Source organism: Gymnodraco acuticeps, unplaced genomic scaffold (assembly GCF_902827175.1).
Source record: "Gymnodraco acuticeps unplaced genomic scaffold, fGymAcu1.1, whole genome shotgun sequence".
Lineage (NCBI taxonomy): Eukaryota > Metazoa > Chordata > Actinopteri > Perciformes > Bathydraconidae > Gymnodraco > Gymnodraco acuticeps.
In genome coordinates, this window is record NW_022992055.1 from 236,060 (window position 1) to 308,148 (window position 72,089).

The 72,089-nt window shown below is 40.1% G+C and overlaps 2 protein-coding genes and 1 long non-coding RNA gene across 4 annotated transcripts; 1 reads left to right on the forward strand and 2 right to left on the reverse strand.

Annotated features, from left to right (window-relative positions):
• Nucleotides 1-6,586: 6,586 nt before the first annotated feature.
• LOC117537006 lies at nt 6,587-8,321 on the reverse strand. The gene is made up of 3 exons (XM_034202160.1): nt 8,033-8,321; nt 7,748-7,944; nt 6,587-7,553 (listed from the first exon to the last, which is right to left on the reverse strand). The coding sequence occupies exons 1-3, from the start codon at nt 8,319-8,321 to the stop codon at nt 6,678-6,680; spliced, it is 1,362 nt and encodes a 453-aa protein (XP_034058051.1). The 3' UTR covers nt 6,587-6,677.
• A 16,137-nt stretch (nt 8,322-24,458) lies between these two features.
• Nucleotides 24,459-25,928, reverse strand: LOC117537007 (tropomyosin beta chain-like). The gene has a single exon (XM_034202161.1). It carries the CDS (start codon nt 25,926-25,928, stop codon nt 24,459-24,461), a length of 1,470 nt encoding a protein of 489 aa, XP_034058052.1.
• A 1,715-nt stretch (nt 25,929-27,643) lies between these two features.
• On the forward strand, nt 27,644-46,110 carry LOC117537004. 2 transcript variants are annotated; one of them, XR_004567655.1, is made up of 6 exons: nt 27,644-27,949; nt 28,708-28,786; nt 30,603-30,671; nt 36,795-37,896; nt 39,715-39,783; nt 45,903-46,110. It is a non-coding gene; the product is annotated as an uncharacterized LOC117537004 (long non-coding RNA). The 2 variants fall into 2 exon arrangements; XR_004567654.1 differs by lacking the exons at nt 27,644-27,949; nt 28,708-28,786 and adding an exon at nt 30,010-30,207.
• The last annotated feature ends 25,979 nt before the right edge of the window (nt 46,111-72,089 follow it).

The window sequence follows — 72,089 nt, forward strand, 5'->3', positions numbered from 1 at the left end:
GGGCATATGCAAATTCAATCGAGAAAGCAACTGTAGGTGGCAAGATGTGTTCCCCGAGCCTGTGTTTATGTGTAAAGAGTCAAGCTCCCTTAGAGAGCGAGTTAAGCATGATGCACATTACCGTGCTCACTCGGTCAGGGGGTAATGAATCACCTTGAGAACACTTCGTAGGCTATTTCATTTTACAGTCTGTTAACTCTTCATAACAAGTCAATTGAAGTATACAAACACAACAAAGCATTAAGTGTGTTGTTAAAGTCAAGCTCGGAAGCTGTGCATCATTTTTACTTGGGAAAAGGAAGGTGAAAAGTATATTTCCTACAATTCAGGGCAATTCAATTCAATTCATTTAGCACTGTATAGTAAACGGTAAGACAGATATGTGGACATTGGCCGTCCTTTTTTAAGTATTTGAAATTGATTTCTCTATCTGCTTGATAAATGTTAGAGTGGAAGGTTCATGGGTTTGCAATGTAGTCCACAGCTCACTTCAGCACAAAGCTCCCCCTACTAATTTCATAATTTGCTAAATGTGTTCATGGCTTGGTTCCCAGAACAAGAGGCTGACTTTCTCATTTAGATTATTGTCTGATAAATGATTAAGACCCCTGGTGTATATTACGAAACACATCTGAGCTGTATTCAGATCATACATTTACTGTACCTTGAACTCTTGACAACCTGGAGACAGAACCAGTTTTCATTCTTACTCTTCTATTACATATCAGAAAGTTAACCCAATCCTAACAACCATTGCTTTTCTTGCTAAAAAGGGAAATTATGATTTAACAAATGAATCAAAATGTGCAGTTTTCCAAATAGTCATTTTTGCTTCTTTCTGAGAAGGAAATCGTTCAAACATTAAGGTATTTATTTTACCACACTATTTATGTATCCTGTATTCAAATGAAGCAAGCATTCATTGTGCCTCATATGCTTGTTTAATATAATATATAAGAAAACTAATACAAGTAATAAACTATAAAAAGTTTAATGTTGACATCTTTTAGTTTATTTGTTTCAATCTAATTCAAGGGTATGGCTTATAAAAACAGAAATATCCACTTCAGCAGCACTTAAATACAACACCATTTCCATTTCTATAGTATGAAGGTATTTCGTTTTGTTTTTTAAGATCATCAACAGCCTGATTTATACGAGATGTATTCCTAAAAACATGGAGTATTGTGTTTTTCTGATTATGGATTGATAACCCTAACCCTAACCCAAAATGGCTTCTGTAAAGACCTTTAACTCTAATACGTTGACAAAATGAGAAAATAACATTAAACCGGCTTTTCCTGTTTTCTGATCTGTTCATCTGTTCTGGAAATGCAAATAATTACAACAATGCCTAATTTTCATATTAAACATACACTGAAACATTGACTTTAATTAAATGGATTATGTCAACACATTTCACATAACTGTATTAGGTTGAAAGCAATACTATTAAGTTAAACCAAATATTCATTATTTAAACTTAATGGTATTGCCTTCAACTAACCCAGGGGTCGGCAACCCGCGGCTCTCGAGCCGCATGCGGCTCTTTAAGCCCTCTACTCTTGCTCCCTTGAGCTTAGACAAAATAAGAAGGAAATCAAATAAAAACATTTGTAGGACTATTTATATTTTCTTGCACGGTTGAAAATGTTTCGTATCTTGTATTTTGAGGTGATACTGTGAAACATAAAAACAATTTTAAAAAACGCTTTTAATTAGGTCAACTAAAATATGCGTCACATCCTGCTACGGTCCCGCACCAGCGCCTTTTCTTGCAGGCGAATAACCTGACCCCCGGCTCGATGAGAGAACTATGGATAAATCAAAGAAAATAAAAGTATCGGAGGAACACAGAGGGTTTAATTCTGCATGGTTAGAGGTATGTGCTTTCACAGCAAACGATGCTGGTTTACCGGTATGTTTGATATGTAGAGAGAAGTTCTCAAAGGAGTGCTTTACGTATTGGAGGAAAAACACGGAAGAGGAAGACAGCTGACGATCTTCAGTCATACCTCAATCAGTTAACTCTTTTAGGGTGCAGCTATAAGTTTGATTTATTTCAAAGTGGGGCCATTTGAATTATATTCATTGTCTTCAAATGTATAGACTCTAGAGGACTCCCCAAGTGCTGTGTTGATTTATTTTAAAGTTGGCCTGTGTTTTTTTTTTTTTTTCCTTATAAGAGTTCTTTGTTAATTATTAGAGATAAACAGTTCTCTATAATGTAATACATAATAAATGAAAAAAAACTGTTGTTTTTGTCTATGATGTATGTAACAATATATACAACTTTATAAGCTATCAAGCTATCAAATGTGTTTTGCGGCTCCAGACAAAGACAATTGGTGGAAAACGAGGCAAAATTGCTCTTTTGGTCAAAAAGGTTGCAGGCCCCTGGACTAACCTAATACAGTTCTGTGAAATCTGTTGTTATACTGTAATACATTTAACTAAAGTCAACGTTTCAGTTTTTTCAGTGTACTGTTATAGAAAACTTGTACTACAAAAAAGAATTTCCTGGATGTAAGCAAATGACTGAGGAGGTTTCATGGTGATATCTATAGTTAACATATTTACCTATTATCTCCACTTAGCTGAGTAAATTATTTAAATGATTTTGAAATGTGGTTTTCTGTGCGAGATTATTTGCATGTGTGTGTTGTGGGGAGGTTGTTTGTTCTCCAGCAGAAGATAATGGGACATTTCCCTCCCTTTTTTTAAGAGAAAATAGGACTCAGTTTTGATTGGAGGATTAAACTTTTATCAGCCTTCGTATGGGAGCCTCATCAAAGGCTTTCAATGATCAATAAATATTGATGGAAGGAACATTAATCATTTATTAAATCCTTGAGCAGTGACAGACACACAAAACTCCTAAGAATTTTAAAAGAAATTCCACTTCTGTTTCTCGTCTTTTGATGAGAGGAAAGTCTTTGAGTCTAATGTTTAGGGATATTATTAGTTTTGGTGGAAAACAAAGCAAAGAGAATTTTTCATCAGAAGATGCAGAACTATTCGCATGTATTGGTAATTCTTGTCATTTGAAGTCACATTTTATTTTGTTCACTTTTGGTTGAGCCTTTTAAGTGATAATCAGCTCCTTTGTTTGGAATATTTATAAAGCCTCACAACTCAAACTCAGGCGGCAGACAGTAACTTGAAAGTGACCTATATATATTACGTTTGACTGTTGACATCAATTACATAATATTAGGTTGTTTTTATTCTCTCTTTTAACTGTTTGTGTACATAATTATTGAGTACCCATTATAATGAACCAGCTTCAAGTATTTTACATTAAAGCTCTTCTTTGGTCATAAATGTGAAATATTTTATCAAAGTTGTTTTGTTTTGGACAGTTGAACCACTGTTCTTTGTGTTTTAATGTTTTTACAAGACATGCCAGACAGGCAGTTTTTAAATAGGGCAGCAAAGACCAACACAATAAAAAAGTAGTGGTCCTAAAATTGATCCTTGAGTAAACGTTTTTATAATTTAAAGAGTTAACATTTTATTGCACTTGAACACACTGCAGAAACTATAGCCAAAATATTCTGACAATCTTGGCTGTTGAGTGTCTATGATATCAAAATGATGATCCAATAGAGTGGTGCGGTGACGAGTGTCAGGGGGTGAACTCTGAGGCATGAACTCAATTGCACGACTCAAACTCAGACTCGGATAGTGTTTCAAAATAAAGACTTTACTGGGATTTGCACAGTAATGAAAACAAGGAAAACAAAAACACTCTTTCGAGGAAAACTAGAACAGTGATCAATAACATAGATCCGTGAGAAGTCCGTGAGGTAAACAGGAACGTAGGTCATAGAGAGACAACGAACTGACAATGAACAGGAGGGAGCTAACGCAATATATACACAGGTAAAGGGGACACAGGTGGAAACAATCAGGGACGCAGGAGACAGAAGGGGGCGGGGAGCGTGGAGGCCTGAAATGAGAGGGAGAATTAATTAAGGGAATAAACATAAAGCACAGGACAAAGGGACATGACAAAACTAACATAAAGAATAAACTTTCACTATAAGTTTCGTGGACATGACAACGAGTCCTAAAACCCGGAAGTGAGTCAGCATTTTACCACTACCGGTGCCCTCGTCTCAGAGTCAATGGGATTTCTTTTTTGGAAAATAGCTCGAAATAATGTCTGTGTTTGACACAAATTTAAGAGACGGATCACGTTTTGTTCATCGACATTAAATACACCAGCAGTGACCCCACTGGTGATTTTTGAAGAGTTTACGTGTCTGAGAAAACTATGGTTGTTAACAGGCTGAATAGGACTACAGAAGCTGTCGAGGAAATTGTACGTCATTACTCCGAACACGTAATCACTCCTCTAAATTTGTTTGCCCTGTTCTGCTTGAAAGCAAATACCTGGCTCCTGCAAACTGTTAAAACAAACGCTTCAACTTGTACAATTTAGAATCTGTATTTTTGAATATCGATCTTAAGTTGGCGTGACGTTGAAGTCGTGCGACCCTGCTGTAGTTCGTTTATAGCATAGCGTTAGCATTTTGCTTCTGGTGATTAGATTTATGATAACAAAATGATAAAAGTGTGAGACATGTGGAGATCATCCGGCTGAACAAAACGTGCATTTATCAAACAGGTTCGTTTTCCACAGACCTTATTTCGAGCTATTTTCCAAAATCCTATGGAGAAATCCCATTGCTTTTTTGTCGAGGGAAACATGCACAGTTTATTTCCGGGTAAATACGTCATCCCTGCACCACTCTATTGCATCCAATCTAAGTGGGAGTATACATAGGTGTTCTATTGGTTCATGCTTTGTTTGAGTGAAGACCTATTGTATCTAGTGGTGCACGATAATTATCGGCCCGATAATTATCGGTTCGATATTAGGAATTATGACGTCATCCCGATAAACCCGATAACAGTATTAATAGCCCCGATAATATACAATATATTTTTTGGGTAAAAAAAAGAAAGAAATACTGCGGTGTGGGTGGATTGGGATGAGGGGCGCTTGTTTTTCACTCGGCTCCTCCCGTTTTGCCAGTACTGTGGTATTAGTGGTTTAGGAAGAGGGGAGTTCTTCACAAATCCAGCGCTCCCTAACTCATGCCTGGCTGTGACGTAAATGATGTGCGGCCGTGAAACCAGGACAGTAAACAAACACGTCGCCGGTAGTATGGGACTATTTCAAAGTTTCAGAGTTAGATAGTTCGCTTGCTATTTGTATTAACAAATGCAGAAGTTCCACGAGGAGGGAAAAAGGCAACGAGCTATAATACTTCCAACCTGATTAGTCACCTGAAACATCGCCATCGCTACGATGGTGTGTTAAAAGCGTACGAAGACGCCTGCGCTGCTAAACTAGCGGCGAATCCAAAGCCAGCTGCAAAGGCACCGGGGCTTTTACCTATCGACGAGGCTTTTGAAAAAGGCAAGAAGTTTGCCAGAGACGACCCCAGGACTAAAACGATCTCTAACTTCATCATAGAAATGATGGCGCTTGACGAGAGTCAAAACTGTTCTTGGCTTTGTTTTGTTCATAGTAGTAATGCTCATGTCATTTGCTCACTACTAGTCTTTTTTTTACCACCAGGTGTGCAAAAACTACAGGTACATTTAATATATATTATATTATTATCGGTTATCGGTATCGGTCTTGAGAAGCAGGAAGTTATCGGTTTTGGTATCGGTTTCAAAAAACCAATATCGTGCATCCCAAACACTAACCCTAGAGTAGGCAATTTATTTTTAAAGAGGCTTAACAGAATGTGTAGAAACCCCAACACAGAATGATTAGGAACTGAGATGGCAGATTTACATTAAAGCTGGATGTTTAGAGAACCAAACATGGACCATTCCGTTGAAGTACATAAGTTACATAACATCTTACAGTAGCCTTTAAAATCAACAGCGACAGGTGGGAGCATAGATTCTCCTCATCTTTGTTGAAGATTTAAGGCAACACCGTGTGGTAAGTTAAAGGTCACCTATTGTGCAAAATCCACCTTCCATGTCTTTTATAAATAAACATGTATACTTTCCTCCGTGTAAAGAGATTCTGAAAGTTTCAGGAAAAAAGATTCTCTCTCTTTTTGTCCTGATCCATTTCTATAAAAACCTGTCTGAAAATGATCTGATCAGATTTTGGCCACTTTATGATGTCATAACGTTTGTTTGGCTTGTGTAACTATTAGTCAATCAGCAACCAAGGTAACCCCCCCCCCCCTTATCACCTGAATCTCCTCCTAGAGCACCATTGTTTTGTTTTTTTAACCAATCTCTCTCAGAGGGGCGTGGGGAGTGGCTCCTTATTCTCATCTAAAGTAACAGACAGAGAATCAGCACTTTTGAAACAGGGCTGAAACAGAGGGGATTATGGCAGTGGCGAGCCGTGACTTTTCTACCTAGGCCCTCTGACCCCACCCCCCTCTACCCTCGAAAAAAAAAAGAAAACGTTTTTACGTCACAGCCTATAGTATACTTCAGCGGAATATCAAAACAGCGGCCCGGGGTGCAAAACGCATCAATGACAGCGACCCTCTACCACACAAAACAACACCATTTATATAAACACCTATCATGACAGGACACCCACAGCCAAGTAACAATTACAAATGAATTAAGTCGGCACGGCGGCCCACATTGAAAATCACTTTGACTTACCTTTGATGATCAAATCACCTAAACACAAAGTCCATCCTCCTGTCTTTTTGGATGAAGAACTTGATGGCGTCGTCATGCAGCTGATCCTTTGCTTTTAAAGCAATCAGCAATTCCTTCTCGATCGAAATTAAGGCCAAGTCTGACAGTCGGACTTGCCCAGTCGTGGACCTCGAGTAGCTTTTTATGCGCTTCAGCGCAGAGAAGGACCTCTCCACAGAGGCAGTGGACACAGGTATTGTCAGGATGATGCATGAGAGGGTGTACACCTGTTTCATGCTTTCACTCAGTCCTTTTTTGAGGAGAAACTGATGAATGTCGGCTGGGCTTTTCCCCAAAATGTCAGACATGCCGTACATCACGGCGAGTTCCGTGTGCAGTCGAGGCTGGTCGAAATATCCGCCATAGCTCTCCATCAAACTGTTCAAGGCAGCAGTTGGGAAATAGTTACAGTAATACCCGAACTGTTGCGGGTCCAGAAGGGCCAGGAATTCCAGCTTTTTGTGGTCACTGAAGCGGTTGGAAATCTGGGTTAGCAGGCTGTCAATTACGCTGCAGTGGAGCTCCCTGTACCGTGCACGAACGTCTCCTTGAGCTCCACGGCCGCGCGGAGGGCCAACCAAAGCCTGGGTTTCATCGTAGACGCTGTCAAAGTTCCCCTTCTCCTGTTCAATTTGTCGCTGTAGCTGATCCACTCTGGCCAGGCAGAACTGCATATCAAAACCTTTGTTCTGAAGTATTTCAAAAACAACATCCGAGTAGGAGAAGATAGCGTGGAAGGTTTTCAACCAAAAGCTGAAATCGAAGCTGGTAAGGAGGGTGATGTATCCATCAGAGCAATGAACAGTTTCGTCATCAAACTCTGTGTGATGGTCTACGATGTGCTCGAACACCTACGAGAGTAATGCTTAGTTTAGAAAAAACAACTTATAGACCTCCAGTAAACACTAAGATTAGCTTTTCATTTAATGTAATACTAGCATAGTTCTTTACCTTCATGTTTTTATGAGTGGGTAGTTTCCAACACTAAATCATTTCTTTATTATTGTTAATATTTCCATTACGTTCATTGTTATTATTATCTTACCTCTCTCAATTCCCTGGTCTTATCTGCCACTGTGCACACCAAGCAAGAATGAAAGCACCAGCGAGTAGGAGCTGCCCGTGGAAGCCTATGCTGGCAAATATCATCCAGTAGCTTGGTGCGCTTTGCTGAGCGGCTGAAAAAGGTGGCCAAGCCAGAGAGGTGGGAGAAGAAGACCTTACACTCTCTTATCTTGGAAGCTCCATTTGACAAGACGAGATTTAAGATGTGAGCATAGCAGTGAATGAAAAGGGCCTGTGGAATTGTTTCCTTAACTTTCGCTTGCACCCCATTCAATCCAGAGGCCATAACAGCTGCTCCATCGTAGCACTGCTGCGACCACTTTGTCAATACAGCCACTCTCCCTCAGGAACTCCAGCAGCCGTGTAGCTATGGCCTCTGCTCGTTTGTCCTCTGTCACATCTTCGTACTTGAAGAAACGCTCTTTTATCCCATCGTCAGTGACATATCGAAGCACATATGACATCTGCGCCACGTTGCTAATGTCTGTCGTTTCATCCAACATGACCGCAACAAAAGGTGCCTTCCTCAGCTCCTCTTTCATGCTATCCGTCATTACACTAGCGACAGCGCTGATCAGGTCATTCTGAATCCTTGAAGATGTGCCGGTAAATACTGTTGATGTGGCGAGGTGTGTGTGCAGGTCGCTGTCATATTCTGCCACTAAATCCAGCAACTCTATGTAAGTCCCCTTGTTTGATGAAGTTACACTCTCATCGTGACCTCGGAACGGCAACTCCTGCTTGCCCAAGTACACCACACAATTTATCAGGCGTTTCAAAATTCCTCGGTTCCTCTTCACCTTTTCATTATGAAGGATGACACCCCGGCGTTGTTGCTCATCCAGCTGGAGCTCTATCCTGGTGTCCCCAAATGTTTTAAGCCGAATAGTAGCTCTGAGGTGACCTGAAGCATTCTGATGGCGATGTGCTGATTTGGATAAACTTCCTAAATCAGAATATCCATCTCTGGCCCATGACCCACTGTCCGCTCCAAAAAGCAAGTAATCCCAGCAGTACAGCTTGTGTTCCCTGGTTGATCCGGTCATCCAGTTGTATCTGGCGTAATTGCCGATATTAAAATGCCTCTCGAACCGTTTGGTTTTTTGAACCAAATTAAGCTGTGGTGTTGGTCGCCCTTTGGTAATTAACTCCAATTTATCCGTGTAACTCATTCTTGAAAAAGACTCGGTTAGTAGTTTCGCAACGATGTCATTACTATCACTAACGTGAGCCATCGTGAATGAACGTATGCTAATTCCGCCTAGCTTGACCCGTTGATATATCACATGCATAAACTTGGCAGCGCAGCGGGCGGAACTTGTCATAAAGTCCGCGATAATAAAGCCCTCCCATTTAGAGGGAAGATATGATTGGTCAATTGTTCTGTCACTTGACATTACTCTCTCGTTGTTTTACTATAGCGGGCCCTCTGTGAATCGCATAGAGGGCCAGACGAGCTTTTTTCATGTAACCCTTCACATTCAAACAGAAACTGAACAGGCAGATTCGAAGGATTTATTTCTTTGGAAATTTTATTTTAAATACAATTAAATCAAGTTTTTTCGGTAAAAATATAACAAAAATAATATTTAAAAAATATATATTTAAAAAAAATAATATATTTTTTAAATGTTTTTAAATATTATTTTTTAGAATATCTTAGGCCCTCAGAGAGGGCCTAGAGGGCCCTGACGGCTCGCCACTGGATTATGGGTAATGCTGCAATGATCTGTTTGGTATTTCCAGCCAAACACTAAAGAGACATATTTGTATATATCTGAGACCTATAATAATGTAATGAAAAACAGAATAATAGGGGGCCTTTAAAGGATTGTCCCTTGATAGTCTCTTGTCTGTAAGTATAGTGACTGTTGTAGCTCTAGCATTGAAGGTGAGTTACACAGTCTTCCATAGAGGATTGACAACGTAAACTCCAGAGCCTTGTTTCATGGTGTGGACCGGTGTTAAAGCAGTATGGGGCATTAGTTTACATCTGTGGGGACACATTTATCATCCTGGGGCTGTCAGCAGTATGTCACTGTCTTTGCCCCCCAGGCCTGCAGCCACCACAGGGGTTTGACAGATTTGTGTGTGTGAGAGAGACAGAAGGAGAAGGATGGGGCCCCGAAAGGCGCCTTCACCCTAAATGACCTTGTGTGTAAGTGATGTAATGAGACAAAAGATTAATGATATAGAGTAACAATGTGGACTTTCCTTGTGCTCACACTATAGTCAAATGCATTGATATCCATCTCTGATCAAATATATTTCTTTAAAGGAAAGAAAGAGGGTACTGCCAACTCTGTTAAGTCTCTAACTAAATGATGGATGACACTTTCTCTTTTTAGAGAGCCAACCAACCACAGCACCGGGCAGAAAAATAGTCTATATTATTTATTATTAATATCAAAGACTCAAAAGATAATATGTCAACTGGGTACATATATGGTATTAAATATAATCTGACAGATGTAAGAATCCTACCTTAACAGATCTGAAAAAGAAGAAGAAAAAAGGTAGACTGTAAATGTAGAGCACTTCATTTTAAATAAGGAATGATTTCAGACACAGCCCTTGTCACTTCACTTGACACTCCTACTGGTTTCTTGGGCCCCCTGCACATTGGGGTGCATTAACCTCCCATGCATCAAATGCTGGAAACACCATCTGTTGTTGAATAAACCTAATATAATTTGTATAATTTGACTAAATTGGGATCAGGTGTTGCATACAGTAGATGGGTCCAGAGCACAATGACAGATGATGTAGACCAGGGGTGTCAAACTCAAGGCCTGCGGGCCAAATCCGGCCTGCAACCTCATTTTATGTGGCCCGCGAGAGATCGAAAAGAATATAATATACAATACAATTGGGGTAATTGTCGAATAGAAGTTATTACCAGAACTGATAATAATCAAATGCAGAGCCAATAATGTAATATAATACATTGTTTAATATATACTATATATTTATATATATTTATTTATATAGTCTTAAAGTTACAACCGGCCCTTTCAGTGCAACCATAATGCTAATGTGGCCCGCAATGACATTTTGTTTGACACCCCTGATATAATAAAGGCACCAGCTTATTATTGGAAGGTGGAGTAGGCGCAACAGTTAACAAACTAAATCTGAGGGGCTTTAAGACCCTGGCTTGGTAGGTTGAGTGGCCGTCTACCAATCAGAAGGGAGGTGGCTCGCACCCCAGCCCCTACACTCAACAAGTCAATGTCTAATAGGGCAAGATACTTGACCCTAAATTGCTGCAGATGGCCAACGGTGTGTGTGAACGTTGGTCTCCCTGAATATGTGGCACCTTGCATGGAAGCCTCTGCTTCTGTATGAATGGTTGGGAATGATTACTGACACTTTACCTCAGCCACATCATAGACTCTATGCATTACATTAATGCAGACAATGTTGACAATATTGCTTACTGCACATATTTTATATTATATAATTGATTGCATTATATTTCAATGTAAATTACTGCTTTATTGTATTGCTATCGTAGTATATTTGTGTTACAGTGTTCTTAATATAGTTCGCTAAAAAAAAGTTTTATTTGTATGTATGCACCATGACACCTGGTCAAATTCCTCGTACGTCTGAACCTACCTGGTAATAAAACCGTTTCTGATTCTGATTGTATATTTAAACTCGTTTTGAGTCCATGTACAATATGCGATTCATGTAAACCTACAGTATATAATACAAATAATTGTGACACAAAAGCCATGAAACCTTTATGGTGTTTTGGTTACCATTTCAGTTATATGGTTATTTTATAGAGTGCATGAAATATGGACATGGTCTTCATGATGTCACTCATATGTTTCTGAAGAACCACTCTGAAGCTCAAAGTAGGAAACGGCGGCTGTTCATTTTTGCCCTAAAGTTGGGTTTTTAGCCAGCATCAAGTGGTCATCGATCTACACTCTTTGCCATTTCTGTTACACTGTACTGCTGCTTGGTTTACTCAAACATATGGACATGAATGTTGATATTGGACGATGATGCACTCTTTTACATTCAAAGGAAATGTTTTTCAAGTACTGGCTTTCTATAATATCCATGTCTGGCAGCTATCCTCTGGTGTCAAACAAACTTTCCGATGTATATTACAATGAGGATACTGAAACACTACCATTGTGGAGAGAAAAAGTTGAAGGTAATACATTTGAAAATGTAAAAAGTTATATTTAACTGCTCCCCAGAATATGTTACCCTGCATTATGACTGTACTGGGTCCCAGAACTTTCTGGGTATGAAATTAATGTTTCAAAGAGTGAGCAAAGAGCTTTTCACTGTCAACTCTGCTGTACTATCATTCTTCTTTAACTCCTGCCTTTTTATTGAGGTGACCACTGAACACTTTACTTACTGGGTGTAGTTGTGGCTAAAATATATTTCAATCAGGAGAGACATGATGTATGAAATACATGTGTATTACCGGGACACATGATATAAGAGAATGGTGATTGACAGATTACAACAAATGAATGAACTGATGTTTGGCGATTAGTCCCCGGTTTGCAGGATGATCATTCGGGAGGGGACAACAGCTCCGATGAACCCCCCGGGGTCTAGACACTGGTGGTGGTGATAAGTAGTTCAGTCCGGTTCTGAAGGGAGAAGGTTTTAGCTTGGCCCTGTATTAGGAGACGGAGGCGAAGGGGTGGAGGAGGGTTGTGCGTTGACACTTGAAATGACAACTGACAGAGAGGGAAGAGCAGATTTAAAGGGGTTAGCGGGTGCGATGATTGGCTAGCTGGGGAGTAACGCCCCTGATCACTTATTGGGAGAGGAGAGGGTATTGAAATGACGTGTAACACCAGGGGGTATTGGTCTTCCTAATTGAACTTGCGCTAAGCTTTATTTCACTTCTTTAAGCTTAAGTTTGCTCTTACATGTAGGCTATGCTAACATGATATAAATTGGACCTATACTGAGATGTGCAGAACCTTTTAGAGCTTCATTCCAAGGCCACTTAATCACAGGTATGTTTATTAACAATGTCATTAAATATGCTGTGTTCTAGTAGACTGAATCATATTGAGAATTGCTTTCCAATGCTTTGTCTATGAATTTATGAATGAGCTGTTGTATTGGATTGCATTCAATTGTACGAATAATGAAGAAGCACTCTGTTTGACAATATTACTTAATTAGTTCAAACAGATCATTCCGGATTTCAGGGACTTGACTGACTCTATTGAAACAAAGAAAAGCACTGCTCTTTGGTCAAAGTGATGATTTAGTTTCTATTGTGGGAGTTACGGTGGAGCAACTGACTTTCCAGATAATCCATATCCGGGACAAGACTTCCTCTTCCGTGCTTTAGCCATTCCAATTAGCAACTTGAGATGTGAGATCAATTCAGAGTTTAGAAATGACATATATGACAGAATTAGGGTTAGGGTTGAGGTTCAGGGTTCAATTGTTTGCAATTTATCTGTGGTCAGGTGTGGCAAATGTGTGGTTTGTGCAGTGTTATTGGCTGCTGATAAAAAGGGAACAGGACCCTCATGGTGATCCCGAACGCAGACCACTGGGCAGAGGCGGGTCTGCAGGGGCTGTCAATCAATTGTCAATCAGTGGTGCCCGGCTTATTTGTATCCAGAGTCTTTCAAATGGTCCAACGGTCATTCCAGTCCAGAGATAATCAAGTTAACAGGTGGGTGGGATTGAAAATGAGTAACCAAGGGTTTGGTAAGACGACCATCACCAAAGTTGTATAGGTGCTTTAATCAGTTTGGTGAGTATGATGTGAAATAGTGTTTATTACAGTCCGAAAAAGCAACTTGAGACGTGCGATCAATTAAGAGTATGACTTATATGACAAAGTTAGAGTTAGAACTACAAATACATACCAGAATGCTACCAATATCCAAATGGTGTCCCAATACACACAGACTATGCATTCATATGTAGATATAGAGATTACTTTGTGTAGAAAGTGTTTAAAATACTTTGACAACTTCAATCAGTGACACATATTCACAAGAATGTTGTTTTAAGGGTGCACTTACATGTAACACTTTCACACAATGCATATGTATGTTTGTTGTTGTTATCGACCTGTGAAAGGGAACTTTTATCCAATTGGAACATGAACTTAACACAGAAGTTTTATCTTTACACAGTATTTCTTTGTTTTCTTCTCTGTGTGCTGTACACTTTGATTGAACTATGTTGTGTGTAAATATAGTGCCATACAAATAAAGTTGAGAAAGGTAGTCCTGTCTAGATTAAAGAGAACCTTCAGGATGTTCAGCTGTTCACCAGCGTCAGTCAGATTTCTTACCATGTGTAGAATTGAGGGTGATGAATCATCTTGTGTGTGTGTGTGTGTGTGTGTGTGTGTGTGTGTGTGTGTGTGTGTGTGTGTGTGTGTGTGTGTGTGTGTGTGTGTGTGTGTGTGTGTGTGTGTGTGTGTGTGTGTGTGTGTGTGTGTGTGTGTGTGTGTGTGTGTGTGTGTGTGTGTGTGTGTGTGTGTGTGTGAGGAGAGAGCTATTCCTGTTTCTACACTTGACTAAGCTTATGCAGTTAGGGTTCTTTCAGAGATAGCTAATTGAAAAGAAAATGCCGTTTGAGAAACTAATTGAATGACAAAGGTAACCTTAAATGTGACAAAACTAAAGAGGGTGTAGAAACAATAGTGTGTGTGTCTCTATCCATGTACTGCATGGCTCTCTCTGCCTGAGGTGGAATAGAGGGAATGACAGTTTGGTTTGAAAATGAATTGTAGTTTACTGTAGCCGTAGACATTTGAGCTTATTCTGCATAATGGTCTGGAAATAGTTCACTATGAGTAATTTCAGCAGAGACAGAGAGCCTGGCAGGTCTCCTCAATAAGCACTCGATCCACAGTATAGTGACACATGTGCAGTGAAAATAGCGAGTTAATGAAACCACTCATGCACAGAGAGAGGAGGAGTGATTCAAATATTGCTGATAAAAGTAATTGTAGGGAAGAGTTCAATTGCTGCTTCTAAAATATGAGATTTTGACAATGGCCTTTGACACCGTGGGCTTATTACACTTGACATGTTATTAACACCCACCTTTTCCCTCTAACTGTCTCTATGTCTGTCTTTCAGCTCCATTTGCATATCGGCCTTTTCTCCGCCTCCCTCTTTTTTTAAAATCTAATTTCTCAGTTTTTTCTCCAGACCCTGAACCCCTTGGATCAGATGTCAATTTGTGCAAAAACAGTTAATTAGCTAGCTGGTAAGGTTAGAAAAACATGCATAAAGTACCAACTGAGTGTCCTGACATTTTATAATTAGCTCTCAGTGGGAAAATCATTCTGAGGTAGAAAATAAAATGGCCCTATTATGCTTTTAGGAGTGATCCCTTTTTCCGTAGTGTGATAAGGTTTTCGTGCGTGTAAATGGTCTCCAAAGGCCAAAGGAAATTGCCTTTTGACCTAGTGTTTGATAATCCGTCTGTAACAGTGGCGAGCCGTCAGGGCCCTCTAGGCCCTTTGTGAGGGCCTAAGATATTCTAAAAAATAATATTTGAAAACATTACAAAATACATTTTTATTTTTTATATTTTTTTAAATATTTTTTTGTTGTTACATTTTTCATTAGTTTTACCAAAATAACTTGATTTAATTGTATTTAAAAATAATATTTCAAAGAAATAAATCCTTCGAAGCTGCCTGTTCAGTTTCTGTTGGAATGTGAAGGGTTACATGCGGTCTCTGCGAGTTATGTGAAGACGGGAGGGCTTGTTGGTCCCTCTCTACATTCACAGAGGGCCAGCTATGGAGAGGCGAAATCACGCCCATCTACTTCCGGACCATGGGACCCCGGAAGCGAAAAATGTACATTGAATTCAATGGAGAGAGAACACGTATCTTTTGATCCTGTTTGAATTGTGCCACGAACTACACATATGATGTTTGTCAATCTTAAACAATCATTTCCATGTCAAAAAAGTCACATTTTGTCGTAAAACTGCTGAAATATAAGACTATGAAAAATACGCTACTACAAAGACTACAAATCCCAAATCCCATTCTGGGTCGCGTAAGTGATGTCACAGGCATGCTCGGTGATTTATAATAAGACTCGTAATTAAAGCGAAGAAGAAGAAGATCTCATAACTGATTTATTCCCTCCAATAAATTATAGATCGCTAAAAATAAATTCACTTTTACAAGATGCCTGTGTGCTTTGTACCAGGTTGTAATCACAAAAGTCATCATACCACTTGCTCCTTCTATCGATTCCCGTCTGATGAAAGGACCAGGAGTCGCTGGATCAGACATATCAGGTAATATCATAGGTAATATACATGTTGTGCATGGAACATAGTCAAGTTAGCTACCTAGCTAGTAGCGACGAGTAGCGAGCACGTTAGTTAGCATTACTTTACTTAGCCTTGTCATTTTTAGTAGCCTTACCATGAAGTTATTATTTTATTACATGAAGTAAACCAACATTTTAAACAGTAAGAGTAGTCATGATGGTAAGTATTTCGTGAAACATTTGAAGAGTAGCCTACTGCGCCCTCCACCGGGTGCTAAGGAAGCAGTTCAGGGAGAGTCGAAGGCAGGCAGGGAGCTTTGCATGACATTCTTCTGGACGTGTTTCATTGTGATGACAGCGAGGGTGAGTCAATCTGTTTGTTGGAAAGACAGTAGTTGTGTGCTTACTGAGAGAAAATTATTAGAAGAGATAATTATTCAAAGTGTTGTTACTTTAAAGTGTTGTTACTGACCTTTTTCTGTTTTATTTTCTTTACCTCACCTGTAACTGCTGAGACGTTGAGGAACATGCACACTGGACTGCTCTGGCAACCTGATTTCCACTGTACGTATTTGGTTATGGTATATTATTTATATACATCAAAAGCACAATGCACCCCCCAGAGACACACATGTATTGAGTGTGATATTTTGCATAGGTCATGTGAAATCATCTTTACATACTAGAAAACTGTAGGAGCGGCAACTTGTTTTGAAATTGAATTTTTAATATCCGATAATAAAGTTGATCTGTTTTCTTTATTCTTCTCTCTTCCCAGCTCCATCCATCACCATTCTCTGTTCATCCGCGGAGAGAGGGCTTAGACTGACCTGAGACCAGCACACCCAAACACAACAGCTCTATTAAGAGCCACCTACATTTTCAAAGAGTTGCAATCCTACGTTATTATAATGATTAAACTGTTTCATGTATCACTTAGTTTACTGAACCGTGATGAATGAAAGAAATTAGTGAGGTAGTGGTTTATCAAAGTTACAAATACATTAATATATGAGTAACAGGTCAGTGTAAACACAAGCTGCTGTCAATTATGGATCATTCAAACTATTTATATACAAATATGTAATAAAGTTCTAAAACAAGTATTCGGTATATTCTTTGATAGCTTTTGGAGAAGGTTGTTTTTAAGTTTACTAAAATCTATCGTTTCAACTGTTTCACTTTATGAAAAGGGAACAGGTGAGTAGAGCATCATTGAGTTTCTTATTCTGTCAGTAAATTATCCAAATGAATGTTTTTCATTATTTTAGTCAACCCTAAACAAATTGATTGTACCTTTTAATGATGACCTTACATGGTCGGCAAAGTTAAATTAACTTCAGAAAATTAAATCTGTTCTGAGAAAAAACTAATAAATGTTTAAAGATAGGAAATTGCCATCCCACTGAAAAACAGTCCGTAGAGATTTAAAGGCGTAGTTGTTCAGTCCAACGTTTCATTTGGATTCATTTGACAACAGTCAACTATTTTCATAAAGAATATATATATTTTTCAAATTCAACTTTATTGTCAATCTTACTCAGTTTGTGTTTATAGACAGAGAGATCAAAAAGACGTTTAAATAAAATTATACAATTTACAGATATGTATACAAACATATATATATCCTATATGCACCATCATGGATAATGATGGTGTATGATGTAGAAGGAAGTGTGGTAGATAACAAGTAAATATACATACAGATCCATAATACAGCAAAAGATGGAATAACTAAGAAGTACACAGTATAATAATAATTACATGCAACAATTAAATAACTGCTCAGCATCTCCACCACAATCCCAATCTGCTGTGTCCTGTTTTCCTCCCCTCTGCATAACACCCCATCACACATACGAAACACAACGCAGAGTCCGAGGGTGTTAAGAGTATGATTATTTAAATGTCCTCCTCTCTACTGGCCAACACAGGGAGCATATGCTGGGTGTAGAATTTTAGCGGTTAATCAGTCCAGCGACCACAGCTACAGCAAAGGGCCAGAGTCTGCAGAAACTGACCCCAAATTCTCCAGCGTGCAGTCCGCAGACACCGAACCTGATGTGCTGGTACAGCTTTGCTGTGCCTTGGTGAACCTGAAAAATCCCCTGATAAAGGAAGTAGCCAGCACCCTCACCGTTGACTAAGCCAGGGGTTCCCAAACCTTTCAGCCTGCGATCCCCGGGGGGAACATCCAGCTGGCCCGCTGCATCCGCGGAGAGGGCTTAAACTGCTGAAACCAGCCCAAAGTCACACAACGGCTCTTTTAAGAGCCACCTACACCTTTTCTAAAGAGTTACAATCCTAAGTTATTATAATGATTACACTGGTTCATATTTTACTCAGTTTACTGAACTGTGATGCATGAAACCAGAAGGGGAATTGTTGAGGTTTACTGAAGTTACAAAGATATGAGTATAACAGGTCAGTGTAAAAACAAGCTTCTGTCAGTCATGAATCATTCAAACTATTTATATAACCATGTAATACAGTTATGTAGTAGTTCAGTAAAAGTAATTCTTTATTTATATGTCTTAAATATCCTTTATTTTAGAGGGGCCTGAGACTTAACATGTTCATTGCCCAAAACTGCACTGTAGTTATTGTGCATGCGACAATAAGGCCTTAATATTAGGGCTGCACGATATCAGGAACACATAACACGATAACACTTGCTATATTTGAACAAAAACGTACACATGCAGCATTATTACTTTTCCAACAACATGGGATGTATTGTTTATTAGTTAAATATCATGTGTGTGTGTGTGTGTGTGTGTTTATTTATATGTCCTCCTCTCTACTGGCCAACACAGGGAGCATATGCTGAGTGTAGAAGTTCTCCAGGAGGAGGAGATTTCCATGCCATGCAGGGTCTTTGGGGATGGGGATGATGATCGCCTCCTCCGTGGTCCACACAACAAAATAGCAGATACTCCGGTCTATGATGTGCAGCTGCCCTTGGACCTGGTGCCAGTATGGGTGATTCTCCTTGAGAACATAAGACCCACCCTCCTCACGGAGACAGAAGGATGGTAACTGGACTGCCTCCGCGATGGTCATGTTCCTCTGGCTGTGTGGACACTTCACCTCCAGCAGGGCAGATGGCTGCACAAGTCCATCGGGTGATGCTCCCAAAACACCCGACTCACTCACAAAGAGACCAGCGTCGATCACTGTCACCCGATAGGCCTGCACAAAAGCCTTCACCCCTTCGGCCTCATTTACAACTCCCCAGTTGACAGCCATGACTCCGTCTAAATTGTAACCCCCAAGCACCCTCTTCATGAGGGACGCGCATGGAGTGGATGAAAGTCCCGACCTCAGCACAGCACCAAAATTGCTGGCTGTCAACCTGCCCTGTCTGTGTAACTGCCACTGGGGATTTGTCCGCTGTCCTACGGTGGCTGTCTGGATGGCAGCTTGCTGGTCTCTTGTCAGTCGCATTGAGGCAAGAATTGCCTCAAGCCCCCGACCCCCATGCTCCTTCACCAGCTCCGGCACGGTGACAATGGCCTGATGTTGAGGCTGCGGCTCTGGCTCAGGTGATAAAAGCCATGCCATGCCACACTGTGTGCCCCTCAGTGCAGACCTGAACCAGTCTACATCCTGAGTGGCGATGTCTCTGGCCAGTGGGTTGTATGTCTCCTCTTGCTGTTGATAGAGTTGAGACACCGGCTGGACTACTTTGGAAGTGCCAGGCTTCCTCCACTGGCACTCAACATCTGTGGAGCTGATCTGCCACATGGCAAATATTGCCAATGCTGCAGCGTGGCTGCATTTGTACATCCCCTGTGCACAATCACAGACAGCGCTCTGCATCGCGCCATCGTCTCCCATGCAGATCTGTAAAAATAAAGTAAGTACCATTTGTTAGCATGCTATAATAGATTGAATGAGCAATAATACAAGGATGGTCCGGATCTGGAGGTGGAAGGGTTTATTTTTCCATAGTTTTGTCCTCTTGTCTAATTGTTGTTATTGTTTGTTTTTTCTGTATTTTTTGTAATTTGTGCTGTATTGGTTGTGATTGTACATTGTATTTTTCTAAATGTGTATGAATACATTTTTGAAAAACATTTGATCAACAATAAAAAAGGATTTGGTCAGGATCTAGACTCAGTGTGTAGTTTATTAATTAATCAATGCTCTCTACATTAGGAAAACACATACCAGTGTACCAGAGGGAGTCACACACAGCTGTGCCTAGATAACCAAAATCCTTGAATCTACACACAGCAAATAAAGTCAAATGACACAACGAGAAAAAGGAGATCACACATACAGTATAGTCGATATAAAACTGGCCGCTTCAATCTGAAGAGCAACTAAAACAAAACACGGGAGTGTACCTTGTTCTTGTGAACACTAATGTTATCCACAGCATACACAGAGACCACGCATTTCTTAAGGAGAAAACTAGTTACTAAAACAAAACACGTTAGTGTACCTTGTTAGCTAATGTTAGCTAGCTGACATTAACGTTACACATTGCACTCATATTACTCACCGAAACCTTGTAAAGCCGGTCCCGCTGCTGTTACAGAACCGACTAACTCCCCTTTCGTGTATGTACAGCTCTCAACATGCCCAGACTTGTAGTGATGTTCACCTCGTTTTATACTTTTCGTCTCAGTCTGAAAGAAACAGGTGAAATTTGCTAACGTGACGGCCATCTTTGTGATGGTGACGCGTTTTGTGCGAGACCAGAGACCTGTAGTTCACTGAGCGGTTTCTCACAAACAAATGTGTAACTTCACAGTTTTACGACACATTTACATTTTTTTTACTTGTAAAATGTTCTTTTAAATTGACAAACATCATATGTGTCATTCGTGGCACAATTCAAACGGGATCAAAAGATAACCTTTCTCTCTCCATTGACTTCAATGTATAATGTTCCGCTTCCGGGGTCCCATGGAGGCTCCCGGAAGGGGAGGGACTTCGCCTCTCTATATTGTGTGTGGGTGTGTCCCCCGGAAAGTGGAGGATATTAATGATTGTGTTACATTTTAGCAGCGGTGCACATACCATGAATATGGGGACATGCCGGACAGATCTTCAAGTAAGGGTTACGATCCACCCGCTGTGAAATGAACTTATCTTCCATATTTGCCGTACACTTGTGTTTACGGAAGTTGAGATGTTTCTCGGTTGTGATTGGTTGTTCCTCGTCACATGACGAGCGGTGCGCGCTGCTGCAGTGCACGTCTCCATTGAAACCAATGGAAATGAGCTCGCAACGCTGATGTGTATGGCTCCGTACAAAGTTGTACTCATTGCATTAGTGTAGGCTACTGTAGATTTTTACACTGGAGGCACCCATCTCGGCCGAAGTCGGTTCATGTTAACCTAAAGGTACATCATTAAATGGTAAATGTCGCCTTTAAGGAGCAGAACATTTTTGTTTTATTTGTGTGTGAATAATGAAATCATTTCAAATATGTTTTTCTGTGATAGGTAATTGGTGTGGAGAAGATTGACCTCAGCCTTGCTTTGAACATTCTTCCAAAGGCTCTGTAGTAAATGGTGAGTATTCAAATGTTTTGTGTGATTTACTTGACTAACTTAAACTTGATCTTTAACTAATTGAAAACTGGTATTAGTCTGACAATTTCTGAATGTTTATTCATAACATTTACATACTGCAAACATTGCAGGGATAAACACATTTTCTGATTTATTAGGCAAAAGTGATTCAGAAAGTGAGAGGCAATAGCCAAACATTCTGCGATAAAGCCTCCTTCACAAAAGTGATAATGTTTTGTTTGTTGAAATGGCTATAAGGGTGTTTCTTATATGTAGTCTTTAAAAAAAACGTAAACTAAATGAAATGTAATGTAGTCTAACCTGAGGCCTGTACTACGAAGCTGGTTCAACCTAACCTGGATATGTTTGAGTTAGCCGGTTGGCCTAATCCAAAACATACGCGCTCTCACTAAACTGTACTACGACGTGGGTTATCAAGTGGATCGCTCAAGCCAGCCGTGTCCTATCTAGTTAGGTGCGCGTTCACATGAAAGGGGTGGTATTTGGAGCATTCGACCAATCACAAACATGGAGAAGCGTACTGACAGCTCAGCGTCATAGTTACTGAATGAAAAGTCAACTATAATATTAGACAAATATGAAGACGTTAAACTTTAAACATCCATGACTTTATCCAGGATCAAAGCCACATAGCTGCACCTGCAAGGTGAATACAGCTGGCAAAAGAAAAATTGTTTGAATGCATACATTAACAGGTTTATGATATCACTGCCCCGTCTAAGAGACGAGTGGATCTGACTTTAATTACATTTGTCTCGAGTGTTTCGTCAACTTAATGTGTTGCTTAAAATAATCCTTCTGCATACAGTATGTGACACTAGTGCTGTAGCGAGGCGTCGACGACGTCGACGTGTCGACTTCAAAATATCGTCGACGACATATTTCCGCGTCGACGCGTCGCTACCTTTATATATACAGTCTATGGTCGCTACACACACGTGGGTCACCCAAAGCAACAAGCAGTTCGCAATCGCACTTCAAACACAATGGAGACTGAAACGGCTACCACCTACTCCTCACAGGATTGCGCACGAAGCCCCCAAACAAAAACATCTCGCCCTAGGTCTTCAAAAGCATGGGAATATTTTAAAGTTTGTCCAAAACGCAAAGATATTTATATATTTATATCTCACTGAGACTGCTGCATAGCCTAGGCCGGAAGCAGCAGCTAGCTGTGGTGGCTACCATTAGCAGCTAGCATTTGCTCTCCGATTTTTACATAAAAATGGAATTATGGATTATAAATTCAATATTTTTTATACATAGACGTTAAAAACCTATGGATTAACCGATTCAGCCGTGTTTTTTCTCATTTTAATGCCATTGAACACGTCTTTTGATCAGATTGACAGCTACGGTGGTGAGACGATCTCCCTAGAAGCTCTGTAAAGGTACGTGTTGTGATGACTGTATTTGCTTCCCCTGTCGCGAGTCCGGATCACTCAGTGATAATACTATATACCTACATAATCTGTGGAGTCTCAGCTTTAATCGGATATATTGTATGTGCAGCTACGATAAGTAATAAGGGTACTTTTATCTTGAGTTCTGTGCCAATGTCCGTTAGCATTTTTCGCTCAGGGGTCATTTAGATGCTTCTTATGAGACTTGTGTTTTGTTTTGGTAAACATGGTTTGTATCGTCAGTTAGCTGAGATTATTTCCGTTAATCTGGTATAACACATTAATAGGTTCTTAATATTAAGACACAGTATCGTGAAACATATTTTTTTACATTACGTTTTTTTTACATTACGTTTTTTATGAATTGAACAACAGAAAAATAATCGTTATGTCGACTAATCGATCAAATAATCGCCCGATTAATCGTTTTCAAAATAATCGTTTTCAAAATAATCGTTTCCCCCCAGCACTATGTGACACTGTGAGTGTTGCACGGCCAGATACGACTCAGCTGACTCAGATAAGGAGATATATGATACATTATGATGTGATATGCCGCGAATGAGTTGCAGGCGAACTTGAGCTCCAGGAGAAAACCCTAAATATGAATGTTCATGGCCTCAGTTTTCTTCATATTTACTGCCAGTACTTTTGTACTATGTGCAGCTGTTGTTGTATTTTTTCAGTTTGAGACAGTAGAGAACACCATCATCAGCATAAAGCAGAAACTTCACCTCATTATAGAGAGACCAGCAGCAGCACATTGCGCCAACCCAACAAGATTTAATTCATATATACATTAAATAACGTTTACATTTAAACCCTGAGCTTTGAATATACTTTAACAGCTCTTATGAAATCCTCACATTTTTGAAAAACAACAAAAACAAAACAATGTAATTGAACCCAAAAGTAGAAACACCAAAAACAATCTGTACAAAGATATTCTATTGTTGTTGCATTTATTAAATTCAAAGTTGTTTAAATCACAAATAGAACAGATACCGGTACTTTAGTAACCTAAATGTCATAAAGTAATGAATATATACTGTATATGTTTACACAGTGAGGCATACAAATAATACATTTAATTAACATTTTATTTTAAAATCAAGTCTAAACACAACTAAAAAACACTAAATATGAAAATGTGAAGGAAGGGAGGGGGTGATGTAGGAAGAAAGAGGTGAGGGAAATGGAGGAGAGAGTTTGGGGTGAAGTGAGGGGAGAGTATGGAGGAAGTAGGTAAATAAAGGATGGAGTAAGGTGAGAGAGGGTGAGGTAGCAGGAAGTAGGTACAGTAAATGGGGGAGGGACTTAATAGTGAGTTTTTTTACATCTATTATACAGATTGTGGGAAAACCTGAGCTCCAGGAGAAAACCCTGAGTATGAAAAGGGGAAGGCAGTAAGGGGTGAGGTAGGAGGAAGGAGGTGAGGGGAAATTGAGAAGAGAAAGAAGAGAGGAAAAGGCAGCTACTGACGTCCAGCCTCCTCCTTCTCCTCTTTCTCCCCCTTTGCTTTCTTTCTCATCTCCTTCTCTTGCATCTTGCGTAGCATTTTCTGCAAAATGGCGTCCCTTTCCTCAGTCGCCCTCCTGCGAGCGAAGAATCCTCTGCTCTTATTCTTCATGTGAAGACACAGGTCCTCCAGAAGTGTCTTTTCGTTGTCCATCTTCTTCTCTTTAGCCTCACAGCTCTCCTTCGCCTGTTTCAATTGTATCTCCTTCAAAATAACCCTGGTTTCCCAGCGCTGGTCTTTCTGGGTCAGGTCTTCTGAGAACTTTTCCTCCTTCTCTCTCATCTGGTCTTCAAGCTGCTTGACATCCGTCTCCCAGCTTTTTTTTAACTTGGCCAAATGATTCTTTTGCTTCTGCACCTGTTTGCATTTAGCCTCCACCTGTTTTAGCTGAGTCGCCCAGCTCTGGTGTTTTTCGGCCAAATCTTCAGAGAACTTTTTCTCTTGCTCATCCAGGTCGTTCTGCAGCTGCTGGACTTTCATGTCCTTCTGTTTGAAATCGATCTCCCAGCTCTTGTTTTCCTGGATCAGGATATATATGGATTCCTTGGCCTTTTCAAATTTTGCCTTAACCACTGTCTCCCCGATCAGCATTTTCAGAACCAGGTTGTCCTTCTTCTTCTCTTCCTCTTGAAATGTGGTTTTCATGAAATTAACCTTGGTTTCGCAGCTCAGGTGTTCTTCTGCCAGGTCTTTGGAGAAGTTGTCCTCCTTCTCTCTCATCTGGTCTTTCAGCTGTTTGACATCCGTCTCCCAGCTTTTGTTGTTCTTTGCCAGATGCTCGTTCTCCTCCTCCACCTGTTTTAGTTTGTCCTCCACCTGTTTGAGCTCAGTCTCACAGCTCAGGTTCTTCTTGGCCAGGTCGTCCTTTTCCTGAGACACCTCTTTTAGTTTGGTCTCCATCGAGATCTTTTCTCCCTGCTTTTCCAACTGGTCCACCAACTTTTGGACTTCCTTCTCCATGGCTTTGATTTTACAGGTCTGGTAAGTGTTGTGCTTCATCACCTGTTTCAATTTCAACTCCATCTTTTGTTTTTCCGTCTCCAAGGTGTGGTTTCTAGCGACCTGGTAGTTTTTCTCTTCCACTACATACTTCATGCCTTGTTTCTCACTCTCCCAGCTCTGTTGTTTCTCAGCCAGGTCCTTGGTGGACTTTTCCTGGCTCTGAATGAGTTCTTCCTCTCTTCTTTTCAGCAGGTTTATGGTCACCAGGTTCTCCTGCAGCTGCTGCTTGTGTTGCGCCTCTTTAGTTTCCATTTCCTCCTCCAGAGCGCCGTATCTTTCCTCCCAGATTGTCACACAATCAAGGAGTTCATCTCCTCTCATCACCAGCAGTTTTACGGTCTCTGCGTCAAACTGCAGGAGACTCTCATCGTTCTGGCTGTCGGATGTCTCCATGTTGCTCTGGTCTGACTTTGTTCCCTCCATGGCACTGTCTGTGGACTTGTGTTGTGCGTAGGGATAAAAATCTATGTGTCTACGTGATACGTGTTTTGTCTAGAAAACTGTAAAGTTTGTTTGCTCTGACTGAATATGTGTACCACTCACCGCTCTGAACTGAACAACTGAATGAGTTGACTGGAACCCAAAGCTCTTGCTATGCAAAGCTCTAAACCACCTGTGATGTCACGTGATGATGTCACCGATTCTACTTTCAACTGTGAAGATGTCATTCCGTTAGGGTCACATGTGATTCCGTTAGGGTCACATGTGATTCCGTTAAGGTCACATGTGATTCCGTTAGGGTCACATGTGATTCCGTTAAGGTCACATGGGATTTTGTCGTAAAATGCGATTAATTTGTCCCACTTTATGACTTTATAAGCATAATAAATGTTGTGCTTTAAGGTCTTTATAGTTACACAATGCCAATATTTAATTTTATGAATTTTCTTTAAGTTGTTTGGAGTCAAAGGTAACAAGCCTCTTTGTAAGCACAAATTTGTATTCATACAAAAATATAATTATGTATTATAAGTGCATTATTTGTGTGTTTGTTTCTACTTAGACACACTTACAAAATACTGACATTATATACAGATTAGGTGATTTAAAAAGAAAATCTTAATTTAAAAAATAACAAAAAAATTAAATGCATGATGCTTTTGGGCAAAACCTAATAACTGAATGCCTCCCTTATTGCTGACAGGATTTCATGATTTCATGACTTTATAAGCCCAATAATGTTTGTGTTTCGAACACTTTACAGTTACGGAGCGTCCACACTACAGCTTCAAAAAAAGCTTGGAGCTGGGCGTGTCTGAAGCTTGGGGATTTTATTCGAGCAACGCGACCAACAACCAATCACATGAATCTCCCGCCCCCGACATACAAAGCAAAAAACCCCGGGGATTTTATGCGAGCAATATATATATATATATAAACTCCCCAAACAGGTGAAAACCTACCAGTTTCACCCACTGTCTCTGCCACCTCCCTCCATGCCTGGTTCCTCCGGGTTGTATCCCGGTAGGTGAAGAGGTTCTGGTCATACAAAACCGGGTGATTTGCTACGGCGATAAATAGTTTCTCCTCCATTTTTTTTTAAATATAGAAATGAACGGCGGGATATTTCTCCCAGCTTCGACGCGGTTTGATTGGCTAGGGCTTGAGCTGTCAGATTTTCAGAAACGGGATTTGATTGGCTGGCGCTGGCTACTCCGGCGTCTCCGGCGTCAGAAGTTGAACATTGTTCAACTTCTGACGCCGGAGACGGACCGCTATGCTACCCACAATTCAGTTCGGCAAAAAGCGAGGCAACGTGACGTCACCCCATTCAAAGTGAATGGGCAGACGCGTTGGAGACTGTTTTTGAAGCTGTCAACGCTGTAGTGTGGACGCAGCGTAACACAATGCAAAGATTTAACTTTATTTAATTTTCTCGATATTTATTTATTCAATGGTAACAAACCTCTTGCATAGCACAAGTGTCTTTTCTGTTAGTCTTGATCTCTGTTGTAATTATTTCAAGGATAAGAACTTTGGGTTCTAGCACTCCCAGACCATTTACATGCACAACAACTTATAACACACTACAGGAAAGGGAAAACCCCCCAAATCAGAATAAGGCCTCATATATAAAGACATTATAATTATAAACTTAACAATAGTTTATATAAACAGTCTATGATTGTGACACATGCCTGTATAAAACAAGTGAGAGATGGCTCTTCTGTAATTTCAGTGCTACACATAGATTTCACCACGATGGATCTGGTAACGTTTGAGAAGGAGAACTGTGAGCGTATCCAAGCCGTTGAGACTTCATTCGGACCGGCAGGGAGGCCTCTATCCCAGCCAGGGAGAGTTCTGGTGGGTCAGGGTCATAAAGCAAGGACGTACTAGGAAGCCAGAGCCTAAAGTTTTCTTTCTGTTCAACGACATGCTGGTGTACGGCAGCATCATCCTGAACGGCCGCTGGCACAAAAAACAGAAAGTCATCCCTCTAGGTAAGCAGAACCCTAGATCTATCCGACAGATTCAAAAGATTCGATTCAAAGGTTTTATTGTCATATGAACAGTGTAGAAATGGCTATGAAATTCTTCTGACCTGAGCTCCTCCAACAATGCAACATGTATAATAAAATACAAAAATACAAAATAAAAAGTAGTGCATTTAGTCTATATCTAGATAACGATGATATGATGGAATGTATACCTCCGTAGAAGCTTTAGTGATGAAGTGTTTGTTTTTGTTTTGCCTTGTTGTAACTTTATATTCACGTGCAAAAGATATCTACAACAGCAAAACAATGGAGGTGCATGGCATTTAAAGTACACTGAAAAAAAGGGGAAAGTGGGGTTGTTCAATTTGCAAATATGCAGTTAATATATGAGACATAATTTATTCATGTTTCTCGTCGAAACATGAATCAATCATGTGGAACTATTTTAATCTTGAGGGCTGTACGTTCTATAAGTCTCAATCATGTTAAGAAATAAGAAAAAAGTTATGTTTATCTCTGTAACTCCGCCCACTGAGCACATACGTCAGCATCTTGCTCTGCAGCCGATTACTCAGCTTCTAATTATTATTTACAAATATTTTATTCACAAATTAACATGGTCGGACTCAAACCCGTACTTTAATAGTTTCGTAATTGAACCTGAACAATATGGCACTTTAATGGACAAGATGTAAAGCAGAAAAAAATTGCAAAATATATTTATTTTTTAAAATGTGAAGCTTTTTATTTTTTAAACAAAGGAGGGGGGAGGGGTTCTACCATCTTTTCTTCCCGCATCGGAGGAGTAAGCTGGTTCTGTCCCGAGAACATCTCTACAAGGTAAAAGTTATTTAAAGTTATTTAATGTCATCAAATGTTCGTCATAGGTCATAGGTTATCACAAGACGCATTGTTTGCAAAAAGCAGAGTTCACATTTGCCGTTACAACGAGCAACGTAAATACAGCTGTCAATTTGTAAACATTGTCATTCACTGGTGATAGCTAGGATAAAGCCATGAAAATCATAAGGTGAGTTTATATTGATTGACTTGTGTTTAGCGTGTTTTTATACTGTGAGTATTTGTAGAGCGTAAGTCCGGCAGTTGCTTGATTTACAATATTTAAAACTATGAACCTTGCCCAACGTTATGCACATTAAACCAGATTAACTATGGACAATCATGCGATTAATCGCGATTAAATATTTTAATCGACTGACAGCCCTAATTTTTTTAAATGTGTATGAATACATTTTGAAAAACATTTGATCAACAAAAAAAAAGGATTTGATCAGGATCTAGACTCAGTGTGTAGTTTATTAATTAATCAATGCTCTCTACATTAGGAAAACACATACCAGTGTACCAGAGGGAGTCACACACAGCTGTGCCTAGATAACCAAACAAATTGACAAGATAACCAAAATCCTTGAATCTACACACAGCAAATAAACTCAAATGACACAAAGGAGATCACACATACAGTATAGTTGATATAAAACTGTCCGCTTCAATCTGAAGAGCAACTAAAACAAAACACGGGAGTGTACCTTGTTCTTGTGAACACTAATGTTATCCACAGCATACACAGAGACTACGAAGTTCTTAAGGAGAAAACTAGTTGCTAAAACAAAACACGTTAGTGTACCTTGTTAGCTAATGTTAGCTAGCTGACATTAACGTTACACATTGCACTCATATTACTCACCGAAACCTTGTAAAGCCGGTCCCGCTGCTGTTACAGAACCGACTAACTCCCCTTTCGTGTATGTACAGCTCTCAACATGCCCAGACTTGTAGTGATGTTCACCTCGTTTATACTTTTCGTCTCAGTCTGAAAGAACAGGTGAAATTTGCTAACGTGACGGCCATCTTTGTGATGGTGACGCGTTTTGTGCGAGACCAGAGACCTGTAGTTCACTGAGCGGTTTCTCACAAACAAATGTGTAACTTCACAGTTTTACGACACATTTACATTTTTTTGACTTGTAAAATGTTCTTTTAAATTGACAAACATCATATGTGTCATTCGTGGCACAATTCAAACGGGATCAAAAGATAACCTTTCTCTCTCCATTGACTTCAATGTATAATGTTCCGCTTCCGGGGTCCCATGGAGGCTCCCGGAAGGGGAGGGACTTCGCCTCTCTATATTGTGTGTGGGTGTGTCCCCCGGAAAGTGGAGGATATTAATGATTGTGTTACATTTTAGCAGCGGTGCACATACCATGAATATGGGGACATGCCGGACAGATCTTCAAGTAAGGGTTACGATCCACCCGCTGTGAAATGAACTTATCTTCCATATTTGCCGTACACTTGTGTTTACGGAAGTTGAGATGTTTCTCGGTTGTGATTGGTTGTTCCTCGTCACATGACGAGCGGTGCGCGCTGCTGCAGTGCACGTCTCCATTGAAACCAATGGAAATGAGCTCGCAACGCTGATGTGTATGGCTCCGTACAAAGTTGTACTCATTGCATTAGTGTAGGCTACTGTAGATTTTTACACTGGAGGCGCCCATCTCGGCCGAAGTCGGTTCATGTTAACCTAAAGGTACATCATTAAATGGTAAATGTCGCCTTTAAGGAGCAGAACATTTTTGTTTTATTTGTGTGTGAATAATGAAATCATTTCAAATATGTTTTTCTGTGATAGGTAATTGGTGTGGAGAAGATTGACCTCAGCCTTGCTTTGAACATTCTTCCAAAGGCTCTGTAGTAAATGGTGAGTATTCAAATGTTTTGTGTGATTTACTTGACTAACTTAAACTTGATCTTTAACTAATTGAAAACTGGTATTAGTCTGACAATTTCTGAATGTTTATTCATAACATTTACATACTGCAAACATTGCAGGGATAAACACATTTTCTGATTTATTAGGCAAAAGTGATTCAGAAAGTGAGAGGCAATAGCCAAACATTCTGCGATAAAGCCTCCTTCACAAAAGTGATAATGTTTTGTTTGTTGAAATGGCTATAAGGGTGTTTCTTATATGTAGTCTTTAAAAAAAACGTAAACTAAATTAAATGTAATGTAGTCTAACCTGAGGCCTGTACTACGAAGCTGGTTCAACCTAACCTGGATATGTTTGAGTTAGCCGGTTGGCCTAATCCAAAACATACGCGCTCTCACTAAACTGTACTACGACGTGGGTTATCAAGTGGATCGCTCAAGCCAGCCGTGTCCTATCTAGTTAGGTGCGCGTTCACATGAAAGGGGTGGTATTTGGAGCATTCGACCAATCACAAACATGGAGAAGCGTACTGACAGCTCAGCGTCATAGTTACTGAATGAAAAGTCAACTATAATATTAGACAAATATGAAGACGTTAAACTTTAAACATCCATGACTTTATCCAGGATCAAAGCCACATAGCTGCACCTGCAAGGTGAATACAGCTGGCAAAAGAAAAAGTGTTTGAATGCATACATTAACAGGTTTATGATATCACTGCCCCGTCTAAGAGACGAGTGGATCTGACTTTAATTACATTTGTCTCGAGTGTTTCGTCAACTTAATGTGTTGCTTAAAATAATCCTTCTGCATACAGTATGTGACACTAGTGCTGTAGCGAGGCGTCGACGACGTCGACGTGTCGACTTCAAAATATCGTCGACGACATATTTCCGCGTCGACGCGTCGCTACCTTTATATATACAGTCTATGGTCGCTACACACACGTGGGTCACCCAAAGCAACAAGCAGTTCGCAATCGCACTTCAAACACAATGGAGACTGAAACGGCTACCACCTCCTCCTCACAGGATTGCGCACGAAGCCCCCCAAACAAAAACATCTCGCCCTAGGTCTTCAAAAGCATGGGAATATTTTAAAGTTTGTCCAAAACGCAAAGATATTTATATATTTATATCTCACTGAGACTGCTGCATAGCCTAGGCCGGAAGCAGCAGCTAGCTGTGGTGGCTACCATTAGCAGCTAGCATTTGCTCTCCGATTTTTACATAAAAATGGAATTATGGATTATAAATTCAATATTTTTTATACATAGACGTTAAAAACCTATGGATTAACCGATTCAGCCGTGTTTTTTCTCATTTTAATGCCATTGAACACGTCTTTTGATCAGATTGACAGCTACGGTGGTGAGACGATCTCCCTAGAAGCTCTGTAAAGGTACGTGTTGTGATGACTGTATTTGCTTCCCCTGTCGCGAGTCCGGATCACTCAGTGATAATACTATATACCTACATAATCTGTGGAGTCTCAGCTTTAATCGGATATATTGTATGTGCAGCTACGATAAGTAATAAGGGTACTTTTATCTTGAGTTCTGTGCCAATGTCCGTTAGCATTTTTCGCTCAGGGGTCATTTAGATGCTTCTTATGAGACTTGTGTTTTGTTTTGGTAAACATGGTTTGTATCGTCAGTTAGCTGAGATTATTTCCGTTAATCTGGTATAACACATTAATAGGTTCTTAATATTAAGACACAGTATTGTGAAACATATTTTTTTACATTATGTTTTTTTTACATTACGTTTTTTATGAATTGAACAACAGAAAAATAATCGTTATGTCGACTAATCGATCAAATAATCGCCCGATTAATCGTTTTCAAAATAATCGTTTTCAAAATAATCGTTTCCCCCCAGCACTATGTGACACTGTGAGTGTTGCACGGCCAGATACGACTCAGCTGACTCAGATAAGGAGATATATGATACATTATGATGTGATATGCCGCGAATGAGTTGCAGGCGAACTTGAGCTCCAGGAGAAAACCCTAAATATGAATGTTCATGGCCTCAGTTTTCTTCATATTTACTGCCAGTACTTTTGTACTATGTGCAGCTGTTGTTGTATTTTTTCAGTTTGAGACAGTAGAGAACACCATCATCAGCATAAAGCAGAAACTTCACCTCATTATAGAGAGACCAGCAGCAGCACATTGCGCCAACCCAACAAGATTTAATTCATATATACATTAAATAACGTTTACATTTAAACCCTGAGCTTTGAATATACTTTAACAGCTCTTATGAAATCCTCACATTTTTGAAAAACAACAAAAACAAAACAATGTAATTGAACCCAAAAGTAGAAACACCAAAAACAATCTGTACAAAGATATTCTATTGTTGTTGCATTTATTAAATTCAAAGTTGTTTAAATCACAAATAGAACAGATACCGGTACTTTAGTAACCTAAATGTCATAAAGTAGTAAACTGTATATGTTTACACAGTGAGGCATACAAATAATACATTTAATTAACATTTTATTTTAAAATCAAGTCTAAACACAACTAAAAAACACTAAATATGAAAATGTGAAGGAAGGGAGGGGGTGATGTAGGAAGAAAGAGGTGAGGGAAATGGAGGAGAGAGTTTGGGGTGAAGTGAGGGGAGAGTATGGAGGAAGTAGGTAAATAAAGGATGGAGTAAGGTGAGAGAGGGTGAGGTAGCAGGAAGTAGGTACAGTAAATGGGGGAGGGACTTAATAGTGAGTTTTTTTACATCTATTATACAGATTGTGGGAAAACCTGAGCTCCAGGAGAAAACCCTGAGTATGAAAAGGGGAAGGCAGTAAGGGGTGAGGTAGGAGGAAGGAGGTGAGGGGAAATTGAGAAGAGAAAGAAGAGAGGAAAAGGCAGCTACTGACGTCCAGCCTCCTCCTTCTCCTCTTTCTCCCCCTTTGCTTTCTTTCTCATCTCCTTCTCTTGCATCTTGCGTAGCATTTTCTGCAAAATGGCGTCCCTTTCCTCAGTCGCCCTCCTGCGAGCGAAGAATCCTCTGCTCTTATTCTTCATGTGAAGACACAGGTCCTCCAGAAGTGTCTTTTCGTCGTCCATCTTCTTCTCTTTAGCCTCACAGCTCTCCTTCGCCTGTTTCAATCGTATCTCCTTCAAAATAACCCTGGTTTCCCAGCGCTGGTCTTTCTGGGTCAGGTCTTCTGAGAACTTTTCCTCCTTCTCTCTCATCTGGTCTTCAAGCTGCTTGACATCCGTCTCCCAGCTTTTTTTTAACTTGGCCAAATGATTCTTTTGCTTCTGCACCTGTTTGCATTTAGCCTCCACCTGTTTTAGCTGAGTCGCCCAGCTCTGGTGTTTTTCGGCCAAATCTTCAGAGAACTTTTTCTCTTGCTCATCCAGGTCGTTCTGCAGCTGCTGGACTTTCATGTCCTTCTGTTTGAAATCGATCTCCCAGCTCTTGTTTTCCTGGATCAGGATATATATGGATTCCTTGGCCTTTTCAAATTTTGCCTTAACCACTGTCTCCCCGATCAGCATTTTCAGAACCAGGTTGTCCTTCTTCTTCTCTTCCTCTTGAAATGTGGTTTTCATGAAATTAACCTTGGTTTCGCAGCTCAGGTGTTCTTCTGCCAGGTCTTTGGAGAAGTTGTCCTCCTTCTCTCTCATCTGGTCTTTCAGCTGTTTGACATCCGTCTCCCAGCTTTTGTTGTTCTTTGCCAGATGCTCGTTCTCCTCCTCCACCTGTTTTAGTTTGTCCTCCACCTGTTTGAGCTCAGTCTCACAGCTCAGGTTCTTCTTGGCCAGGTCGTCCTTTTCCTGAGACACCTCTTTTAGTTTGGTCTCCATCGAGATCTTTTCTCCCTGCTTTTCCAACTGGTCCACCAACTTTTGGACTTCCTTCTCCATGGCTTTGATTTTACAGGTCTGGTAAGTGTTGTGCTTCATCACCTGTTTCAATTTCAACTCCATCTTTTGTTTTTCCGTCTCCAAGGTGTGGTTTCTAGCGACCTGGTAGTTTTTCTCTTCCACTACATACTTCATGCCTTGTTTCTCACTCTCCCAGCTCTGTTGTTTCTCAGCCAGGTCCTTGGTGGACTTTTCCTGGCTCTGAATGAGTTCTTCCTCTCTTCTTTTCAGCAGGTTTATGGTCACCAGGTTCTCCTGCAGCTGCTGCTTGTGTTGCGCCTCTTTAGTTTCCATTTCCTCCTCCAGAGCGCCGTATCTTTCCTCCCAGATTGTCACACAATCAAGGAGTTCATCTCCTCTCATCACCAGCAGTTTTACGGTCTCTGCGTCAAACTGCAGGAGACTCTCATCGTTCTGGCTGTCGGATGTCTCCATGTTGCTCTGGTCTGACTTTGTTCCCTCCATGGCACTGTCTGTGGACTTGTGTTGTGCGTAGGGATAAAAATCTATGTGTCTACGTGATACGTGTTTTGTCTAGAAAACTGTAAAGTTTGTTTGCTCTGACTGAATATGTGTACCACTCACCGCTCTGACCTGAACAACTGAATGAGTTGACTGGAACCCAAAGCTCTTGCTATGCAAAGCTCTAAACCACCTGTGATGTCACGTGATGATGTCACCGATTCTACTTTCAACTGTGAAGATGTCATTCCGTTAGGGTCACATGTGATTCCGTTAGGGTCACATGTGATTCCGTTAAGGTCACATGTGATTCCGTTAGGGTCACATGTGATTCCGTTAAGGTCACATGGGATTTTGTCGTAAAATGCGATTAATTTGTCCCACTTTATGACTTTATAAGCATAATAAATGTTGTGCTTTAAGGTCTTTATAGTTACACAATGCCAATATTTAATTTTATGAATTTTCTTTAAGTTGTTTGGAGTCAAAGGTAACAAGCCTCTTTGTAAGCACAAATTTGTATTCATACAAAAATATAATTATGTATGATAAGTGCATTATTTGTGTGTTTGTTTCTACTTAGACACACTTACAAAATACTGACATTATATACAGATTAGGTGATTTAAAAAGAAAATCTTAATTTAAAAAATAACAAAAAAATTAAATGCATGATGCTTTTGGGCAAAACCTAATAACTGAATGCCTCCCTTATTGCTGACAGGATTTCATGATTTCATGACTTTATAAGCCCAATAAATGTTTGTGTTTCGAACACTTTACAGTTACGGAGCGTCCACACTACAGCTTCAAAAAAAGCTTGGAGCTGGGCGTGTCTGAAGCTTGGGGATTTTATTCGAGCAACGCGACCAACAACCAATCACATGAATCTCCCGCCCCCGACATACAAAGCAAAAAACCCCGGGGATTTTATGCGAGCAATATATATATATATATAAACTCCCCAAACAGGTGAAAACCTACCAGTTTCACCCACTGTCTCTGCCACCTCCCTCCATGCCTGGTTCCTCCGGGTTGCATCCCGGTAGGTGAAGAGGTTCTGGTCATACAAAACCGGGTGATTTGCTACGGCGATAAATAGTTTCTCCTCCATCTTTTTTTTAAATATAGAAATGAACGGCGGGATATTTCTCCCAGCTTCGACGCGGTTTGATTGGCTAGGGCTTGAGCTGTCAGATTTTCAGAAACGGGATTTGATTGGCTGGCGCTGGCTACTCCGGCGTCTCCGGCGTCAGAAGTTGAACATTGTTCAACTTCTGACGCCGGAGACGGACCGCTATGCTACCCACAATTCAGTTCGGCAAAAAGCGAGGCAACGTGACGTCACCCCCATTCAAAGTGAATGGGCAGACGCGTTGGAGACTGTTTTTGAAGCTGTCAACGCTGTAGTGTGGACGCAGCGTAACACAATGCAAAGATTTAACTTTATTTAATTTTCTCGATATTTATTTTATTCAATGGTAACAAACCTCTTGCATAGCACAAGTGTCTTTTCTGTTAGTCTTTGATCTCTGTTGTAATTATTTCAAGGATAAGAACTTTGGGTTCTAGCACTCCCAGACCATTTACATGCACAACAACTTATAACACACTACAGGAAAGGGAAAACCCCCCAAATCAGAATAAGGCCTCATATATAAAGACATTATAATTATAACTTAACAATAGTTTATATAAACAGTCTATGATTGTGACACATGCCTGTATAAAACAAGTGAGAGATGGCTCTTCTGTAATTTCAGTGCTACACATAGATTTCACCACGATGGATCTGGTAACGTTTGAGAAGGAGAACTGTGAGCGTATCCAAGCCGTTGAGACTTCATTCGGACCGGCAGGGAGGCCTCTATCCCAGCCAGGGAGAGTTCTGGTGGGTCAGGGTCATAAAGCAAGGACGTACTAGGAAGCCAGAGCCTAAAGTTTTCTTTCTGTTCAACGACATGCTGGTGTACGGCAGCATCATCCTGAACGGCCGCTGGCACAAAAAACAGAAAGTCATCCCTCTAGGTAAGCAGAACCCTAGATCTATCCGACAGATTCAAAAGATTCGATTCAAAGGTTTTATTGTCATATGAACAGTGTAGAAATGGCTATGAAATTCTTCTGACCTGAGCTCCTCCAACAATGCAACATGTATAATAAAATACAAAAATACAAAATAAAAAGTAGTGCATTTAGTCTATATCTAGATAACGATGATATGATGGAATGTATACCTCCGTAGAAGCTTTAGTGATGAAGTGTTTGTTTTTGTTTTGCCTTGTTGTAACTTTATATTCACGTGCAAAAGATATCTACAACAGCAAAACAATGGAGGTGCATGGCATTTAAAGTACACTGAAAAAAAGGGGAAAGTGGGGTTGTTCAATTTGCAAATATGCAGTTAATATATGAGACATAATTTATTCATGTTTCTCGTCGAAACATGAATCAATCATGTAGAACTATTTTAATCTTGAGGGCTGTACGTTCTATAAGTCTCAATCATGTTAAGAAATAAGAAAAAAGTTATGTTTATCTCTGTAACTCCGCCCACTGAGCACATACGTCAGCAGCTTGCTCTGCAGCCGATTACTCAGCTTCTAATTATTATTTACAAATATTTTATTCACAAATTAACATGGTCGGACTCAAACCCGTACTTTAATAGTTTCGTAATTGAACCTGAACAATATGGCACTTTAATGGACAAGATGTAAAGCAGAAAAAAATTGCAAAATATATTTATTTTTTAAAATGTGAAGCTTTTTATTTTTTAAACAAAGGAGGGGGGAGGGGTTCTACCATCTTTTCTTCCCGCATCGGAGGAGTAAGCTGGTTCTGTCCCGAGAACATCTCTACAAGGTAAAAGTTATTTAAAGTTATTTAATGTCATCAAATGTTCGTCATAGGTCATAGGTTATCACAAGACGCATTGTTTGCAAAAAGCAGAGTTCACATTTGCCGTTACAACGAGCAACGTAAATACAGCTGTCAATTTGTAAACATTGTCATTCACTGGTGTTAGCTAGGATAAAGCCATGAAAATCATAAGGTGAGTTTATATTGATTGACTTGTGTTTAGCGTGTTTTTATACTGTGAGTATTTGTAGAGCGTAAGTCCGGCAGTTGCTTGATTTACAATATTTAAAACTATGAACCTTGCCCAACGTTATGCACATTAAACCAGATTAACTATGGACAATCATGCGATTAATCGCGATTAAATATTTTAATCGACTGACAGCCCTAATTTTTTTAAATGTGTATGAATACATTTTGAAAAACATTTGATCAACAAAAAAAAAGGATTTGATCAGGATCTAGACTCAGTGTGTAGTTTATTAATTAATCAATGCTCTCTACATTAGGAACACACATACCAGTGTACCAGAGGGAGTCACACACAGCTGTGCCTAGATAACCAAACAAATTGACAAGATAACCAAAATCCTTGAATCTACACACAGCAAATAAACTCAAATGACACAAAGGAGATCACACATACAGTATAGTTGATATAAAACTGTCCGCTTCAATCTGAAGAGCAACTAAAACAAAACACGGGAGTGTACCTTGTTCTTGTGAACACTAATGTTATCCACAGCATACACAGAGACTACGAAGTTCTTAAGGAGAAAACTAGTTGCTAAAACAAAACACGTTAGTGTACCTTGTTAGCTAATGTTAGCTAGCTGACATTAACGTTACACATTGCACTCATATTACTCACCGAAACCTTGTAAAGCCGGTCCCGCTGCTGTTACAGAACCGACTAACTCCCCTTTCGTGTATGTACAGCTCTCAACATGCCCAGACTTGTAGTGATGTTCACCTCGTTTTATACTTTTCGTCTCAGTCTGAAAGAAACAGGTGAAATTTGCTAACGTGACGGCCATCTTTGTGATGGTGACGCGTTTTGTGCGAGACCAGAGACCTGTAGTTCACTGAGCGGTTTCTCACAAACAAATGTGTAACTTCACAGTTTTACGACACATTTACATTTTTTTGACTTGTAAAATGTTCTTTTAAATTGACAAACATCATATGTGTCATTCGTGGCACAATTCAAACGGGATCAAAAGATAACCTTTCTCTCTCCATTGACTTCAATGTATAATGTTCCGCCTCCGGGGTCCCATGGAGGCTCCCGGAAGGGGAGGGACTTCGCCTCTCTATATTGTGTGTGGGTGTGTCCCCCGGAAAGTGGAGGATATTAATGATTGTGTTACATTTTAGCAGCGGTGCACATACCATGAATATGGGGACATGCCGGACAGATCTTCAAGTAAGGGTTACGATCCACCCGCTGTGAAATGAACTTATCTTCCATATTTGCCGTACACTTGTGTTTACGGAAGTTGAGATGTTTCTCGGTTGTGATTGGTTGTTCCTCGTCACATGACGAGCGGTGCGCGCTGCTGCAGTGCACGTCTCCATTGAAACCAATGGAAATGAGCTCGCAACGCTGATGTGTATGGCTCCGTACAAAGTTGTACTCATTGCATTAGTGTAGGCTACTGTAGATTTTTACACTGGAGGCACCCATCTCGGCCGAAGTCGGTTCATGTTAACCTAAAGGTACATCATTAAATGGTAAATGTCGCCTTTAAGGAGCAGAACATTTTTGTTTTATTTGTGTGTGAATAATGAAATCATTTCAAATATGTTTTTCTGTGATAGGTAATTGGTGTGGAGAAGATTGACCTCAGCCTTGCTTTGAACATTCTTCCAAAGGCTCTGTAGTAAATGGTGAGTATTCAAATGTTTTGTGTGATTTACTTGACTAACTTAAACTTGATCTTTAACTAATTGAAAACTGGTATTAGTCTGACAATTTCTGAATGTTTATTCATAACATTTACATACTGCAAACATTGCAGGGATAAACACATTTTCTGATTTATTAGGCAAAAGTGATTCAGAAAGTGAGAGGCAATAGCCAAACATTCTGCGATAAAGCCTCCTTCACAAAAGTGATAATGTTTTGTTTGTTGAAATGGCTATAAGGGTGTTTCTTATATGTAGTCTTTAAAAAAAACGTAAACTAAATGAAATGTAATGTAGTCTAACCTGAGGCCTGTACTACGAAGCTGGTTCAACCTAACCTGGATATGTTTGAGTTAGCCGGTTGGCCTAATCCAAAACATACGCGCTCTCACTAAACTGTACTACGACGTGGGTTATCAAGTGGATCGCTCAAGCCAGCCGTGTCCTATCTAGTTAGGTGCGCGTTCACATGAAAGGGGTGGTATTTGGAGCATTCGACCAATCACAAACATGGAGAAGCGTACTGACAGCTCAGCGTCATAGTTACTGAATGAAAAGTCAACTATAATATTAGACAAATATGAAGACGTTAAACTTTAAACATCCATGACTTTATCCAGGATCAAAGCCACATAGCTGCACCTGCAAGGTGAATACAGCTGGCAAAAGAAAAAGTGTTTGAATGCATACATTAACAGGTTTATGATATCACTGCCCCGTCTAAGAGACGAGTGGATCTGACTTTAATTACATTTGTCTCGAGTGTTTCGTCAACTTAATGTGTTGCTTAAAATAATCCTTCTGCATACAGTATGTGACACTAGTGCTGTAGCGACGCGTCGACGACGTCGACTTCAAAATATCGTCGACGACATATTTCCGCGTCGACGCGTCGCTACCTTTATATATACAGTCTATGGTCGCTACACACACGTGGGTCACCCAAAGCAACAAGCAGTTCGCAATCGCACTTCAAACACAATGGAGACTGAAACGGCTACCACCTCCTCCTCACAGGATTGCGCACGAAGCCCCCAAACAAAAACATCTCGCCCTAGGTCTTCAAAAGCATGGGAATATTTTAAAGTTTGTCCAAAACGCAAAGATATTTATATATTTATATCTCACTGAGACTGCTGCATAGCCTAGGCCGGAAGCAGCAGCTAGCTGTGGTGGCTACCATTAGCAGCTAGCATTTGCTCTCCGATTTTTACATAAAAATGGAATTATGGATTATAAATTCAATATTTTTTATACATAGACGTTAAAAACCTATGGATTAACCGATTCAGCCGTGTTTTTTCTCATTTTAATGCCATTGAACACGTCTTTTGATCAGATTGACAGCTACGGTGGTGAGACGATCTCCCTAGAAGCTCTGTAAAGGTACGTGTTGTGATGACTGTATTTGCTTCCCCTGTCGCGAGTCCGGATCACTCAGTGATAATACTATATACCTACATAATCTGTGGAGTCTCAGCTTTAATCGGATATATTGTATGTGCAGCTACGATAAGTAATAAGGGTACTTTTATCTTGAGTTCTGTGCCAATGTCCGTTAGCATTTTTCGCTCAGGGGTCATTTAGATGCTTCTTATGAGACTTGTGTTTTGTTTTGGTAAACATGGTTTGTATCGTCAGTTAGCTGAGATTATTTCCGTTAATCTGGTATAACACATTAATAGGTTCTTAATATTAAGACACAGTATCGTGAAACATATTTTTTTACATTATGTTTTTTTTACATTACGTTTTTTATGAATTGAACAACAGAAAAATAATCGTTATGTCGACTAATCGATCAAATAATCGCCCGATTAATCGTTTTCAAAATAATCGTTTTCAAAATAATCGTTTCCCCCCAGCACTATGTGACACTGTGAGTGTTGCACGGCCAGATACGACTCAGCTGACTCAGATAAGGAGATATATGATACATTATGATGTGATATGCCGCGAATGAGTTGCAGGCGAACTTGAGCTCCAGGAGAAAACCCTAAATATGAATGTTCATGGCCTCAGTTTTCTTCATATTTACTGCCAGTACTTTTGTACTATGTGCAGCTGTTGTTGTATTTTTTCAGTTTGAGACAGTAGAGAACACCATCATCAGCATAAAGCAGAAACTTCACCTCATTATAGAGAGACCAGCAGCAGCACATTGCGCCAACCCAACAAGATTTAATTCATATATACATTAAATAACGTTTACATTTAAACCCTGAGCTTTGAATATACTTTAACAGCTCTTATGAAATCCTCACATTTTTGAAAAACAACAAAAACAAAACAATGTAATTGAACCCAAAAGTAGAAACACCAAAAACAATCTGTACAAAGATATTCTATTGTTGTTGCATTTATTAAATTCAAAGTTGTTTAAATCACAAATAGAACAGATACCGGTACTTTAGTAACCTAAATGTCATAAAGTAATGAATATATACTGTATATGTTTACACAGTGAGGCATACAAATAATACATTTAATTAACATTTTATTTTAAAATCAAGTCTAAACACAACTAAAAAACACTAAATATGAAAATGTGAAGGAAGGGAGGGGGTGATGTAGGAAGAAAGAGGTGAGGGAAATGGAGGAGAGAGTTTGGGGTGAAGTGAGGGGAGAGTATGGAGGAAGTAGGTAAATAAAGGATGGAGTAAGGTGAGAGAGGGTGAGGTAGCAGGAAGTAGGTACAGTAAATGGGGGAGGGACTTAATAGTGAGTTTTTTTACATCTATTATACAGATTGTGGGAAAACCTGAGCTCCAGGAGAAAACCCTGAGTATGAAAAGGGGAAGGCAGTAAGGGGTGAGGTAGGAGGAAGGAGGTGAGGGGAAATTGAGAAGAGAAAGAAGAGAGGAAAAGGCAGCTACTGACGTCCAGCCTCCTCCTTCTCCTCTTTCTCCCCCTTTGCTTTCTTTCTCATCTCCTTCTCTTGCATCTTGCGTAGCATTTTCTGCAAAATGGCGTCCCTTTCCTCAGTCGCCCTCCTGCGAGCGAAGAATCCTCTGCTCTTATTCTTCATGTGAAGACACAGGTCCTCCAGAAGTGTCTTTTCGTCGTCCATCTTCTTCTCTTTAGCCTCACAGCTCTCCTTCGCCTGTTTCAATCGTATCTCCTTCAAAATAACCCTGGTTTCCCAGCGCTGGTCTTTCTGGGTCAGGTCTTCTGAGAACTTTTCCTCCTTCTCTCTCATCTGGTCTTCAAGCTGCTTGACATCCGTCTCCCAGCTTTTTTTTAACTTGGCCAAATGATTCTTTTGCTTCTGCACCTGTTTGCATTTAGCCTCCACCTGTTTTAGCTGAGTCGCCCAGCTCTGGTGTTTTTCGGCCAAATCTTCAGAGAACTTTTTCTCTTGCTCATCCAGGTCGTTCTGCAGCTGCTGGACTTTCATGTCCTTCTGTTTGAAATCGATCTCCCAGCTCTTGTTTTCCTGGATCAGGATATATATGGATTCCTTGGCCTTTTCAAATTTTGCCTTAACCACTGTCTCCCCGATCAGCATTTTCAGAACCAGGTTGTCCTTCTTCTTCTCTTCCTCTTGAAATGTGGTTTTCATGAAATTAACCTTGGTTTCGCAGCTCAGGTGTTCTTCTGCCAGGTCTTTGGAGAAGTTGTCCTCCTTCTCTCTCATCTGGTCTTTCAGCTGTTTGACATCCGTCTCCCAGCTTTTGTTGTTCTTTGCCAGATGCTCGTTCTCCTCCTCCACCTGTTTTAGTTTGTCCTCCACCTGTTTGAGCTCAGTCTCACAGCTCAGGTTCTTCTTGGCCAGGTCGTCCTTTTCCTGAGACACCTCTTTTAGTTTGGTCTCCATCGAGATCTTTTCTCCCTGCTTTTCCAACTGGTCCACCAACTTTTGGACTTCCTTCTCCATGGCTTTGATTTTACAGGTCTGGTAAGTGTTGTGCTTCATCACCTGTTTCAATTTCAACTCCATCTTTTGTTTTTCCGTCTCCAAGGTGTGGTTTCTAGCGACCTGGTAGTTTTTCTCTTCCACTACATACTTCATGCCTTGTTTCTCACTCTCCCAGCTCTGTTGTTTCTCAGCCAGGTCCTTGGTGGACTTTTCCTGGCTCTGAATGAGTTCTTCCTCTCTTCTTTTCAGCAGGTTTATGGTCACCAGGTTCTCCTGCAGCTGCTGCTTGTGTTGCGCCTCTTTAGTTTCCATTTCCTCCTCCAGAGCGCCGTATCTTTCCTCCCAGATTGTCACACAATCAAGGAGTTCATCTCCTCTCATCACCAGCAGTTTTACGGTCTCTGCGTCAAACTGCAGGAGACTCTCATCGTTCTGGCTGTCGGATGTCTCCATGTTGCTCTGGTCTGACTTTGTTCCCTCCATGGCACTGTCTGTGGACTTGTGTTGTGCGTAGGGATAAAAATCTATGTGTCTACGTGATACGTGTTTTGTCTAGAAAACTGTAAAGTTTGTTTGCTCTGACTGAATATGTGTACCACTCACCGCTCTGAACTGAACAACTGAATGAGTTGACTGGAACCCAAAGCTCTTGCTATGCAAAGCTCTAAACCACCTGTGATGTCACGTGATGATGTCACCGATTCTACTTTCAACTGTGAAGATGTCATTCCGTTAGGGTCACATGTGATTCCGTTAGGGTCACATGTGATTCCGTTAAGGTCACATGTGATTCCGTTAGGGTCACATGTGATTCCGTTAAGGTCACATGGGATTTTGTCGTAAAATGCGATTAATTTGTCCCACTTTATGACTTTATAAGCATAATAAATGTTGTGCTTTAAGGTCTTTATAGTTACACAATGCCAATATTTAATTTTATGAATTTTCTTTAAGTTGTTTGGAGTCAAAGGTAACAAGCCTCTTTGTAAGCACAAATTTGTATTCATACAAAAATATAATTATGTATTATAAGTGCATTATTTGTGTGTTTGTTTCTACTTAGACACACTTACAAAATACTGACATTATATACAGATTAGGTGATTTAAAAAGAAAATCTTAATTTAAAAAATAACAAAAAAATTAAATGCATGATGCTTTTGGGCAAAACCTAATAACTGAATGCCTCCCTTATTGCTGACAGGATTTCATGATTTCATGACTTTATAAGCCCAATAAATGTTTGTGTTTCGAACACTTTACAGTTACGGAGCGTCCACACTACAGCTTCAAAAAAAGCTTGGAGCTGGGCGTGTCTGAAGCTTGGGGATTTTATTCGAGCAACGCGACCAACAACCAATCACATGAATCTCCCGCCCCCGACATACAAAGCAAAAAACCCCGGGGATTTTATGCGAGCAATATATATATATATATAAACTCCCCAAACAGGTGAAAACCTACCAGTTTCACCCACTGTCTCTGCCACCTCCCTCCATGCCTGGTTCCTCCGGGTTGCATCCCGGTAGGTGAAGAGGTTCTGGTCATACAAAACCGGGTGATTTGCTACGGCGATAAATAGTTTCTCCTCCATCTTTTTTTTAAATATAGAAATGAACGGCGGGATATTTCTCCCAGCTTCGACGCGGTTTGATTGGCTAGGGCTTGAGCTGTCAGATTTTCAGAAACGGGATTTGATTGGCTGGCGCTGGCTACTCCGGCGTCTCCGGCGTCAGAAGTTGAACATTGTTCAACTTCTGACGCCGGAGACGGACCGCTATGCTACCCACAATTCAGTTCGGCAAAAAGCGAGGCAACGTGACGTCACCCCATTCAAAGTGAATGGGCAGACGCGTTGGAGACTGTTTTTGAAGCTGTCAACGCTGTAGTGTGGACGCAGCGTAACACAATGCAAAGATTTAACTTTATTTAATTTTCTCGATATTTATTTTATTCAATGGTAACAAACCTCTTGCATAGCACAAGTGTCTTTTCTGTTAGTCTTTGATCTCTGTTGTAATTATTTCAAGGATAAGAACTTTGGGTTCTAGCACTCCCAGACCATTTACATGCACAACAACTTATAACACACTACAGGAAAGGGAAAACCCCCCAAATCAGAATAAGGCCTCATATATAAAGACATTATAATTATAACTTAACAATAGTTTATATAAACAGTCTATGATTGTGACACATGCCTGTATAAAACAAGTGAGAGATGGCTCTTCTGTAATTTCAGTGCTACACATAGATTTCACCACGATGGATCTGGTAACGTTTGAGAAGGAGAACTGTGAGCGTATCCAAGCCGTTGAGACTTCATTCGGACCGGCAGGGAGGCCTCTATCCCAGCCAGGGAGAGTTCTGGTGGGTCAGGGTCATAAAGCAAGGACGTACTAGGAAGCCAGAGCCTAAAGTTTTCTTTCTGTTCAACGACATGCTGGTGTACGGCAGCATTATCCTGAACGGCCGCTGGCACAAAAAACAGAAAGTCATCCCTCTAGGTAAGCAGAACCCTAGATCTATCCGACAGATTCAAAAGATTCGATTCAAAGGTTTTATTGTCATATGAACAGTGTAGAAATGGCTATGAAATTCTTCTGACCTGAGCTCCTCCAACAATGCAACATGTATAATAAAATACAAAAATACAAAATAAAAAGTAGTGCATTTAGTCTATATCTAGATAACGATGATATGATGGAATGTATACCTCCGTAGAAGCTTTAGTGATGAAGTGTTTGTTTTTGTTTTGCCTTGTTGTAACTTTATATTCACGTGCAAAAGATATCTACAACAGCAAAACAATGGAGGTGCATGGCATTTAAAGTACACTGAAAAAAAGGGGAAAGTGGGGTTGTTCAATTTGCAAATATGCAGTTAATATATGAGACATAATTTATTCATGTTTCTCGTCGAAACATGAATCAATCATGTGGAACTATTTTAATCTTGAGGGCTGTACGTTCTATAAGTCTCAATCATGTTAAGAAATAAGAAAAAAGTTATGTTTATCTCTGTAACTCCGCCCACTGAGCACATACGTCAGCATCTTGCTCTGCAGCCGATTACTCAGCTTCTAATTATTATTTACAAATATTTTATTCACAAATTAACATGGTCGGACTCAAACCCGTACTTTAATAGTTTCGTAATTGAACCTGAACAATATGGCACTTTAATGGACAAGATGTAAAGCAGAAAAAAATTGCAAAATATATTTATTTTTTAAAATGTGAAGCTTTTTATTTTTTAAACAAAGGAGGGGGGAGGGGTTCTACCATCTTTTCTTCCCGCATCGGAGGAGTAAGCTGGTTCTGTCCCGAGAACATCTCTACAAGGTAAAAGTTATTTAAAGTTATTTAATGTCATCAAATGTTCGTCATAGGTCATAGGTTATCACAAGACGCATTGTTTGCAAAAAGCAGAGTTCACATTTGCCGTTACAACGAGCAACGTAAATACAGCTGTCAATTTGTAAACATTGTCATTCACTGGTGTTAGCTAGGATAAAGCCATGAAAATCATAAGGTGAGTTTATATTGATTGACTTGTGTTTAGCGTGTTTTTATACTGTGAGTATTTGTAGAGCGTAAGTCCGGCAGTTGCTTGATTTACAATATTTAAAACTATGAACCTTGCCCAACGTTATGCACATTAAACCAGATTAACTATGGACAATCATGCGATTAATCGCGATTAAATATTTTAATCGACTGACAGCCCTAATTTTTTTAAATGTGTATGAATACATTTTGAAAAACATTTGATCAACAAAAAAAAAGGATTTGATCAGGATCTAGACTCAGTGTGTAGTTTATTAATTAATCAATGCTCTCTACATTAGGAACACACATACCAGTGTACCAGAGGGAGTCACACACAGCTGTGCCTAGATAACCAAACAAATTGACAAGATAACCAAAATCCTTGAATCTACACACAGCAAATAAACTCAAATGACACAAAGGAGATCACACATACAGTATAGTTGATATAAAACTGTCCGCTTCAATCTGAAGAGCAACTAAAACAAAACACGGGAGTGTACCTTGTTCTTGTGAACACTAATGTTATCCACAGCATACACAGAGACTACGAAGTTCTTAAGGAGAAAACTAGTTGCTAAAACAAAACACGTTAGTGTACCTTGTTAGCTAATGTTAGCTAGCTGACATTAACGTTACACATTGCACTCATATTACTCACCGAAACCTTGTAAAGCCGGTCCCGCATGCTGGCTCTTACAGAACCGACTAACTCCCCTTTCATATAGGTACAGCTCTCAACGTGCCCAGACTTGTAGTGATTTTCACCTCGTAAAATACTTTTATTCTCATTCTGAAAGAATGTGATGAAATGTGCTAACGTGACGGCCATCTTTATGTTGGTGACGCGTATTGTGCGAGACGAGAGACCTGTAGTTCACTGAGCGGTTTCACACAAACAAATGTGTAACTTCACAGTTTTACGACACATTTACATTTTTTTGACTTGCAAAATGTTCTTTTAAATTGACAAACATCATATGTGTCATTCGTGGCACAATTCAAACGGGATCAAAAGATAACCTTTCTCTCTCCATTGACTTCAATGTATAATTTTCCGCTTCCGGGGTCCCATGGAGGCTTTCGGAAGGGGAGGGACTTCGCCTCTCTATAGTAACTCAACGAGAGAGTAATGTCAAATGACAGTACAATTGACCAATCATATCTTCCTTCTAAATGGGCGGGATTTATTTTCGCGGACTTTATGACAAGTTCCGCCCGCTGTGAAGTCTATGCAAGTGGTGCAGTGACGCGTCCTAAAACCCGGAAGTAAGCTTCGCTCGGATTCCCTCGACAGAAAGCAACGGGATATCTCCATAGGATTTTGGAAAATAGCTCCAAATAAGGTCTGTGGAAAACGAACCTGTTAGATAAATGCACCTTTTGGGGGGGGGGGGGGGGGGGGGTCAGAGGGCCTAGGTATAAAAGTCACGGCTCGCCACTGGTCTGTAACCTCTGACAAAGATGGCAGCAGGATTAGAGGTTCAATCTGCAAACCATTCACCACCCAGTAGAAGGTCTAAAAGGGGTTCGCAGTCCCTGTTTAGAAACTCTCCTAACTAAGAAATATAGATCTTTCAGTTAGCTGAATTTACAAGGTTTTCGTGTTTGACAGTTTTTAAATGTTGAAGCATCAGTAGTCTGAAACCTAAATAATCTATTTAGCTGTTTTGTTGTGGATTAAAAGTGTTTGCATCAACATCAACAAAGTGAAAGGAGAGATTTGAGTAGGTTCTATGGACACATGTTTTTTTGTTGTCAAATTATGCTGGCTATATGCGCTGTCCTACATTAAGCAGAATAATTCAAACGTTTGAGTCTAAAGGAGTGAGTATATGTGATACTCATTTTCAAGCAGTATTCCTTTAAAGATCCCATGTCATACTTTTCCGGTTATTGCCCGTCCCCTTGTGTGTTATGAAGGTTTTTATGCATGTGAACGGTCTGCAAAGTCAAAAACCCTCAAAGTACACCCTGTAGTGAGTAAAACTCTAACACAGAAAATACCTGTCTTCTCTTTTTCTTCCTGGGTACAGTGACGTGCCCATACCCAAATGGACCAATCCGCGGAGCCATTACGACCTCACACACACACACACACTCAATCTTTTCTCAGCTGCAGCTCTGCCGATTTCTCCTCCCTGAGGCGGCGGGATGCGGCGAGGCTGTGAGTCGGTGTGTGTGTTTTGGGCTGGGTTTCGCTGTGTCTCGCTGTCTCGCAGACGGCTACTGGGCTCATAGGGGGGGGGGGGGCAGGAGCTCCAACAAGCCGTGTAGGACAGAGAGTGAATACACATACTATACAGAGATGCTGTATAAGAAAACAATGTGATTTTTGAAAATTGCACAATATAAATCTATTTTAGTAGACCTCAACAATGGAATTATGATCAGTAGAAATGGCCATGACATGGGACCTTTAAGGAGTTTATACAACGGCTTGGAGTTGAAATGTTTATTCTGAGAAGTGGACAGGTGAAAAAGATAAATTGAACCATATCATTAATTAATACTAATTAAAATATATGAACTAACAACAATCAATCACTTTTAATTGACACGTTTGTGGTTAAGCATCTGCTTGAATCAATCAATTTTTCAATGTGCTCATGTGTTAACAAAAGCCTTTGCCTGTTTCTATGAGGGGCCGTACAGGCCATAATTCATACTGGTCCTCTCACGCACATACATTCTCCTTTTACATACATATATTTTCACTCTTACATACATACATTCTCCTTTTACATACATATATTTTCACTTTTACATACATATATTTTCACTCTTACATACATACATTCTCCTTTTACATACATATATTTCCACTCTTACATACATACATTCTCCTTTTACATACATATATTTTCACTCTTACACAGACCCGGCGCCAGAACAAATCTAAAGGGAGGGCATATGATTTTCATGGGAGGGCACACAAAACAGTCACGTGCTGCGGGCCTGCGGCACAATATATATAAAACAGCAAGGCCAACAGCTTTGTGTAAAGACGCACACTTATCGTAAATACATACACAAATAAAGGGCAACATAGAAACCACTTTTGAAACATTGTGTGCGTGGCAGCACAAACACTGGTAAATCACGAGCAAGGCACACTGGTTAAGGATGGCAGCTTCCTCATCGCTGCACTCGGAGAGAAATAGAGAGGGAGACGATGAGCTGTTTAGCCCGCCTTGGGCATGGTTTATTTTCCTATGCACTGCACTCGGACATGCTGTGGAGTGAATCGAGTCACCTCTGAGAGGGAGTTGGTTGACAGCTAAAAAAGCTATAATATCAACAACAGCTGACACGTAATAACGGCTCCGTGCAGCTGATCTGCACCAAAGTACTTATTTCCTTATTTGTTTCCTTGCGTATCTGTCTCTCTCCACAAACTCTCACATAAAATGTGTTCTTTTGATGCGGCATGTCTTAGCAGTCCTTTATCAGTCTGCAATGCGTGTTTCCAGTCGCAAAAACATTTGACAGTATAGCCACATCAGATGAATACGTATTTACTTTAAACTGTCTAAGGGGAAACAAAAGGCTGCGTCTGCTTAACGAATATTCAAGCCATGGTCTGTTGTTGTACCATGCAGCAGCAAAAGTGCGCTTCTTTCCTGAAAACAATCTCCCTGATAACGATCCAGTTTCACCTGGTTGGGTTTATTAACCCCAAGATCATCTGGGGCTGTTGGTCTTTGAGCGGTTGCTGGCCCAATAATACCTGTTGATGTGCTGCAAGGTAGCGTCTGTAGTGGAGGCACCGGCACGGAGGAGGAGGATGCTGGCGGGTGTGGTGCAGGGTGTGGCAACGCAGGTGGTGATGGTAGGGGCACAAGGAGCTGTGCCTCAGAGGACAGCGTTGGTGGCGGCCGCCTTGATGAGTCAAGGTTTGGGCTCGCTAACTCAGCCCCGGGGTTTGCCGAGGTCAAGCTTGTGACATTAAGGCGTGCTGCTGCAACGGCAGGTGCAGGGTCGCCAGCAGCACCATCGGCTGCAGTTCTTTCATCGCTATTTCGTTTTAATAAATCCTTAGACCGTTGGAGCCAATTTCTGATGTCCATGTTGTAATTCAAACAGAAATGGGAGTCTACAGAATGCACAATAAACAAATCCAGAATAGGCGGCAGAGTGTGACGCTGTGATTGGTCTAAATGTGGACGAATCACAAATCACAACAGACACATGCCTTTATTTGACGTAGCCTGCGATTTTTTGTTTTAGTAGCCTACTATCTGACATCCCATACATCGTAGCATAAAAGTTCACAGTTTATTTATAATTTAAAAAATAAAAATATGTTTTTAATTTTTATAAATAATAAAATCGTGTTTATTGGGGGAGGGCAGGAATGTCAAATGGGAGGGCCTGGCCCTCCCACGGCGCCGGGCATGCTCTTACATACATACATTCTCCTTTTACATACATATATTTTCACTCTTACATACATTCTCCTTTTACATACATATATTTTCACTCTTAAATACATACATTCTCCTTTTACATACATATATTTTATAATATGCATGTCTGAAGAGAATATATGTATGCAAGAGAAGAATGTATGTATGTGTGAAGACAATATATGTACAGTATGCAAGTGAAGAATGTATGTATGTGTGAAGACAATATATGTATGTGAGAGAATAATGTATGTATGTGTGAAGACAATATATGTATGCAAGAGAAGAATGTATGTATGTGTGAAGACAATATATGTATGTGAGAGAAGAATGTATGTATGTGTGAAGACAATATATGTATGTGAGAGAAGAATGTATGTATGTGTGAGAGAAAGTATAGTGGAAACGGAAGGAGTATGGTTGAAACGGAAGGCAGGTCATTCTTGCGCTGTGATTGGCTCAGAAGGTCGAGCGGGGCGGGCTCATGTTCAGAACTTCTGATTCAAATCAACATGATGGAGGGAGATGAATCGCGTAGATTGCAGCAAGCATTAGGGGTTTTAAGAAACATTTTGTCAACCCCTGAAACTGTCACATCCCTGGCCAGGTGTCCTTGCGGGTGCGTTCGCTTTACTTATCAGAGCGTGCCGTAAGGGTGGTTACTCTTTGGTTTATAAACTCCCGCCTGGGACGGACTGATGCATTAGATTATGTGCTATATGGAGGGGACTTTGACAGAGTATTTCTCACAAAGTACACAGTAAAAGTACTTCAATGTATTGTTAGTAGCAGTCAAACTAGTACCGAGTCCAACAGTGTCAGTTTTATGAAGAACTTGTGGTAAAATATATTTGTAAAAAGAAAATGAAGAGCTACTGATTTGAAAAAACGGCTCTCTGTATAGTTTAAATCTCCTAACAATGTTGTCCATTTATTCTTCTCCCCTCGAGTCCAACAGTGTCAGTTTTATTAAGAACTTTCAGTAAAAAATATTTGTAAAATATGAAGAGCAGCTGATTTGAAAAGACAAACGCGAGAGACGGCTGAGTGACCGCAGTGCAGAATCGCTGTATAGTTTAAATCTCCTAACAATGTTGTCCATTTTAGACACATGCTTATTATATTTACAGCCTTAATAACATTCATTTTCTGGGCTCAATGTGTGTCTTGGCCGTTTTCGTTGTGATCGCTAAATTCACCTTGTTTCCCCTTGTTTATAATTATGTTCAACGTTGCAAGCAAACGAGTGCTTTTGTTTTGAAATCACTTCCGCGAGTATCGCGCCCCCCCCTCGCTACAATGACCATTAGACCATTTAGTAAGGTAAAAAACAAAAAACAAAAACGCCTCGCAGACACTCTTCCGTTTACTTGTTTAATAAAGCAAAACAAGTGGTCCGTAGATACACGGAGTCATCTAACCCTAACCCTCTCCCTCCATCATGTTGATTTTAATCAGAAGTTCTGAACATGAGCCCGCCCCGCTCGACCTTCTGAGCCAATCACAGCGCAAGAATGACCTGCCTTCCGTTTCAACCATACTACTTCCGTTTCCACTATACTTTCTCTCACACATACATACATTCTTCTCTCACATACATATATTGTCTTCACACATACATACATTCTTCTCTCACATACATATATTGTCTTCACACATACATACATTCTTCTCTCACATACATATATTGTCTTCACACATACATACATTCTTCACTTGCATACATATATTGTCTTCACACATGCATATATTATAAAATATATGTATGTAAAAGGAGAATGTATGTATGTAAGAGTGAAAATATATGTATGTAAAAGGAGAATGTATGTATTTAAGAGTGAAAATATATGTATGTAAAAGGAGAATGTATGTATGTAAGAGTGAAAATATATGTATGTTAAAGGAGAATGTATGTATGTAAGAGTGAAAATGTATGTATGTAAAAGGAGAATGTATGTATGTAAGAGTGAAAATATATGTATGTAAAAGGAGAATGTATGTATGTAAGAGTGACAATATATGTATGTAAAGGAGAATGTATGTGCGTGAGAGGACCAGTATGAATTACGGCCTGTACGGCCCCTCATATGTTTCTGTGTGGGTGTCATTGTGTGATTTGCATGATTGAGTACGCATGTAAAACAGGTGCAGCATCGCAGAGAGAATTTCAGAATAAAACATGATGAATCTCGACCTCTCCAAGGTTAATCTCTGTGAAGTGTAGGATCCGATATATCTCCTCCATAATGAGCCATCAGCTGCCACGCTCCACAGACAAGAGCTGGGGCGGAGATACACTGTCAGAAACACAGTGTGTGTGTGTGTGTGTGTGTGTGTGCGTGCGTGCGTGCGTGCGTGCGTGCGTGCGTGCGTGCGTGCGTGCGTGCGAGAGAGAGAGAGAGAGAGAGCTATTCCTGTTTCTACACTTGACTAAGCTTATGCAGTTAGGGTTCTTTCAGAGATAGCAAATTGAAAAGAAAATGCAGTTTGAGAAACTAATTGAATGACAAAGGTAACCTTAAATGTGACAAAACTAAAGAGGGTGTAGAAACAATACATTGTCTGATGTGCGCATTGTGGATAAAGCAAATTAATTTTAAAAGACAAAAAAAAAGTGGGTTCATGCGCTGCATGGTTCTCTGAAAGAAGAGGGAGAGGAGGAAACTCTAATTAAGGATAAGAGACTCTTTCTGTCTCCCTCCTTTCTTTTGTGTGCCTCAGCAACTTTTACAGCACTTCTTTTTCCTCCCCTCCTCCCTTTTATTCTCATTTACTGCAGTGGCAAGCACATTCCCCCACTCTCTGCTCAGTGCCTGCAGCATGGGAGATTGCTGGGAAGACTCCTCTCAGGGCACACACACACACACTCATAATGCAGGAATGCATATCCCCCAACACACTTGTAATTTCGGCAGTTTTGTGCATGGATAAACGTGCAAACAAAAATATTGCGTAGTGAGGTGTCCCGCTGGGCAACAGCAGGGGGTATGGGACTCAAAGACGTTGTGATTCCTTCTCTGATCTCAGATAATGTAAGAAAAGAGAAATACAAGATGAGAGTGAAAGGTGGAAAGAGGACAAGGGAGAAGGGAAGAGAAGGGGGAGGATACATTAGAGAAGCTGAGGAAAGACATGAGGGATGAAGGAGAGATGTTGGTGGACAAAGAGGGAGAAAAGGAGAGGGGGAAGAGGAAGTCAGGCGAGGATATGCGATAGATGAGATGGAGAGATGCTGTGGATGCCTTAGCCAGGAGACTATTAGCATTCACACCCCGATGCCTTCCCCTGATCCTCCCATCGCCCCCTCTATCTTGTCCATCAGTTTCCATCTGAGGCTTTAGGGTGAAAGATTCACTTAGCAGGCGTGCACATACAAACACATACTGTAGCAGCGCACACTTATTTCATTCATGAAATTCTCCTCACGTAATTCCCTAAATAATCTCTTTATACTGTTTGTTTTTGCTGGCTGATTTTCAACAACAGTGAATTCTCAATTTATGTGAAAAAGGGCCTCATGACTAACCTCTTTCCTGGCTTTCATTGTTTCCAGGACATTTGCATTGTCAAAACATAAATCTCTCAGACGCGCTGATGGGCTGTTTTGAAAAACTCTGTGTCCTACTTCCACATCCATTATTATATGTTGCTGTTTTCCTCTGAGACACGATCTCTCATCACACCTTGGAGTATTAGTTTGGGATACAGACAGACAAAGAGATAGAGAGAATAAAATAGAAGTACCCCAAATTCCTTTCAGCCTTCACATTTGGTTGGAAGAACACGTCATTCTTTCTAATTTGAGATATAAAGAAACCCAGATGGACTATTGTTTGACGTAGGCTCTCACTTGTTTATAGTGATCGTGCAGTGATTTAAAACTAAAATGGAAGCGGTGATGACTGATCGATGTAGGAGTAAAGCCAGCCCCTCTATGTTCTATTTAAATAACATCTCAGACAAAAATAAGTGTATGTAATGACGGTTAAACGTTTTCAAATGTTCTAAATCAAGAGTAATGGGATTGCCTCCACACAGCTATCAACCAAGAACCCAGGATTTAAGGAAGAATTATACATAGTGGCTAATTCATGGAATAGCCACTATGTGACTTTCTCTATCGAAATCAGTCGCGTTGACCCTGAGACACATTTTGAGTTGTATACACTGTTGGAAAGAGGAGATTCCTAGCTTTCTAATGATATCAGGATTGTTGTTGTACTCCAAATATTAAGCAAAATATGTCACATTATATAATGGCTGTCACCGAGTCATCATTTTGAGAAAAAGGCCTTTAAAGTTTCCTCTTCTCTGGAATCCATCGATCTGACTGATTATTAGCGGCTAATAAATTATCAATGTAGTACGGTGGGAAAATATTTTCATTTGGATTACTGGTCTGGGGCAAGCGAGTTAGTGTGTGTGTATACGTGAGTGTGTTTGTGTATTTTTGCGTCAGTGTGCATTGTGTTTGTTTCCCGGGGAAAACCCTCACGAGAAACACCGGCTGTTGTTATGCCTGCAGTGACGTTAAGTTACTCCGTTCTCCGCTTGTAATTATGCCGTTACAAGCTTCAAAGCTGTATTTATCATCTGAATTTGCCGAAACAAGTTTAATATTCTGAAAGCCAAGACTTTGTTTATTTAAAATCAAACAAAACACCCGAACAACAATTTTTTTACGCAAATCCACGTTTATTTTTTAAATGAGCCGTGCGGGTCACATATGCCACTTAGATTGACGACTGAAAATGTATGGATATTTAAGTCATACAATTATAAGTGAATTTAATCTTAACCTCAACGAGAGCCCATCTCCAACGCTGTATACAGTTTGCTTTACATATCTGTCTAGCAACTAACAGTTTGAGCTAAGCTTGCAGCTAGCAGCTAATGTTGCTAAATGTGCAAATGAAGGCTACATTGCTAATAGAGTTATAATTGTTTGGTGGGTTACCGTATGGTTGGGAGTTAGGCTTCCGCTGTGAAGCCATTTGTTGGCACATCAATTTTAAACCGTAACTTCAACCAAAGCAACTTCCTCGTATGTGTAAACCTACTTGGTAATAAAACCGATTCTGATTGAGTGCAATGCAGGGAAGCGGTCATTAGCTATCCAAATCCAAATGGTCAACGGTTTGCTCCTGAAACTGAAAATGGTCCCGTCAAAGTCGCGATGAAGACTTTAAAGACTCAGCCCAAAGAAGATCATCCACATGCTGATGCTAGTCACCTATACACTCTATGATGTACAGCCATGTGTTATCATGTGACCAAGGTCTTTTTATTTACGAGGTGATCAAGTGGTGATCAAGTTTCATTCAGAGAAAAAGAGAATTTCTTCCAAAGAGATGTGTCCACTCAGTTGTATTTCACATATCAACCTCAGCAGCATCTCTCCAGGCAAGGCTTTAATCTTGTTGGTTAACAGTTCGTCAATGCTTCAAGAGGGTCAGCTATCAATCAGAAAATTAGCTGCACATTAGCATCCATAGCACACACAAACACACTCACATACACTCCCATGGCATGTTAACAGCAGATGTTAATTGAATAACCACATCAGTGTAATTAGGGAGGAGGGATAACAGGGTTACATATTTATTTGACAATTATTCTAATCATTGGCACATTTACAGTATGATAAACTCTTGAACTGCTCATTTGACTAAGCTGTGAATTTGAGCGTGATAATGCTGCTTATAAATGAGAGGAGAGGCAGAAGTGATGGAGCCTAAAAAGGCTGTAAGTGAAAAGGTTAGAGAGAGCAAGCCAGAGGAGAAATCAATAGGCCGAATGTTGACATAACCTTCTATTCATCCAATAATAACCGCACCCTTGAGGCTTGTATTTGGGAAAACACACACACACACATAGACACACACACTCACACACTCAGAAGGTCGAGTGCACTCGGTGATGTATCATCCGACAGTTCACAAGGGACTGTTAGAAGTTAAGTGGGAACATCTGTTGAAGCTTCTGACTGCTGTTTGAGTGTGTGTGTGTGTGTGTGTGTGTGTGTGTGTGTATGTGTGTGTGTGTGTGTGTATGTGTGTGTGTGTGTGTGTGTGTGTGTGTGTGTCACTGCTCCTTCCCTTCTGCCGTTAGTGTAAAACATAAATACTGCTGTAATAACACTCGCACCTCTATTATTCTTATCTGTTCTTTCCTCACTCCACATTTTTATTTATTTATTCCTTTCCTCGTTTGTTTTCCTCCTTCCAACAATCACACATGCTTATTTACTGTCCTTACATTTTTCTTTCCTTTCCTTCATTGCGCATTTTCACTGAATCACTTTAAAGCAGTTGTTGCATACAAAAATGTTTAACTATTTACACATGACCTTGCAAGAACCTGTGCCTTCTTATGCCTTCTGCATGTTGATACATTATTAAGCAGCAGCGTCGCATTTTGCATTTCCATACCAAGTTTACATTAGCATTACATACATTAAATCATGCATGCTTCCTCCATATTCGCAGGTGTAACACACGCTGCTCCCCAAACTCTACAGTCACTATACAACCAGCTGGCATTAGTATCAGCTGCTCCGATGACCGTAAAGATAGTGTGTGAATCTCAGGATGCATGCTTAATGCAGTGTGTTTACAATATGTTATGTATTCCTCATAAATGTAGGTACTGGAATCACAAGCAATAAAATACCTAAATGTTCTCTTATGGCATGGGAGCTCACAGACATACACAATGCACACACAGAACATTGGTAACTGAATACACAAGTATAAAGCTAAAAACTGGTTAGTAGACATTTAAAATGACAGGAGGTATTGTAGAGTTATATTTGTATTTATTCATGTTAGCAAACTATGGATAAGCTTAAAATGGGAATAATTTGGGTAAAACTGTGAGCTGGATATGGGGCCTGTTGACATGTGTTTTTGAGGACAAAGGAAGATGGGGGAAGGTGAGAGCATGTCTTGATTTGCATTCAACTTAGAACGAGCTACAGTGGTTGTGCTATTAAGAGAGGTCCCTTGGGTTTCTCTGGTGGTTATCAACAGTAGCAGTTAAGTGAATACTGTTCAAACAATACCTGTGTTTGTGTTTTATATTGATTTCTCTGTTTTATCCTTTCATAAATGTAAGGACTACAAATGGCTATAAACATTCTGGGCTGGTTGGAGTAAACAGGGTTTTATTGCTCTGTGGGGGAGGTGTAGGTATGCAGGCCTTGAGACCTTTTGTTGTAAGGTGAGCCTGTTTGGTTTCCTGCTGGCCAGCGTTGCTTCTCCCAATGAGATGACCTGAAAAGATGACCAGCTGACCTAAACCCTAACCCCTCCTTCTTGCTCTGGTATATCTCCGGTGGATCCCTGGCGTTCGGTCTCTCTTCACATGCTGCCCCGAGCGAAAGGATCTCCGCAGCACGCGAACCAGTGCAGGAGTAAGCCGGCATTACTCTTTAAGCATTACAATATAACTGTAATATATCATGTTGTATTGTAATGATTGTATTGCATTGTCATATTGCCATTAAAGTAGATTATTGTTAACGGTTACTTTGTAGATATGGATTCCTTCCTGTATTATAACCAGCTGGATAGGGACGCGCGGAGATTTGAAAAGCGGCCCAGTTTGCCCTCTTAATCTCTAACAGTATCAAATAAAACGACTTATAAATGACACTAGAGCGAAGGTGTGGTACAAAAGCTGAGACCTATTAATTATGAGAATGCAAAAGTGTATTTCTTTATATTCACTGTGATTGTAATGCTGTTTATAAAATGCCCTCCTGTCAATCTTGATACCATTAGTGACAGGATCTTTTGTGCAATATTTGTAAGAAAATATTAGCATCAACATCCAGTAAAGTGAGTTCAGCAGACTCAATGATTTCACATTGCTTCAGGGGGTTTGGGCAAAAATACTGTAAGTCTATATAAGGTAAGAGCTGCTGTAGCAATTTGGAGACCTGAACCTCACTATCTGCCAAGTACAATAAATACACAGGAACGAGTGTCGCTGACATTGCTGCGGGATAAGAAATGACAAGTTCAAGTGACATTGCTGACACATACAGGAACAACAGCACTTAGTGTCCGGTGGGTAGGGACGGCAGACTATAAATATCACCCTACATTTTCACTCTTAACATGATGCCCTCAATATGTGCATTAAAAAAATGGGGCAAAAGTGGCAGCTGTATAGCATAACCTAGCTTTCCTTAGGTGCAAGAATGGTATTTATATATTTCAGGATGTCAGGAACATGTAGCTGTAATGGATGGATTGATGGTCTTTATCATCCCCAAAGCGAACATTATTTTTGATCAGGTCAGTATCGTACAAACAAACAAATACAAAAGTCTATGATGATTATCTTTCCATTGTTAGCACAAAGGTCATGCCATATGTTGTTGGCAATTGTATAATGACTGTAATTTAAGCAGCAACGGCATGACAAAATGGATAGTTTGACTGAAAGCTGCGTCAAATATCTCAATTAAGTACATCAAAAACTCAGATTAGACAGATTAGACCTTGCCATAATATTGTAACACCATTGTCCTATTATTGTCACCCCTTTAAATGTTGTGTCTGAAAACAGTTGGCTATTTACACATCAAAAAGACATAAAGCAACATTCATTTAGAGTTGTTGTTGATGTGGCAACATTGATCCAGAACAGGCATCCAAACACTTATCATATCATAAAATTAATATTGCAAACTTTTTTTTCCAAGCATATTTGGTGTCTGAGGCCTCGGAATGAATGTTGGTCCAATGTTAACCATATTTGATCTCTTATTTGGTCTCCACCACCTCCTAATCGTAATGTGATGCTTAGCAGGTAGCATAGAGTTTGTTATCATACAGTATGTTAGCCAAAGAGCTGTGGCTTGAAACAACGCTGATAAGTGTGATATGATCGGTAAAATTGCAGCTGTAAAATACAAATAAACGTAATGAATAATAATAATAAAACGCTTTGTACCATTGAGCAAGAAAGCCGCAGAGTCTGGTTATATAATTATCTTTTAGTTTGGCGCTACAAGCAATCCCTCTCACATTACAGTCATTTGATCAATTGTTTTTGAGTATAAACATTACTGATTAAAGCAGCGTTATAAACATTTAGAATAGTGGGTAATAATGGTGTCAAACCAGCAGGAAAGGCACAGGTGTTACTCATAAAATGAATGATGGTTCGGTGAGACAGGTGTTACTTCCAAAATGAACGATGGCGCCATTAAAGTGTCCCAATATGTTGTGACAGTGAGGAGGTAATACCGGAACCAAGAGTTTAAGCAGATTAATGGAATTCAGCCATCATTAATTTCACTCTTTACACCTGTGTTTTCCCTGCTGTGACATGTCAAAATATTTTCTCAGAAGATCAGTGCTACAGCACCGCCCACTCTGTTTGAATGATAAATGTTCTCGTGCAGGAGCAGACACACCCTCGCCATTAGTACCACTAACCTAATTTTGCTGCTAAAACTGCATCTTTTATGGTGATAAAAGTGTGTGTGGTACTGGTCTATGTGTGGTCTATGGTGACAGTAATGTTAGATGGCATTCAATCAATCAATCAGTTTATTTATTTAGCCCAATATCACAAATGTTACATTTGTCTCAGTGGTCTTCACAGTGTGTACAGAATATCAGTATGACAATACGACACCCTCTGTCCTTAGACCCTCTGTCCTTAGACCCTCACATCGTACAAGGAAAAACTTCCGGAGAAAAAACCCACAGTTTAAAGGGAACATGGGAGAAACCTCTGGGAGAGCAACAGAGGAGGGATCCCTCTCCCAATTCACTGAAAGATCAGGGACGCTGCCCCCCTCGCTACACTGCGTCTGAACCTGATACACAGTGAGAGTCAGTGTTTGGCGACATTACCGATGCGTTGATCTTTCTGGAACAGTGCAGCTTTTAATTACCAACAGCTGCAAGAGCCTTTTATAATGAGGGGCTTTCTCAGACCTAATTACCCGGCTTTACTGTTGCAAGCCGAGATGTATGCATGCAACCACACATCTCGCTACTTCAGACCAATTAAAGATTCAACATTAAGCCTCTTTCTATCTTCCCGACTCTCCAATTTCCTGCACTCTCTTCCTCTCTGGCGTTTTCTTAATTGGTCGGCTTGGGTTATGTGTGGTTATGTGAATCCTACTATTCGCTTAATATTCTTTTTTTGTTGCTTTATTGCTTATTTGCCTATAGTGTCTTGTGATACTCTGGACGTGTCTGGCGTTCACGAGTATGTGTCGGCTATTTTTAAAAACTCATTTTACATCCTTGGAGTTCTAGACAAGTTGGTTTTCATCTAAATGTGACCATCGATCCAATGAGGCTAGTCCAAATCAGCAAGACCTCATTAGCCTTTTTCTTATTGGACCAGTTTAACTTAAAGGGGCCTTTTTTTGCTTTTGAGGGTTTTCCCTAATCCTGTAGTGTCTTATATATGTTTGTGTGCATGTAAATGGTCTGTAAAGGATAACATCTTGAAGTTCCCAAAGTTTCTCCCCCACAGTCTCCCCTCCCTGAAAAGCCTTAATTTGACTCCTTTATTTTCTTCCTTAACGTAGTGACATCACTATGTTACACTCATGCTTCTATAGACTAGCGCTCCAACACATTATACATGAAAGGTTAAGTGGCGGGACATCTCTTAGGGATTGACAACCAGGCAGTATAAGCAATAAATACAGCTTTTTCATAATGGGCCCTGTTACATTTCCATTTTTAGCAAAGAACTTAATTTGTCTAGTGGACATATAAGACATATGATAAACTAAAACTTAAAAGTAGTGGCAGAGTGTGTACTATGAGTAAGTGTGGATGTACATTGATATATTCTCTATTTATTATGTTATTAGTAGGGTCACCAAACAGCATGAAGGAATCACTGTCCTTCTTGTCTTGATATCATAAAAAGTTGCATCCTGGGAGCCAACATTGATTCTTAATTACTAAAATGCATTCACTCAATACACATTACACAAACAACAGTCAAAATGTCACTCTAACATCAATATTACGCCTTTACAGAATATCACACTCTCAATTTAAACTATTTTATTCAAAAGACAGTTTTCGTGTTGGGTATTCTGTGACGGGTATTGATTAACTGATTTTCTTGACGCCTGCTGAAGGTCATTTCATTCATACTCGTGCATACATTTGTCCCTCTAAATGTTAGTTTAGCCCTCTGATATTTAAGGCTCTAATGGACCGTTGGACTCAGACATTGTCAGGATGAGCGTCGGCTCTGCTGTGGAGCAGTCTGCTGTGCTTGACCTTCATACTCCCCTCTCACAATCATTAGAAATACAGAGGCATGCAGAGAGGGAATAAAGAATTAACTAGAGCAGAACACACAGTTTGTTCAAAGCCACATGTTAATTATATTGTATTCAAATCTGTTTTATTTATGTATGTATTCAGCCAAACATTTAAGATTATTGTATTTCACATTGTTTCACACTTTAATAATCGTGTATTCCATCTAGCAGTCATACTGTAGAGCTAATTGATCTACAGTTCAGTATTCCTACATGCGACCAACATCAAATGCCGAGGCAAGTTCTTTAACACATCTTCAATTTACCAAGTTAATCTGCTGTCAAGACCATTATCTATGCAGTCTTTATGTTACTTTATAATATAGAGTAGACCATCATTAAAGCATTATCACTATTATTAGTTTTAGCTGACGCTTCTTTCCAAAGTGACTTATATAAACTTAAATACTGAAGACATGCCAATGAGGGCAACTTGCCTAAGGAGACCAACCGATGACCCTTTGATATGTTTATCATTGAAATCCTGAGCCATAGCCGCATGATTATTGTCAATCAAGTTGTGTTGAAGGAGTTCTTAAAATCAAATTTCGAATAATTAACATTTGCCTCCTGTTATTGTTCACTTCTAAGCAACTGAGGTAACAGAGAAACTGTAATGATGAAAGAAGGATTATATTTGTTTCCTCCTTTTCTATTTCCTGATATAACGTGTAACGCGCCTACATTTACATATGTGTGAACTTGTCCTTCCATTGTCCTTAGTCCACAAAATGTTCTGGTCAAATTAAACATTTGAGAGCTGTTTAGGTATAACAAAGACTCAAATCAAATCCTTATTTGTGTGTTGCCTCAGAAGGGGCACGGCTCAGTGATTTTATTGAGCAATACTGAGCTGCAGATGACTGTTGGAACAACCCAGCATACATTAAACGTCTCATCAACATCTCAGCAGAAAATCATTATCAAAAACATTCTGTGTTTATAATGCTGACTGTTATGTATGCTCACATACCCAAGTATGTTGACAATTATCTAATGGGAGCAAATGGCATCCCTCTTAATGAAGGAAGCTACATCAAACCTAATATTTATTAAGAGGCAACATGAGAAAAGATGGAGGCAGATTTCTTGATTCTTATTCGTACTTCAAAGCAGCTTTTTCAACGCTATTAACATTTGCTCTTGCAACTTCTTCCCTTTGACCAATCTGCTTGCGAGTGGGCATGTGAACATATTTGTTTCACTGTTGATTTTCTTAAACATTGTGAAGTTGTGGTCACTTTTGTGGTACTTTAAAAAACTTTTCTTTCATTTATTGAATTTAGATCTCTCCCAGTTCCACCTCCTTTCCACTATTGATTGTCCTTCATCTGCTCAAAATTGCATTTAAGCCACATCTAAATGGTTCAGAAAGCTTACTTCTGTGGGTTGTGGTTTAAAAAAAATAATAATCTGACACTGCATTCTGCTATGGCCTCAGGAGTGGGATGACAAGTATCCTAATTAGTCAGAATAGAGGGGTGGACAAATTTAAATAAACCCTTGAGTCAGGTCCACTTCACGTCCCCTTTAATCAAATCCACCCCAACTTCCCTTTAATCACAGCACTTTTCTCTCATGCTAAATAAAGCCTGGAGGGCATGAGGGGCAGTGGGGACAGTGGGGGCGATAAAATCCCAAAGACGGTCTGTTATTAGTGGAGCGCGCTACTGAAGTGGAAAATTAACCTCTTCTTTCACCTGATGCAGAAATACAGCAAGGTAAAATGTAGGTCCTATTAGCATGGACAGCTCATTGTGTCATTTGTATGCATTGCAGCAGCCACCCGAGTAAAAAATCACGCATTTTGTGTAAGCTTACCTTTAAGCCTCTCTTAATAACATCCCAACATTACTTCTCTCTCTTTTCCCTCTCTTTCCATAACCATATTTTATGTGTTGATAATCCCACATCTTGCTCCGTTTGTATATATTGTATTCCTCTCACTTCAAGGTCACTTTCTAAGAAATATGAAAGTGAGACAGGATCTCTGCAAAAATTACGCATGTTAAGACTTTAGATGCGTACATCTTTAGTTCTGTGTAAGTCTTTTTCTCTGTCTCAATGATGAAAGCTCTGGCAATTGGCGAGCAATAATTTTCTATCTCTCTATCCCCTTCCCTTACACAGACACACTCATACACACACACACAGACACACACACACTTGCCACCAGCATCCTCATTAGGGCTTCCTGCCACTTCAGCACTTCGTATCCTGTCTCGTTTTAGCAGAGCCAATTTAAATGTCCTGGACGTAGATTTGAATCATTTATGGTGGAAGCTTGGCATTTTTGAGCCATTCCAGGATTTTCCTTGTAACTCAATGAATGTATACGGCGATGAAAATATTTTATTCTTGTGTGCACGTAGGATGACTGATGGGACTGCTTATTCATCCCAAACTGCTGTCTTTGCGTCATTTAAGTAAGAGAGGTGAAACTGTGTCTTTAGACAAAGCTGTATCTCAGCATTCATGTCACTAAGAAATATGATAGTGATTCCAAATGTTAACTTGTTTGGCTCGTCCATACCTGGGTCCCTGCTTACACACTGGAAATAATGTGTCAAGTGAAAAGTTAATCAATGGATAGAGCTGCTCACATTACATGATCAATAAAATAGAGGACTTGAGGTCTCAAACTCAACCCACAGTCATTTAAAAAACTGTGACATCACTGCTGAGCGAATAGTCCAATGATACTAGGTGTTAGAGGAAAACCAGTTTACCAGAGAGGGATGCAAAACACTCCTTTAAGCCTTATTCTAAGTTCCCCTTTAAAGGAACAAAACACTGACATAATTGATATTATTAATAATGGACCCAGCTAGCGGGGAACGTTCTCACAAATGTGGCTGACGTTACCTACAGGTTCTAATAATGTTTTAAAGAACCGTTTTAATCTGATGTTCAACGAACCTTTTTAGGATGTTTATTTTTTTAAATAATGTTCCTATAAGGTTTAAGGTTAACTAAGACATAACGTTTTAACTGCAACATTCAGAGGATGTTTTGAGGATGTTATTGAGTTTTTTTATAAAACGTTCCTTTAATGCAGTGGTTCTCAAACTTTTTCGGTCAGGCCCCCCCTTTGGAGAAAAAAAAAAGTCGGGCCCCCCCAACACAAATAGTCAGGCTCAGTGGCGGCGCCAGAGATTTCTTTTGGGGGTGCTGTGGGGTAGCTTGACCTTTCATAGAGCGTGCTCAAACATTTAGGGTTTCCCATTAATGTACCGGTCGCTACAGTGGAATTTTCTACTGCAACACTCCCCACGCACATACCCGCGACTGTTACAATGAAGGCTCGATATCAAGTCTCGGCATATAGGTGTAAGCAGGGGTAAAGTGCTATTTTTATAGGTGGTGTGTGGACCTCACATAGGGGGGTCCGGGGGCATGCTCCCCCGGGAAGATTTTTAAATATTGAAGTTGAAAGCATCAATCTGGTGCACTTTGAGAGCAAAATGAAGAGATCTATGGACACATCTCTCAACACCCAGATGAAACAGAATTGTAAACAGATTTACTATTTCTTTATGGATATTTTATAAATCACTCTTTTAAACTTTATTCTTGTTTTACTGTCATATAGTATTTCATAGCTGTTTTTCATTTATTCTCTTATTTTTTTATAACTATAATGATCATATAAACGTGTGCCTCGGAAATAATTGTTTACATTAATGGTGACCAAAACGTTTGAGACCCACTGAGATAACACTGAGAGTCCTTTAGCTCACTGAGTCTCTCAGTCTGACAGGAGAGGACTCTCCTCCACTTTGTTGTTAAAAAAACTCCTTATATCCGTTAGCATAGCTCGCTAGCACCAGAAGCTAACATCAACGATCTCCGGTACCGGTGCGCTATCTCTCTCTCTCGCTCACGCACGCACACAAAATGGCTCGTTCCACACACACACACCACACACACACACAGAGCCTAGCTTTAATGAAACACAGAGACCCAGACGTAATAGTACTGTATCATATTATTTTCGAATCAATAATTTTTCAAAATATGATTTTTTTTTTTTTTTTATAATCTTTTTTTTTTTTTTAATAACCATTTTTCCTCCTGGTCTCTCGCGCCCCCCCTGTCATGCCTCTGCGCCCCCCTGGGGGGGCGCGCCCCCCACTTTGAGAACCACTGCTTTAATGTGATATGTTAACAAAGGTGGAACGTTTTGCCTGCAACATTCTAAGGATGTTGTAGGAGCCATGATCAATATTGATTGGTTGGCTTGGGTCACATGGGTATGGGTGGCACTCATTATAATCCTGTTCACCTGTGTGAGGTGTGGGTGTGTGGAAGAGAGGGTGACACGGGGCCGTCGTACTTTTTTGTTGACCGCAAGAATTGCTTTGATTATAACAGTGTATATGTCTGAGAACCGAGTTTTTTCATTAAAGGTGACATATCATGCTTTTCCGGTTAGTACCCGTCCCCTTGTGTGTTATGAAGGTTTTTATGCATGTAAATGGTGTGCAGAGTCAAAACCCTCAAAGTACACCATGTAGCGAGTAAAACTCCAAAACAGAAAATACCTCCCCAAAACGCCTCGTTGGAGATACGTCACTGTCCATTTGATTCTTCCGGGTACATCATGATGTCATGTCGTCCCCGGAACGAAATGGACCAATCCGTGGAGCCGTTACGTTACGTCCACGGAGCCGTTACGTTAAGCCCCCGCTGATTGGTCCAAATTGACCAATCCACGGACTTCCTCACACACTCAGTGCAGGCAGCTCTGCTGATCTCTCGTCCCTGGCTGCAGGCTGATAACAGACAGTTGGGATCGCGGCGAAATTCTCTCTGCAGACCCATTCTCTCTGCAGACCCATTCTCACAGCGTTTACGAACCTTTTTCTTACTCAATATCAAGCCACACTTATTGTTTTTACTTCGGCTGTGACTTTGTGTGTGCTCAGGGTGAGTTTGGCTGTGTTTCGCTGTGAATCGCTAAACAAGGAAATAACACCTCCACGGAGCTCAGCGCGATTCACAACGTCCCGACTGGTCTCGACCAATCGGAGCACACTGGGCTCACAGGGAGGGGGGGGGGCAAGAGCTGCAACGAGCCGTTTAGTGGAGAGAGTGAATACTGCTGAATACACATACTATACAGAGATGCTGTATGCGATACCAATGTGAGTTTGGAACATTGAACAATGTAAATCTATTCTAGTAGACCTCAACAATGGAATTATGATCAGTGGAAATGGCCATGACATGGGACCTTGAAACTACCATACTACGAAACAGAGCTTCAGATCTCAGCGAGTACTTTTTTAGCGTGTCATACAACAGCAAACAGGCCCGGCCTCAGCCTCTCAGCGACTTAGTTTGTTTCCTGCTGTCGCTACAGATGTGTTTTGGATGTTGTTGGGGTAACACATTAAAGATGTTCTTTATAAAACGTTCCCTTAATGTTACATGATAACAAATGAAGAACATTTTCAAAGCAACATTCTGAAAATGTTTTCAGGATGTTATTGAGGCCTGAGTTGACAAAAAGTGTTTTATAAAATGTTCCTTTAATGTGATATGTTAACGAAGGTGGAACGTTTTGCCTGCAACATTCTAAGGACGTGTTTTGGACGTTGTTGGGGTAACACATTAAAGATGTTCTTTATAAAACGTTCCCTTAATGTTACATGATAACAAATTAAGAACATTTTCAAAGCAACATTCAGAAAAGGTTTTCAGGATGTTATTGAGGCCTGAGATGACAAAAAGTGTTTTATAAAATGTTCCTTTAATGTGATATGTTAACGAAGGTGGAACGTTTTGCCTGCAACATTCTAAGGACGTGTTTTGGACGTTGTTGGGGTAACACATTAAAGATGTTCTTTATAAAACGTTCCCTTAATGTTACATGATAACAAATTAAGAACATTTTCAAAGCAACATTCAGAAAAGGTTTTCAGGATGTTATTGAGGCCTGAGTTGACAGAACGATTTTTATAAAACATTCCCTCAATGTTACATGATAACAAAAGAAGAACATTTTCAAAGCAACATTCGCATAATGTTTTCAGGAGGTTATTCTTTTTTATAAAACGTTCCTGCTATGGCAAATATTAACACGCTCATGGTCAACGTCATATTTATTTCTAGAAGACTTTAAAAAACACTTGTTGCATTTGTTTGAAAAGGATGTTTTAAAAAATCTGATGTCACCATATTTTCCTTTTGAAAAAAACAAACAAGCACGTAATTCATGATAAGCTGTAAGCAGATATCGCATGCTTGCGGTGGCGTGTGTGAGTTCCCAGCTAGAAATGTTTGGTTCTCAAAAAATTCTGAATGTTTTCAATGGAACGTTTTATTTTGGTTCCCAGAATGTTCTTCTGAAAGGTAGGATAACGTTCTTTAAAAACATTCTTAAAATGTTTGGTGATAACTTTCTTAAGATGTATGAATGCATTGGGACAATGAATAGGACGTATAAAAACGAATTTGCATGCCAATATTCACTCACAAGCACTTATAATCACACTAAGGTATGTAGGCCCACAGTATTCATAATATCATTTGTGTAAAATATCAAAAAATAATCACACTTTTTTCTGACTATAAAGGTTTTGTCTCGTATGTAGGTTCTAACTGTTAGATAAGCTAACTGGCCGTGTGTGGTTTGTGAGGGCTGCGTATAAACAGTGTCCGCTGTTTATGCATATTGGATACAAATCGCTATTGCACCCTTTAGATTTGAGACCGACAGACATACAGAGGAACGGACCGACTGTCACTGCCCGTCCCTGAAACCCCTGTTAGTGTTTGTATGTGTTTGTTTCTACTGTGTCCCCCCCCCCCCCTGCTGGTCACACTATGAAAACCTGCACTCATTCCCTGTGTGTCTCTCTCTCTCTGCCTGCTGGTCTGCTCTACACGGCTGGGAGCAATCTCCAATCAACCACACCTGCAACCTGCTCATCAGCCACACTATGAAAACCTGCAGCCTGCACTCATTACCTGCCGGATTGTTGCCGTGAACAGTTTGTTGCGTGCCGCTCTAGCTTTTTACCAGCATATTCTTTGACAACTTTGCCTGCTTTTACCTCACACTCATCGTTATGTCTCTCCCAGGAGGAATCCAAGGCCTTCCACACTCCGAAGACCAGCCAGGCCTCTCTACCCACCCTGGAACAACTGTTTCCCACTGCCGCCATAACCAACCTCCGCTCCCAGCTCCCCTTTTCTAATAAACAAATGTTTCTTTCACCAACTGATTCCGAGTCTGCTTCTGGGTCCCCTCCAGTACATGTGACACATACAGTGACTTGTACTAGCTGCTGGTCGCATTTAAAAATAAATAAAAGACTTCTGATAAATCGGAATGATAAAGCATTAGGGATGTAACAATACCAAAAACTCACGGTACGATAATATCGCGATAACAAGTCCACGGTACGGTATTTATTGCGATATTGAATAATAAAGACAAAATCAATTTTTTTTTCAATACAATTTTTTTTACTCTGAAAATGTTTCTTTATTACATAATAAATCTGATTTGTACAACATTTTAGTAGGATAGCAGTATTTTAAAGTGTCAAAAACAAAGTGACAGTAACAAGAAAACCAGTGTTTTTGTACCTATAGTATATGACTACCAAACAAAGTAGGCATTTTCTTTGTGCCACTGCATCTCACAAATAAACAAGGACATTTAATAATCAGACCCTGCAATAAAATAAATCAAGTTTCACTTCAGTTTTTCAAGTAACTCAACTCAAACTCACTAGTCACTCACTCAGCATCATCAGACAGGTTTTTAGGAATATGAGAATGTCCACATTTCCAGGTATTTATAAGCTGGGATGTTTGGACGTTTACCATATCCCCTGCTCTCTCGCTTGGTACTGATGTTGCTGGGACAGCAGTGGTCGCGTTAACCGAATATTTTATTTATCAATGACGAAAAAATCTGAAAGCAGTCTGTCATTTTGACAGATTATAACAAACTCGGCACAGCGCCAACGTTTCCCCGCAGCGAGGCTCTGGTGTTATGCCGTGTTATGCATGCCCTCCAAAAGGAAATTATATAGTTTCCAAACCGTACAGATCAACACATGTCTGGGAGGTTTTGCTTTACGCTGTGTGCGCTCCCGCGAGGTGCATGCACACACGACAGTTCACGAGCGTGCTCTCTTGTGAACTGTTCAGACCCGACGGGTAATAAGGGATTATGACGGACATTTTACGATCCTGTCTGTCAAAATGACGGACAGCGAAAAAGTCTAACGCCACCTCAGTGGGACGGAGAGATATGCTTTGGCCATGGGTGACAGCAGTAGGTCAAACTGTGCATTGTCTCTCCACCACTTCAAAAACAATACAGTTGTTGCCAAGAAGGTGAGGCTTATTGACAGGGCGAGATATAAATATACTGTTGGTACTTGTCAATGTCTCTAGGTGTGTACATGTAGCACTGTAAATACGATGTCCTTTTGTGTTCTGTTGTTTTATGTTCATGTTGTAACCTACTTGCTGCCATGTTGGACAGGTCTCTTTTGAAAAAGAGATCGATGATCTCAATGAGACCACCTGGTTAAATAAAGGTTTAAAACAAAAAAAAGTGTTTTTAAAAAAAAATGTTGTCAGTCTCACTATTGGGACGTTTATTTACCGCAATACCGCGATATTCGGTATATCGTTACATCCCTATAAAGCATGTTATCCTACTCTAAAATAATAACATTCTGGCAACATAAACAAATCTAACTTGCAGCTGAAAACGGACAGTAGGGCATAATGTTCTAACAATGTTACCAAAAACATCTTAAGAAGGTTATCACATCTTAAAAGAATGTTTTTAGAGAACGTTATCCTACCTTTCAACAGTGACGTGCGGTGAGGTTCATGGCTGGTGAGGCACTGACTCTTTCAGAGTCAGATTTACAAATATTATATTCTGACCTTAATCGAAATATTCGGTTATTTTCAAAAGCTTTTTTAGTCTGATGCTTCAATTCATTTTAAACAGACTGTTCAACAAAAGGATACCCAAAATCTAAATATTGGATTGTTCTTTCTTTGTAAGATCCCATGTTCATTACAATTGTGGTCTTACCTTGACTTGAAGATGAAGTCCATGCTCTCCTTCTGGACAACAATCTCCATTACATTTTTGTAAAAGTCCT

What these genes read in the sequence shown, in the direction of transcription:
- LOC117537006 (XM_034202160.1), bottom strand. Translation starts at nt 8,321, where the DNA reads ATGACGGATAGCATGAAAGAGGAGCTGAGGAAGGCACCTTTTGTTGCG. An exon ending in TGGCCTCTGGATTGAATGGG is followed by an intron (nt 7,945 to 8,032) that starts GTGCAAGCGAAA and finishes TGTCAAATGGAG; the next exon opens with CTTCCAAGATAAGAGAGTGT. An exon ending in AGACCAGGGAATTGAGAGAG is followed by an intron (nt 7,554 to 7,747) that starts GTAAGATAATAA and finishes TTACTCTCGTAG; the next exon opens with GTGTTCGAGCACATCGTAGA.
- LOC117537007 (XM_034202161.1), bottom strand. Translation starts at nt 25,928, where the DNA reads ATGGAGGGAACAAAGTCAGACCAGAGCAACATGGAGACATCCGACAGC.